The sequence below is a fragment of the Hyperolius riggenbachi genome, chromosome 5 (assembly GCF_040937935.1).
Source record: "Hyperolius riggenbachi isolate aHypRig1 chromosome 5, aHypRig1.pri, whole genome shotgun sequence".
NCBI lineage: Eukaryota > Metazoa > Chordata > Amphibia > Anura > Hyperoliidae > Hyperolius > Hyperolius riggenbachi.
In genome coordinates, this window is record NC_090650.1 from 235,997,937 (window position 1) to 236,070,025 (window position 72,089).

Consider the following 72,089-nt stretch of genomic DNA (forward strand, 5'->3'; position numbering starts at 1 on the left):
TGATCCAACGCTCTTCGCCAGAGATGACAGCACTTGCCTCTCAACTTCACGGTACAGTTTGTGTATCGCCTTTTTAGAAAAATACTTGTGGCCTGGTATCTTCCACTGCAGTGTCCCAATGGCCACAAATTTGCGGAAGGCCTCAGAGTCCACCAGCTTGTATGGTAACAGCTGGCGAGCTAACAGTTCCGCCACGCCAGCTGTCAGACGCCGGGCAAGGGGGTGACTGGCAGAAATAGGCTTCTTCCGCTCAAAGATTTCTTTAATGGACACCTGGCTGCTGTGGGCAGGGGAGCAGGAACCACTCAAGGGCAGAGGCGGAGTAGAGAAGGGTGGCTGTGAAGGTGCAAGGGAGAAAGCTCTTGAAGATGATGCACCTGAAGGCGGAAGAGGAGAAGGAGTATGGCTTTTCTTTTGTGTGCTGATTTTGCTCAGGTGCTCTTCCCATTGCAGTTTGTGCCTTTTCTTCATGTGCCTTCACTTGTCCCTACGCGAGTGTTGGCCTTTCCACGGCTCAATTTTTGGAGGCAGAGACAATAGATGGCATTGCTCCGATCTAAGGCAGATTAAAACATTTACAAACCGCTGAGTCCCCCTGGGGTGATGGCACTATGGTGGCATCAGCAGCTGATGTTGAAGGGCATGTTGGCTGGCTGTACATAGGTGGTGATACATGGCGCCGGACACTGCCACCAGCTGTTTTTGATGACGAGCTCCCCCTGCTTCTTTCAGGAACTCATCTCCTCCTACTCTTCTCTGACTCCCCCTCTGAACTGTCCCCCTGTTCATCTCCTCTATTGGGAACATACGTGGGATCCGTATCATCGTCATCATCATAATCATCCTGCCCAGCTTCATTTTCCTCAGACAGCTCCAAAACTGCACCAACAGCAGGTACTTCATCATCATTCTCCGCACACGTTACATATGAGGTGGTGTAACTTGCTTAGCGCCTTCATCTGGTTGTAACAATAATGGCTGTGCATCAGTATTTCCCCACCAAATAACTCCTGCGAACTGTCAAATGTAGCGGATGTGGTACTTGGAGTAGGGATGGTGGCTGCGGAAGATGAGGTGTTCTGTGTTAATGTAACAAACACGGAAGAGACAGCTGCGGTGAGCAGCGATACCACCGCAGCTGCCTCCATCTCCCTGCCTAGCGATCTATCCGGGCCTCGGGCGTGTAGCACGCGAGGACGGGTTTGTCAGCAGCACATAGGGTTGCATTGTCGCATGCGTGCGCGCACAGACGAGACCTTTATGCGGGGAGGAGGCGCGTCAGCTGACCGGCCGGTCGGCTGACGTCAGAGGAGACGCTCGGCGCTCCTCATTGGTTGATGAGAGGGGGCGTGCCGGAGGGGTCTCCTCTGCTTCTTAAGCTTTCCTGAATCACTCGCAACTTGTCTGCTGTTGCAAATACTTTGTGTTAGCGCTCAGACCTTAGATAGATCCATGGTGCTTTGATCCGGGAGGAAACCGGGGATTTCACACAGTGATAGGATTGTTTGATAGCTATAATCATAATTGAATATTGTATTATCTGTATATGACTCTTGCTCGTTCTGACTATTCTTACTCTCAGTGATTCTGTACTTCTGCCCATCTGATCTTGTTGCCGACTCTGCCTGTTAAAACCTTCTTGCCTTTGCCTTCTGACCTTGTACCGTATCTGCCAGTCTGTTGCCAACTCGTTTAGTCTGACCACTCTACTCTCACCAAAAGGCCCTAGTCTCTGGTGAGGGGTTTTGTACTGTTAGCGCCCACCAGCTCCTCTGGTGTGGCATAGCTAAACCTATCAGTACTACTGTTGCACCAAGCACTATACTTTGCTATCACATTAGCTGTTGGTATACTTGTATTATTGGTGATTCCGCAGATCATCATATAATCAGGCATTATAGGTGATACTGCAGATCACCTAATAATCAGAATTCTGTTACTTGCTGACACCAATTGTTACAGTTAAATAGTCAACCACGTCCTGCCAATCTTGGGAGTTGATGGGACATGCCTTCTTCTGAGCACTTTACTTTGGTCCAGGGCCGCACAAAATCTCATCACCACAACCTCACACAGACCTGCCAGGTGGCCTTCCTTTGTGTCTGCCTCTACCTCTGCCTCTACCTGTTTTGTCCAATTTGTCCATATTGGGGGGATGAAGTGAAAGGTATGCACTGACCTGAGTAATACAATGTGCAGTCACACAGATGCAGTTAACTAGTATGCACGGAGTGTTATATTACACTACGTGCACTTACGTAGGTAGGTGGGTGCACTGAACACAACAGGTAGGTATATGCAGTGATGGGTATTACAAATGTGCACCTGTCCCACACACACAGGTACCGAGCAGGCACAGTAACACTGCGTGTGCTCATGTAGGTGGGTGGGTGCACTGAAGTGGACAAAAGGTAGGTATATGCAGTGATGGGTATTACAATGTGCACCTGTCACACACAGACAGGTACTGGACAGGCACAGTGACACTGCGTGCACCCACGTAGGTAGGTGGGTGCACTGAAGTGTACAACAGGTAGTAGGTATATGCAGTGATGGGTATTACAATGTGCTCCTGTCACTCACAGACAGGTACCGGACAGGCACAGTGACACTGCATGCGCTTACGTGGGTGGGTGGGTGCACTGAAGTGAACAACAGGTAGTAGGTATATGCAATGATGAGTATTACAATGTGCACCTGTCACACAAAGATAGGTACTGGACAGGCACAGTGACACTGCATGCGCTCACGTAGGTAGGTGGGTGCACTGAAGTGAACAACAGGTAGTAGGTATATGCAGTGATGGGTATTACAATGTGCACCTGTCACACAGACAGGTACCGGACAGGCACAGTGACACTGCGTGCGCTCACGTGGGTGGGTGCACTGAAATGAACAACAGGTAGTAGGTATATGCAGTGATGGGTATTACAATGTGCACCTGTCACACACAGACAGGTACTGGACAGGCACAGTGACACTGCGTGCGCTCACGTAGGTGGGTGTGTGCACTGAAGTGAACAACAGGTAGTAGGTATATGCAGTGATGCGTATTACAATGTGCACTTGTCACACACAGACAGGTACCGCACAGGCACAGTGACACTGCGTGCGCTCACGTAGGTGGGTGGGTGCACTGAAGTGAACAACAGGTAGTGAACAACAGGAAGTGAACAATGTGCAGTCACACAGATGCAGTTAACTAGTATGCACGGAGTGTTATATACACTACATGCACTTACGTAGGTAGGTGGGTGCACTGAACACAACAGGTAGGTATATGCAGTGATGGGTATTACAAATGTGCACCTGTCACACAAAGACAGGTACTGGACAGGCACAGTGACACTGCATGTGCTCACATAGGTAGGTGGGTGCACTGAAGTGAACAACAGGTAGTAGGTATATGCAATGATGGGTATTACAATGTGCACCTGTCACACAAAGACAGGTACTGGACAGGCACAGTGACACTGCATGCGCTCACGTAGGTAGGTGGGTGCACTGAAGTGAACAACAGGTAGTAGGTATATGCAGTGATGGGTATTACAATGTGCACCTGTCACACAGACAGGTACCGGATAGGCACAGTGACACTGCGTGCGCTCACGTGGGTGGGTGCACTGAAGTGAACAACAGGTAGTAGGTATATGCAGTGATGGGTATTACAATGTGCACCTGTCACACACAGACAGGTACTGGACAGGCAAAGTGACACTGCGTGCGCTCACGTAGGTGGGTGTGTGCTTTGAAGTGAACAACAGGTAGTAGGTATATGCAGTGATGCGTATTACAATGTGCACTTGTCACACACAGACAGGTACCGCACAGGCACAGTGACACTGCGTGCGCTCACGTAGGTGGGTGGGTGCACTGAAGTGAACAACAGGTAGTGAACAACAGGAAGTGAACAATGTGCAGTCACACAGATGCAGTTAACTAGTATGCACAGAGTGTTATATTACACTACATGCACTTACGTAGGTAGGTGGGTGCACTGAACACAACAGGTAGGTATATGCAGTGATGGGTATTACAAATGTGCACCTGCCACACAAAGACAGGTACTGGACAGGCACAGTGACACTGCATGCGCTCACATAGGTAGGTGGGTGCACTGAAGTGAACAACAGGTAGTAGGTATATGCAATGATGGGTATTACAATGTGCACCTGTCACACAAAGACAGGTACTGGACAGGCACAGTGACACTGCATGCGCTCATGTAGGTAGGTGGGTGCACTGAAGTGAACAACAGGTAGTAGGTATATGCAGTGATGGGTATTACAATGTGCACCTGTCACACACAGACAGGTACCGGATAGGCACAGTGACACTGCATGCGCTCACGTGGGTGGGTGCACTGAAGTGAACAACAGGTAGTAGGTATATGCAGTGATGGGTATTACAATGTGCACCTGTCACACACAGACAGGTACTGGACAGGCAAAGTGACACTGCGTGCGCTCACGTAGGTGGGTGTGTGCTTTGAAGTGAACAACAGGTAGTAGGTATATGCAGTGATGCGTATTACAATGTGCACTTGTCACACACAGACAGGTACCGCACAGGCACAGTGACACTGCGTGCGCTCACGTAGGTGGGTGGGTGCACTGAAGTGAACAACAGGTAGTGAACAACAGGAAGTGAACAATGTGCAGTCACACAGATGCAGTTAACTAGTATGCACAGAGTGTTATATTACACTACATGCACTTACGTAGGTAGGTGGGTGCACTGAACACAACAGGTAGGTATATGCAGTGATGGGTATTACAAATGTGCACCTGCCACACAAAGACAGGTACTGGACAGGCACAGTGACACTGCATGCGCTCACATAGGTAGGTGGGTGCACTGAAGTGAACAACAGGTAGTAGGTATATGCAATGATGGGTATTACAATGTGCACCTGTCACACAAAGACAGGTACTGGACAGGCACAGTGACACTGCATGCGCTCACATAGGTAGGCGGGTGCACTGAAGTGAACAACAGGTAGTAGGTATATGCAGTGATGGGTATTACAATGTGCACCTGTCACACAGACAGGTACCGGACAGGCACAGTGACATTGCGTGCGCTCGCGTAGGTGGGTGGGTGCACTGAAGTGAACAACAGGTAGTAGGTATATACAGTGATGGGTATTACAATGTGCACCTGTCACACACAGACAGTTACCAGACAGGCACAGTGACACTGAGTGCGCTCACGTGGGTGGGTGGGTGCACTAAAATCAACAACAGGTAGTAGGTATATGCAGTGATGGGGATTACAATGTGCACCTGTCACACACAGACAGGTACTGGACAGGCAAAGTGACACTGCGTGCGCTCACGTAGGTGGGTGTGTGCACTGAAGTGAACAACAGGTAGTAGGTATATGCAGTGATGCGTATTACAATGTGCACTTGTCACACACAGACAGGTACCGCACAGGCACAGTGACACTGCGTGCGCTCACGTAGGTGGGTGGGTGCACTGAAGTGAACAACAGGTAGTGAACAACAGGAAGTGAACAATGTGCAGTCACACAGATGCAGTTAACTAGTATGCACGGAGTGTTATTTTAAACTACGTGCACTTACGTAGGTAGGTGGGTGCACTGAACACAACAGGTAGGTATATGCAGTGATGGGTATTACAAATGTGCACCTGTCACACACACAGGTACCGAGCAGGCACAGTGACACTGCGTGTGCTCACGTAGGTAGGTGGGTGCACTGAAGTGGACAAAAGGTAGGTACAGTATATGCAGTGATGGGTAATACATTATGCACCTGTCACACACAGACAGGTACTGGACAGGCACAGTGACAATGCGTGTGCTCACGTAGGTGGGTGGGTGTACTGAAGGGAACAACAGGTAGTAGCTATATGCAGTGATGGGTATTACAATGTGCACCTGTCACACACAGAGAGGTACCAGACAGGCACAGTGACACTGCGTGCGCTCACGTAGGTGGGTGGGTGCACTGAAGTAAACAACAGGTAGTAGGTATATGCAGTGATGGGTATTACAATGTGCACCTGTCACACACAGACAGGTACCAGACAGTCACAATGATACTAAGTGCGCTTACGTAGGTGGGTGGGTGCACTGAAGTGAACAACAGGAACTAGGTATATGCAGTGATGGGTATTACAATGTGCACCTGTCACACACAGACAGGTACCGGAAAGGCACAGTGACACTGCGGGCGCTCACGTAGGTGGGTGTGTGCACTGAAGTGAACAACAGGTAGGTTTATGCAGTGATGGGTAATGTGCACCTGTCATACACACAGGTAGTCAGGTAGTCACTGAATGTGCTGGGCCTGGCAGTGGCACACACAGTAAAAATTAGCAAGGCTGTCTATGCAACACAAGTGTCAGTGGGACACACACACACAAAAAAAAAGGATCACAAGAACAAGATTAGCTCTCAAAAGAGCTGTTGAGGGGTGTTTTTTAGCAATAAGAATCAGCAAGGAGCAAGCTAAGAAGCCTACAAGAGCCTAACTAAGCTTTCCCTATGAGAGTCTGCAGCAGCTTTCCCTTCTCTAATTAATGCAGGCACATGAGTGAGTGAAAAGCCTGATGCTGCCTGCCCTCATGATGCACTATGGGGGCGAATCGAACTTCCAGAAACGTTTGTGGTTCTCCGCGATTGCGAACCACGGAAGTTCGCAAAGCAGTGGACATTTTTTGTATGGCCTAGTCAGTTACCTGATCTTAACCCAATTTAGCATGCATTTCACTTGTTGAAGACTACATTTTAAGCAAAAAAGCCCACAAACAAACAACTGAAAGCCGCTGCAATAAAGGTTTGGCAGAGCATTAAAAAAGAGGAAATCCTGCATCTGGTGATGTCCATAAGTTCCAGATTTTAGACTGTCATTGCAAGCAAATGGTTTTAAACCAAGTATAAGAAAATAAACGTTTTATTTGAAGTTATTTAATTCGTCGAGTTACTTTTGAGTCCCGGAAATGAAGGGATGGTGTTAAAGGAGGACACATCAGAGAAAAAAAAAACACAAGATCTACTCACCCAGGGGCTTTCACCAGCCACTGGCAGCCTATCTGTCCCTCGCCGCAGCTTCGGTGTCCGGGGGTTCCCTCCATTGCAGATGTCAACCTCGCTAGGTCAGCATCTTCTGTGCCTGTGCAGAATGCTCCAGGTCACGTGAGTGTGATGGCGAGCAGCACATCCGCACACTCACACAGGCGCAGAATATGTTGGAGGAAGCGTCAGATAAGTAGATCTTGTTTTTTTTTTCCTTGACCTGTCATTTAAGCAAATGCTTTAGTTGCTTCACATTTTTATGCAATTGTTTCCCCCTGAACACTCTGAACACCCTGAATTAAAGCTGAAAGTCTGCACTTCAACTGAATCTGTATTGTTTCATTTAAAATTCCTTGGGTATTGTACAGAAACAAAATTGGAATAAAGTTGTCTCTGTCCAAATATTTATAGCCCTAACTAATTATTTAACGTAGTAGCGGTTGCGCTAGTGAAGCATCGGGGTCGTGATACTTCACAGCGCGCGGCAGTTAAAGGAGCACATGTTACTATGTAAACAATGCGCATAACTAAGGAAAGCATGTTATTCAGCACGACCGCGCGTAGTGTGCAAAGCGGGAGCATGTTGTTTCTGAACTCGTGCTGCTGGAGCAGCGCTGTATAGTGAATCAACCTCATAAATACTAGATAGATCGATAGATAGATCTTTTTTCATGTTACCCACATTAAAAAAATGACATTGTCGCTGAGTTTAGGATTATGCTGTGCAAAATGTTTAAAAGATCTTTCTGACATTGCATAGCAAAATATATTTTAAGTGGCAAAAATCAAATCAATGCTTTGCATGATGTAGAAAATAATTTCATATTCACTAATAACAAGATTTAGAAATAAAGTTTATTTGATTTATTTTTATTACATTCAAAAGTTAGTGTAATAACAAACTTCTAAAATTTGATCATGGGGTAGATTTATAGATTTAATGAATAAAGTAAAATCAAATAGAAACATGTAAAACTTCACGTCAATTTTTTTTCAGCAGAAACATTAGGTTTGCTGGGAAACTGATTTAATGTGAAATGTCAGCTTGTCTCAGCAGTTTGCCTGAAGTGCGGGTGTGGTGTAATCTGATTTTATGAAAAAATATTCTTGCAGCAACTTACCTAAGAAGTGGGCAGTAGCTTTGAAACTGCTACCCATGGTCTGAAGGAGGATTATCATGAAGTAATCAGAGTATTCCTGGCTATTGAGGTACACTAGGCAAGATACCCACTGTCACCTATTCCATTTTGTTAGGATACCATACTAATAAATTGCCATAATCCATCATTTTATTGCAATGTTTTAAAGAGAACCCGAGGTGGGTTTGAAGAATATTATCTGCATACAGAGACTGGATCTGCCTGTACAGCCCAGCCTCTGTTGCTATCCCAAACCCCCCTAAGGTCCCCCTGCACTCTGCAATCCCTCATAAATCACAGCCATGCTGCTGACAAACAGCTTGTCAGAGCTGGCTGTGTTTATCTCTATAGTGTCAGTCTGCTGCTCCCCCCGCCTCCTGCAGAACTCCAGTCCCCGCCTGCATCCCTTCCCTCCCTGCTGATTGGAGGGAAGGGACGGGGGCAGGGACCGGAGCTATGCAGGAGGCGGGGGAGCAGCTGAGACTGACACTACAGATGTAAACACAGCCTCACAGCACGGCTGTGATTTATGAGGGATTGCAGAGTGCAGGGGGACCTTAGTGGGGTTTGGGATAGCAACAGAGGCTGGGCTGTATAGGCAGATCCAGCCTCTGTATGCAGATAACATTCTTTAAACACACCTCGGGTTCTCTTTAAATAATTTATATATTTGGAAGACGGAAACCTAAAACAATTTGAAGCTTCTTTAACAACATTTGACACAACATTATTATACTAATCAGGCCACAGTTGCTATGCTAATGGGGGTGTCTATTTTTATGTTAAATTACTATCCTGGTTAGGTCTTAAAGAGAGCCTGAGGTGGGCTCTTAGATTTTAAAAAAGTAGGCTACCTGATCCGGGGGGCTGAGTGGATCAGGAAGCCGCAAAAACCACCGCTCCCCTCTGCTCCCATGGGCCGCAAAGGCCCATTTTCACTTTCGTGACCTCTGGGTCACACCGCTGAACGGAGAGACTGTGTGTTTCTCACAGCATGCAAGGAGGCGGGGGAGTGGCAGGGGGCACGGCCAGGGAGAGAGAGCTGCCCAATGGCAGCTCTAGAAACCCCGCAGGAACGCCCCTGGTGGGCGTTTTAAACAGGGAATTCCTCTCCCTTATGTTTACCTCCAAGATAGCGCATCGGTGTGGGGACACAGAGGCATGTCATGAGGCAGAGAACATGCCTCTGTGTTCCATCTGCCCCACCACAAACCACCTGGGGTTCTCTTTAATCAGTTAATAAGTGAGGGTTTTTTCCCCTTTAGGACCAGAGGAATTTTTTTACCTTTCATCGCTCCTCACATTCATTTGTTAATAACCTTACCAGTACCAATCATAACAAAATAATTATGCTAAGAATTATTTTATTCTAAATGTATTTTAACGGGAAAAACAAGGGAACAATTGAAACAATGTTTTTCTCAGTTTTCAGCCATTATAGTTTTGAAATAATATGTGCTACCATAATTAAAGCCCACATATTTTATTTGACCATTTGTCTGGGTAATTACACCAATTAAATGATGTCCCTATCACAATGTATGACAACAATATTTTATTTTGAAATAAAGGTGTATTTTTTTTTCAGTTTTGTGTCCATCACTAATTACAAGTACTTTTTTGCAAAATGAAAAAAAATGTAATATACACTCTTGATATACATATTACAAATGTTTAGTCCCTAAGTTAACTATTTATGTATTTTAAAAAAAAAAATCACCTTTTTTATTTGGGTAGCTATGGGAGGGGAGATAAGTGTATGGTTTTAAGGTGTAATTTTACTTTTTGGCCACTAGATGCCCTTCACACTTTAGTTTGATTTATTGCGTACGCAATATATTCATTCTTGTCAATGAACGCCAGCATCTCATTAAGGCCTCTTGCACACTACATGCGATTCCGATTTTTTATCAATTTTCACATGCGATTCCAATTTCTGATTTTTAATCAGTACTGCATGCTGCCTTTTTTTTTTTTTGCATTTTCTTTTGATATCATCCAGGGAAAATCAGAATCGGATTTGCAAATTGTTATCGGATTTGCAGTGTGCAAGGAGCCTGATGCCAGTATTCATTAGTGATGTAGCAAACATGGAATTTTTTTCGCAAACAGGCAAATCTGGTGAATCTCTAAAGACTTCAATGGTCAGGCGAATTTTAAAACCTATAGGAACACTTTTTGTCCACAAAAGTGATGGAAAAGTAGTTTCAAGGGGCCTAACACCTGGACCATGGCATGCCGGAGGGAGATCCATGGCAAAGATTCCACCAAAAATTACGTAGTTGATGTTGAGTGGTGTTTTAATCTCTAAAGGGCAGAAATAACAGTATATTTCAAAATTTGTGGAATGAAGTGCTTTTAAAAGTCTGGTGTGCGTACACAGCGATAAGGTAGTATAAGGGCTATGCCCGGTTCACACTGACAGACGAAACGCTGAGTTTAACGCACCGCAAAGAGCTTTAGTGATAATGTCAGGTGAGCAAAACATTGTTTTTACTAGTTAACACCTCGGCGGCAGTCTTTGTGTAGTGGCTGCCGTGCTTGTACACACGTATACAATATCTACATCCCTGGGACTTCAGATGAAGTCCTGTGGGATGTAGATATACCACCTGCGGTGCGTTAAAGTAGTTAAAGTATATCTTTCAAAATCCATGCTCCAAAATTCAATTAGTCACATTCTTTTCATCATGTAACCTGCACCTGTATATAATAAGTACATCAAAAATGGTATACATGACATGAATGATTGTTTGTATACCCCAGTTGGTGATAATCTAGATATCTGCCATTCAGCTAAAAATGACTCTGGAAACAATTCTATTTATCACTGACTATTTACCTTATTTGAAAATAACATTTTTGTCATTACTATTTTTATATACAAATGTGTTCAAATCGTTATGGTCTTTAATCTTTTGAGGACCGCGTGCATTAGATTCTACGCCGCACTTGTGGCTGTTCTAGCCTGATGCGGCGTAGAATCTACGCCGGCCCCCTGTTTGTGCGCCCGATGCGATCGTGTGCACCCAGAGGGGGAGATTAAGCTGTCATATGACAGCTGACATCTCCCCTGAGTGATCAGCAGCCATCGCGTATGGTTGCTGATCACGTGATCACTACGATCGCTGCAGGATCGTAGTTATCACTTTGACAGCTGCGGCAGCAGGAGGAAAAAGAAGAGGATCCACTCACCTCCCTGCCATTCCTGCGACGATCGGCGCTCCCCACCGCTCTTGCCGGCATCTCTGCTCGTTGTGACGTAAGTCCCGGCCGCAGCTTGATGACGTCATCAAGCCGCTACTCGGGACTTAGAGTCAGAACGAGTGAGGATGTGGGAGAGAACGGTGGTGTCCGCAGCGGCTCATCACTGGAGCCTGGAAAGTGAGTGATGGCTGCTGCTGAAAGGGGGCACACATGGCCACACAGGGGGGCACACACCAGCAAGCCCTAACAGGATCCGGCTGCCTGACCCCCCAAATGCGCGCCCCCCCCTCCAATGCAAAAGTGCCTGGTCCTTAAGGGGGGTTAGGCGGCCGATCCTGAAAGGGTTAAGCTTTCACAAGAAAAATAGTTTTTTCCTAGGCATACCCTAAAAAAATTTGAACTTGTGCTCTTTTGTCACATAACTATGGTCATGATCCTAACTGAACAGTAAAACCTAAAAGTGCTAGTGAGGCCAGAATGGAACAAATCTGTAGACTACAATAGACAGCCTATGTGAAAAGATCCATTAGGTACGGTGTAATAAATGTTTTTATTTTAACTGTCCAGATCATTTTATGTTTAATTTAGTAAGTGACCGTGAATGGATGCCTAGCATCATTGCTTATTTGGCTGCCCCATGTCAAAGAAAGTTTGTGAAAGCATTACTGAGAGGTTTACTGAGTTCCCAACTTGGTCATTAGCTTGCCCTGGCCGAATACACAATCCATCTTATAGTAGAAAAGATTGAGTGCCCCGCTAAGCAACAAGTGTACCATACTAATTATTCCATGCTTCTCTGAAACTGGCATTTATTAAAATAAATAAGAACTGGACAAGAAGTCTGTTCATTTCCTTAAAAATGCTTAAATATTTCAAATAAAATATGTAATTGGAAGCAGAATTACAGTATTGAATGAACAACATCACATCCTCTGTTCAAAGCATTTCACTATGCTGTTTCATGACCCACCTCTCTGCTACCAAGATCATTAAAATGAAATACGGCTGCAATAATTACTTCATTTATTTAGTACATATATAAGCAATGCACTTTCATTGATTATTAGATCAATATGTCTGCAGGCACAAATAGTTGGAGAAAGTCTCTAGAGAAACAGATGGAATCAGATTCATTTTAACATGCAAATACTTGAAATAAAAAAATGACTTTTCACCTATCTATCTATCTATCTATCTATTTCATATTCAGTTCACAAACACAATTTACGTTTTAATAGTTTTTATTGAAGGAAATTTTTCAAATTATACAGTCAGAGGCCTGGTGCACACCAAAAACCGCTAGCAGATCTGCAAAATGCTAGCAGATTTTGAAACGCTTTTTCTTATTTTTCTGCAGCGTTTCAGCTAGCGTTTTGCGGTTTTGTGTAGCGGTTTTGGTGTAGTAGATTTCATGTATTGTTACAGTAAAGCTGTTACTGAACAGCTACTGTAACAAAAAACGCCTGGCAAACTGCTCTGAAGTGCCGTTTTTCAGAGCGGTTTGCGGTTTTCCTATACTTAACATTGAGGCAGAAACGCATCCGCAATCCAAAATCTGCAGCACCCCGGGAGTATGCGTTTCTGCAAAACGCCTCCCGCTCTGGTGTGCACCAGCCCATTGAGATACATTACCCAAGCGGATCCGCACCCGCAAGCAGATCGCAAACCGCAGCGGAAACGCTCTGGTGTGCACTAGGCCTAACAGTTAATTTGACAGAAAAAGGGAATAAGTAGCAAATAACGTTTTTTTGCATATATAAAATTACACCAACAGTAAAATTAAAATGTCCACAAGGATCAATGTATATGACATAAAACATAAAAACAAGCAATCCTCCATATATAGTTGTTGTTATAATAATCTCAATAAACAATAGATGGCAATTATATTTGTCTAAAATCTGTACAGACAATATTTTTTCTTATCCATCTACCGAATGCAAAAACTAACATTAATCTTCAACTTTATAATATGATTTAAATAGATAAATAATAGGAGCTAATGGCTATTTCTCCTGTCTATAAATCTAGTTCTACTCAATATTGGGTAGGTTAGGTTTTTTGGAAAATGGGGGATTGACACCTCCCTACTGAGATTCCAAACTTCCAACCCCTTGATTTAATGAAATAGACAAGGAAGATCAAATGGTATCGTAATTTTTAGTATATGACCAAAATGTTTGATCCATGTGTGATGCGACTAATAACAGCCGAGTCTGAAGTGGGTCCACTCAACCTGGGAAATGGGGGAATAATACCTCCCTACTGAGATCCCAGGGAATAGATCCAATATTGCAAATATTCTGCATCACCATGGAAACGAGTAACTACTGTACAGTATACGTCAATCCTTATATAATAAAATATAAAATAAAAAGTCTTCCTAATCAATTTAAAATAGATTCAGAAATTAACTGTAAGATAATATAGTATCATTCCTTGTCTGAGTCTTAAAGTGGCCGCGCTGACGTCATCGGACGTCCTTCGGGCTTTACTGCGCAGCCCGGAGGACGTCCGATGACGTCAGCGCGCCCGCGTGGGACGCAGAAGAGCCCGTCCTTGGAGCGCAGAAGAGCCCGACCTGGCAGCCGGCCTGGCCAGGTCGGGTCGGCCACCGAAGACGACCGGAAGCCTCTGGAGCGGCGGCGAGGGCACCTCCTGCCTGCCACGGGCTGGAGGAAGCCCCAGGTAAGTGGATATGGATTTTTATTTTTTTAAACGTTTCCCTGAACCTTCCCTTTAAACTAAACTAAACTATCAACCTAACTATGAATCTAACTATTCTATGCTACATGCGTTCCAGAAGACTTAAGGAGAACATGTTTGGAGAGTTCCAATTCCATTTGAGCTGACACCCAATGAGGTCACATTTTCATCTAGGTGAAAGAGCTTATATTTACTAATGTACCAAGAGTTTGGATTTTTTATATACAGTCGGCCATAAACCAGCCTTTCCCAAGAAAGACCTCAAACTGCCACATCTAATAGACCACAATTTTTCTGCTAATAAATTTGATTCAACTTTCCTTAGAACCTCTTTAAGAGTTGGAATAATTGGAGATTTCCAATTTACTGTAATTAAATGTCTAATGGCAATAATTATATGGTTTATTATCAGCCCTTCTCGGGGAGGCAGGTCTTTTGTTCCTAAATGAAACAGAGCCATGTCAGGAGGAATAGTTTGAAGAGACATCGGTAGTAGTTTTAAAAACTTGTTAACATCATCCCAAAGTTTCTCCAGTTTAGGACAACTAAAAAAAATGTGATATTGAGATCCCACCTGACCACAATCTCTCCAACACAAGGGCGATGCTTTTTGATCAAATTTACAGATTTTCTCAGGGGTCATATATCACAAACACAATTTAAAGAAGAAAATTAGCAAATTCAGTATTCTACTAGGCAACTTCCCTTTACTTACTGGCCCTGATTTGCTAAGGATGGAGAAGAGTAGGGAGCAATGGAACCAACATGGACTGGATTCTTTTTACAATTGTCTGTGTAAGGCCTGACAGGTTATGTCCCCAATAAGTCTCTATGCCCCAATCTATTGCCACGGCTCTGAGCTCCAAACTGAGGCAAGTATAACACAGTTCAATAGTTCATAAGTATCACACAGGACTATTACCTTGATTTAGGAGGATGAGGCCCTCAGCATTGATTGTCAGTAATGACAGATGATTCAGGAACAGGCAGTGGATGATCCAAGCAACATGTGAGAGAGTTCATGCAAGGTCCACATGCAAGGTTATGCAAGCAACAAGCAAGGGTCAGTCCAGGTATAACTCCAGGTATAACTAGAGTGTCCAGTAAACAAGCAAGGGTCGGTCCAGGCAGCAGGCAAGAGTATCCAGGTATCAAAGCAAGGGTTAGTAACAGCAGACAAGAATGGTCAAAAATACAAGCCAAGTTCGAGTTCCAGTAATTCAAACAATGTGAGTGCACACCCAGCAACTAGCCACAGCTATGCTTATCACGGGCGATGACTGGGAGCACTCTGCAAGCTTAAATACAACTTTCATCCAATCAGTGGCTGGACACACTCCGTACATCCAATCACACAGCTGTACACCTACCTAGGAGGGCGTACTGGGATCGTACCCTCCGCCTAACAGAATGTGCGACCTGCGTTCCAGCAGCTGCATTATCAGTGGTGAACAAGCGCCGAGACCCAGAAGCGATGGATTCCGCCTGGGTCTTGGTGGAAACATTATCAACAACAGGCAGGTTCTTTATAGTCTGCAATCAGTTGTCAGATGATTGCAATATTCACCATGTTCATAGTAGATCTGAAATTGGTGAATGGTTATTTCTCCTCTTTCTGCTCCTGCTCTCTGTTGAATTGTTACCATGTGGAATGCAAGATGCAGACTACTGTATGGGTTCATGTAGATAGTCACATTAGTAGTTTAACTTTGTCTTTATTAAAACTCTTCTGCATAATTCTAAAAGTGGAGATTAATCATCCATTGCACTGTTCCACATAAGACCATTCATAGGCACAGGTAGTGCTGTAGAGGGAGATAAGAAGGACCCTGTGCTGTGAAGGTGGGATCGCAAATGATCTGGGAAGTGTCTGGATCAAAAAGAGAAACTTTATTAAGGCTAGGGCCACAGTGGGACATTGCAGTGCAACTTAATGGGGGCATCTTAATGCACATTCACACTGCAATACTATTGGAACGTACGCGGTGCATACAGTATCACAATGCACTGCACCCAGTGCATTACTGCATAACACATGCATTAACGGAGGCAGTGAAGAATATTTTTTTAATTGTCTGTATATTTCATTGTAGGCCACATACAGGTAGGTTGCATAATGTGTGGTGTAACTTTGTTCTCTTGCATTGCGCATCTGTTATACAGGGAACGAAACACAACATCCTACTCTGAACCTAGCCTCAATGGATGGTGTAATGGTTAAGGGCTCTGCCTCTGATGCAGGAGACCAGGGTTCGAATCTCGGCTCTGCCTGTTCAGTAAGCCAGCACCTTTTCAGTAGGAGACCTTAGGCAAGTCTCCCTAACACTGCTACTGCCTATAGAGCGTGCCCTAGTGGCTGCTGCTCTGGCGTTTTGAGTCCGCCAGGAGAAAAGCGCGATATAAATGTTATTTGTCTTGTCTTGTCTTGTCTCAATGTAACTTAATGATAAAAATGACTTCTATTGTACAATTCTTATTTACAAATGAGCTAATATTTGAACATTGTAAAATCTTTACTCACATTAATTTACATTATTAAATGTATTACAGGTGACAAAATCTGGTAAGGCACACAACTGTGTGTTCCAAAATAAGCAGAAACAACACCTGGTCTCCTAGAGTGCACTGGGAGGTGAAGGCTTCATGACATCATAGTCTAGTCTAAACATCACTGGAAGGACAGGGCTACATAGCAATAAACAGCCATGTATTTATGTAGCAAGCATTTAGGAAGCTGAAACCTGGATAATTAATGTAAAATTGGGTATCCCAAATAATGTATTACAATGAATGTCATTATGGTGCCTTATAGTCTCTGGCAGATCAGACAGTGATAACATTTTTTGAGTCAGATGTTCAGTCAGCTTCCAGACACAGAGAAGGGCATGTCACTTCAACGTATTACTACAACTCTGTACTCAGATCTAGTACAGAAGGCCAGTTAAATTATGTAGTGTCTCTAATAAAAAAAAGCCTTATAGAATACAACAGGAAGCAGATGCGGCACATAAACCAGTATTACAGTATGAGTTGTTATCAAGCCCACTGATATGTAATGATGTTATTATTCATCTAAAATGAAAAAAAAAAAAAAAAAAACAACATAGAGGGTGCCATTGCTGACTTATATTTTCAAATCTATTAGCTTAACTGTTATGCAGGTCCTCTGCCTGGAATACCTTTTAACTCACTCAGAAGCAGTTTACAGATCAAGTGTTCTGACGGCAGTCGGCTAGTCATATGCCCATGACAAAACCAAAGCCAATAGACCAGCACAAAAAGTACTTAAATGTCAAATCTTGTACATTTACAAAATCTGATCAAATCAAAATTTGTAAAGTCATCTATCATTCCTACTGTGAACACACTTTTTGTGACATGCATATTGCATACAAAAAAATACTATATATATATATATATATATATATATATATATATATATATATATATACATATATATACATACATATATATATATATATATATATATATATATATATATATATATATATATATATAGCATATGTGTATTAGGGAAACCTGTTTTTGCTCAGGGGAGATGTGGATTCCCTGAATCAAACTACAGTAGATCACAGTTTTCATTAATATCTTAAGGTCAGAATGTTCACAATTGTTCCATCTGAAAGTCAAGTCCGCCTTCAGGTCAAACTTTTTTAAAACATCACCTTCTCCAGGAACTCCATTAACCCTTTGAAAAGCAAATGCCTTCAAAAGGTTATGACTACAGACATGATGAATTTTTTAAATGTCTGGCACAGTATGATATTTCAAAGCAAATGCAATACTGCGAACACAGTTTATAACATGTTTCAAAAATGATTGTATATGTCAGAAAAATATCTGCTTTACAGAATGTATGGATTCTAAAACCAAATGATGTCAATCTCCAGTGCAAAAACACATGATGTTAACTATTGATCATGGCAGACAGCTCTTACAATTAATTTAAAAGATTTATCTCTAAGAGCTAAAAATGAGAATATGTATTTTACTATTAAATATTATACATTTTATATGGTTCTGTATGTCCTACTGTATATATCGCTTAGTACAGTTTCATAGAATTCGCTTTGTAGCCTTAAAGTGGTCCTATAATAAATAGTTTTGTGAACCAGAAAAAAATGTGCTGCTGAAAGTATTTGCAATTACTGCATATCATTCAAGATGCCAAACAATTAAAGTAAATGACTTCTGAAGAAATAAGAAATGTGTTGGTGAGCAGGGCAAATACCAAAAACATCTCTATTCTGGACACAAGTGTAACAGAAAAATGTTGTGTATATCATGGAGCCCATTTTAGTAAATGATTAAATTTAATATTGTTTATATCTGGCGTCTTTTTTAGCTGGGGCCCTTATTATATGCACCCGTGTAAAAGGGCCCAAATATTTTTGGGGGTTAGTAATGATAAGGAGCAGTGATCACACCTGGCAATCATTTATTCCATTTGCATTGACAGCATAAAATTAATAATATTACAACGATTACAGTATTGTTGGCCACAGAATAAAATCGGATCATCTATTGAATAAATTTGATGTTATAAGGCTGGAAATCACCTAAATATAAATAAGTAACTAAATAATTCTTCAATATATTCTTGAACCGTCAACAAAATGGTTACACATGATATGGTGAAGTTTCCAAAGAATTGATCAGCTTTTTTTCAATGTTATTTAATAAGGAGATTTAATAATGTGAAGTGATAAAGAAATATGCCCCTATGATTTTTGTTTTTATTGGGTACCTTCTCATGCAAAGGTGGAACACATCCCATTTGTGTCAGAAGATCAGAAGGGAGATTTGTCTTGCCTACAGAGCTACTTCACAAAAGAATGTCCCCTTTTTTTTATCTCATAGCAATTGTTATAAATATGTTCACACTATGGATTGTGCCCTAACTCTGAGGGTTTTTTCTCTGTATTCTGCACCTTTCCTGGAAGCCAATTTAAACTAATGAGTGAGTCACTCTATTGACTGCATTCAAGGAACCTTGCCATGCATTTACAATGTATACATTGACAGCAATGCAAGAATCAGATGAAACATAGCAGAATCGACATGCTGTGTTTACAGAAACACAATACAATATCACACATATTCAGCAAAATATGAATGAAAGTTGTGGTATTATTGCTGTATTAAAGGAAAAAAAAACTCTAATTTAGTTTCACTAATCAGGATCTTTCAAAATGCTTTGGGAATCCATATGATAAGTACAACATTCTCTCTCCATTTGGAGTGTTCTCTTGCATGTATTTATAGCCAATTGTGAATGTATATAACGTATATTTCCTAAAGTGCATGTTTGTGTGTTTTTATGTGAGTCCCTTTAAATGCTATGACGTCCTATGATAGTAGTTATCTACTAGTAGCGACAATCATTTTATATCCACCTGACTTGCTTTTTGTTCTGACCATCTCAGGGTTACTCTACAAAAGCATTTATGTTTTCTCCCCCATTTTGCACAATATCCATTTTATGATGCAACATTTTAAAACACTATAACACTGTGGTTATTGTTCATAGAAAGGATTGCATTGTGCTTAATTTTCATAACCTCAGCCATTTCTATCCTGCTGTGTATCTGCCGTTTTTATTATTTTCTTTGTATTGCAGTCAATGAGAATGCATTGTGAAAGCTTGACAATCATGTTGTAACTACAAAGGTAAACACAAAAAATTGCAGTCATTATCAAGTAAAAAAATGTAAAAATATAAATGACATGAGGTATTCAAAGTAAAATAGCATACAGTAAAAACAATAAAGCTCAATAGTGGTAATGATATTGAGGTAATTTAGCAAAGGATGCATGCTCTGAATTTAAACATTCAGTTCTATGCAGAGAAGCTTTGAATTTCTCTGCACTTGAAGAGAACACTTAGCTCATATCCTTCCAATTGACTGCTGGAATAATGCTACCAAATCAGTGAGGGCTCGTACACATCTAGGGTGTTTTCGGTCTTTTTTCAAGCGCAGGCGATTTTAAAAATCGCCCTCAAAAAGCTTGTGCAATGCTTCCCTATGGGAGAGTTCACATCTGAGTGGCTTGTTTCCAATCCACTTTGCAAAGCGGTGCCTGTACCATTTTTTAGGTGTTTTGCCTCAATGGAAGGTGTAGGGAAACAGGGCTGTGGAGTCTGTCCAAAAATCCACCGACTCCGACTCCTCAGTTTAGGATTCCACCGACTCCGACTCCTCGACTCCGACTCCTCTAATTTGCATATTACAATTTTGTTGATTAAAAGTATGTAACATGAAAATCGTCTCTTAAATGCCAACGCTTAGGAATTTTACAAGACAACTGAAGTGAGAAGGATATGTAGACTACTATATTTATTCCCTTTAGACTAAAACTAGTCCTTGGTAAGAGTACTTGTAAAAGGTACAAACCGGAACAAAGAACATCTATCAGGCCCTAGGCAATGTGACTGTGGGTGCATGTAAGAATGATGTGCAGGTACTCTGCAGGGGAATGAGGAGATTGTAAACAGACAACACCTCTGTATTCAATGTGCACAGCATTCTCAGTGGATTCCCTGCAGCTCTGTGGGGAGTGCATATGTAGAGTATAGTACTACTGTGTAACAAAGTAAACCTGAGACAGATGGAATTAAAGTTTTATACATACTTGGGGCTTCCTCCAGCCACCTTCAGGATAATCAGTCCCTCGTTGTCCTCCTCCACCATCTGGATCTTCTGCTATGAGTCCAGGTACTTGAGCCAGTCGGGCGTAGTGCGCATGCACACACTCCGCCGCCAGGAGCATACTACACCTGTGCAGCACTATTGCGCAGGTGCAGAATGTTCCTGGCTGTGGGAGCGGCATGCGGCCGGACAGCGCTGACTGGCTGAATTACCAGGACTCATAGCAGAAGATCCGGGTGGTGGAGGACAGCGAGGGACTGATTAGCCTGAAGGGGGCTGGAATAAGCCCCAGTTATGTATAAAACTTTACTTTTCATCCGTCTCAGTTACCCTTTAATTTGTAGTCACCAAACCAAATTTTAACAACATATCAAATTATTTGATTTCATCAGCAAAGGGAGTGCATACATTTGCATAAATCAGCATCAATGCAGAATTATTTCCATCTCGTTGACCATCTCTATTAGTGACACAGCTACACATCAGGCTTTATTCTTACAGCATAGATGTTATTTAGTATATATAAGAGATTCCTCTGTACACATCATATATACAGTCACAATCAGATATGTATATCTGACCTTAAAAATACGGGGACTGCTTTATTGAAGCAGCACAAGTAACTAATTTTGATTGGTTTATTTCATTTCTGTGGACTAAGCACAGCTATTACTGTATATATACTGTATATATACATTATTTTTAATGACTATTATCTGAGAAATAGAACATTTTATCATATTTTCTATTTTAATTACAGTTACAAATTCATTAAGAGTCGGAGTCGGAGTCGGTGCATTTTTTCCTGACTCCGACTCCGACTCCAGGCACCCAAAATTGCCCGACTCCGACTCCGACTCCACAGCCCTGTAGGGAAATCAAAAAACGCTTGAAAAAGCGCTTTGCATAGTGATTTCCCAGTGCTTTTAAGAATACATACATTTTATGTATTCTTTTCTGGTTCAAAGAGTTCACTTCCTTGATGTTAGGAAGTGAAAAAACGCAATCGCTCTGCAAAAGCACTTATAAAAGCGCTTTACAAAAACTGCAGCGCACACCCGAGAGTCGGGAGGAGAAAAAAAAGTCCACAAAATTGTAAATCACTGGCGTCAGCGATTTCGATTTTAGATGTGAACAGAGCCTAAGTGCGTTCATATCTAACAGAAAACAACTCTCCAAACTAAGTGCCTTTGCAAGTAAGGGCTGGTGCACACCAAGCACACTTCTGAGCGCTTTTTAAAACACTTGCACTTTGAAAAGCGCTTGGCTAATTTATTTGAATGGGATGAAGCACACCAGAGCGATGAGCTTTTTTCCCAAACGCAAACGCGGGTCCTGCAGCATTTTTGCTGATTTCTGAGGCGATTCAGCCTCAATGTTAAGTATAGGAAAGTGGAAAATCACTCTGAAAAGCGCTGGATCAGAGCGATTTTTCAAGCGTTTTTGTTACAGAAGCTGTTCAGTTACAGCTCTACTGTAACAAAAAAATAAAAAACGTGACACTGAAACGCTCAAAAAATCGCTAAGCATGCTTAGAAAATCACTAGGCAAATATCTAGAATCGCCTAGAACAATCACTTCAAAAAGCACTGAGCGTTTGCAATTACGCTAGCGCTTTTTGGTGTGCACTGGCCCTAAGTTCCCTGAAAGCTGCCTAAAGGGCTGAGACAAGTACAATGTTGCCTTTTCACACAGAAGATATATGCAAGAATTCTGTTTCATATGAGCAAGCTGTTACTCCCATAATGCATCACTTCAGATCACTAAGTGGCTGGATTGTGTACTGGTTAAGGGCTCTGCCTCTGACATGGGAGACCTGGGTTCGAATTTCGGCTCTGCCTGTTCAGTAAGCCAGTAATTCAGTAAGGAGTTCATTGGGCAAGACTCCCTAACACTGCTACTGCCTACTGAGTGCGCTCTAGTGGCTGCCTCGCAAGCGCTTTGAGTCCGACAGGAGAAAGGCGCTATACAAATACTGCCATTATTATTATTATTATAAGAGAATATACAGATCATCTAGGTTCCTAAAAATCAGACATTCAATCCAGAACCACTGATTATTAGCACACCAATTACTAGTTAAAGTCACAGCGCTATCGCATATACTTGGCTATAAGTTGAGAAATACAGGTCTGATTCTCTATATAAAAGTCTAGGGATCGCCTTAAATAAAAGTCAGACTTACATTTCTGACTCACAGCCAGTGTAAACGGTGCATTTCGAATGGCCAGCAGTATACTATCCCACCTCACCCCTGCCTCTATCTTACTCTGCCCCCCCTGCACTGGTAATTGCTGTAGTGCAGATCATGCAGAAAGGTTTCCACCTGTCATTCATTATCCCCGGTGTGTGCTCACCGATGAGCATCCTTCTGGCTCCCAATGTCACGTGACGCCGGGACTGGCCAGAGGGATGCCGATGTACACTGACCGGCGGGTGAGGGAGTTGAGAGTATACAGCGCCTGGCGCAAGACTCAAGTGGCTACAGTTGAAATCAATCTGCACTACAAAGAGGGGGAACCCGGGAAGCAGGTGAGAGAAGGACCAGCAGCACATATCGGAGATAATGGCAGGTGTCCGACCTTGGGTGGGGGAAATAAAAGCATGCTGGGCACAATTTGGGGGGCACAAATGATGCCAGCTATATTGCATGTGGGTGAGGGGGAACGTCGAGAAGTTGGCTACAATGAAGGGAGACACACAGAAGCTGGCTACAATAAGGGGAGACACACGCATGCATGCACGCACAGTGGCTGGCCTCAATGGGGGAACGAGGGGAACACACAGAAGGTGGCCATAATGAGGGGAGATGCACACAGAAGCTGAGGACACCACCACCTCACCCATTGGCCACACTGACTAATTAGGGGGGAAGCAGAAGGACAGGTATTGCCTGCAATGATTTTGCATTGAGGGGACAGACACACAGGCCACACTGATTACCTTGAGAGGGCACAGGTTAGAGGGTTAGACTTGCAGAGGAGACAAAAAAACAAAAGGACACCAGTAGCCAGATCTGGTGTATCACCGCTGCTTTTCAAGTTAATGTGTTTCAAGAAGACAAATTTATACTCACAAAGTGGGGTTTGCTTGAGGAGGCAACCACTCGAGTAGTGCATGTGGGAATGTACCGTCCCCACTCGACCTGAGGATTGACTGAGGATTGATTTGACTTGAGGATTGACTGAAGGTCACGGCTCCTGGAAAGGCCACATGGGATGGTGGGACCCCTGCAGGGTCGGAGGCACCTGGGGTACTTCAGTGGTATGACGTATAACAATTATATCTATAGCTCTATCATAAATAATTAAAAAAGGTTCTACCTTAATAATTCAGTAGTCCTTTTTTGTTGAAAATAATGAAATTTTATTGGGCACTCTCTTTAAAAGACAACGCGTTTCATGGCATGAGCCGCTTCCTCAGGTCAAGTGTGGTGCCTTAAGTAGCACAGCTCCAATCTGCAATAACTGGAACTCACTCATGTGCCCTGCTATGCTTATGTCAAACAGCCATATTTATTCTTTCAGCCTGGTGCAACAGCCCCTACTCCTAAAATAAAGGCTTGCATACCAGCTATACAGGAACTGATGAATGACTGGGTTTAGCAAAAAAAAAAAAAAAAAAAGTATTATTCATTCGAGATAAGCAGCAAGACAGTTCCAGTCTTGTATTCAATGAGTCACTGATGTGGAATTACATTTCAAAAACCATATCCCCAGAGAATATCCCAATACTAGTACACACATTCATCATATCACAGTTGGACTATTGCAATATAAGCATTCCTTCCAAATAAGGACCTGTAGTGCATGCAGTTAGCACAAAATGCTGCTGAGAGGCTAAGGCCTCTAACTGTGCACTTGTAAGGCAGTTCAGCGTCCCAGCCACCCACGAGCCCAATTCAGGGGTAGTGACAGTGGTTGTAATGCATGTCAACTGCTAACTTACGGTGGTACACAGCAAGAAATGTTATTGTGACTAATTATTCTAATAAGCCAATTGTTATAATTTAAGTATTATACTGTATGTAGGCCTCAGTTGCCTGAACTGATTTTAGGTAAAAGGCTTGGTTCGCAGAATATACCTTTAAGACAGGTTTCTCGCAGAAGAGATGATGCAGTCAGTTACCAGGAATATGTCCCTGGTGGAAGGTAAACATAGCCAATATTTACCAAACATGGCATTCCTTGTAACTGGGTTAGAAAGCAATCGGAATATTAATTAAGTAGGTGTGTGTCATGACACCTCAAGGGGTCTGAGCCAATTGTAGGTTTGGGGGGATGGCTCAGATGATGTTGGTATTAAAACCACTGACGGGCCTACGAAGAGGCACTTCTTCTCTTTGCTGGCTCTCAACCTTTTACTCTTATTTATGTTTTGTCATTTTATATAACTGTATGCTGTATATACGTAGTGTAGATGGAACGTAGGATAGACATAAGAGGACACCTGATTCCATGCAAGGGAATCAAGAAGCTGCAACGCAAAAGACTTACTACAGAATAATCTGCTTGGCTAAAGATGTAACGAACTGTACTGTGTTATCTGTTGACTGAATAAACTCCTAAATTCTAAGGATGCCTAAGACGTTTATCTCCTATGCTGTTGCTGTGATGAGAGTCAAGTTCTCACACTTCCTGTGAGTTGCAGCTCTAAGGAGTTGCTGGTGCCGAGCAAAGGTGTTGTGTTGTTGCCCATAGCAACCAACGTATAGTTTCTTACACCAATTAGTATTCATGTAATAACTTTGGATTGTTTAAGCCTTGGTTTGTTACTATTTACAGTACATTGGATGTTATGGGGAGTGCCGGATTAACTACATTGCCATAGAGGAGTGAATATGTATATAGATAGATAGATAGATAGATAGATAGATAGATAGATAGATAGATAGATAGTGCAGTTTGCCAACGAACCCCTCACATTGCCACACAGATACAAATTGTATGGCTCGGGGTCCCTCCTATGGCCTCCTAGAACTCCTACTCTCCCCAGCAGGCCAGGTCCCCTCTGCCTGAAGCCACTATTTATCGGATCGCTAGGCCTCTGTCCACATTGGCTAGGCCGCAAGCCAGAGGCTATATCTCTATTTCTCTATCTACCGCTTTCTCTTTTTTATGTACTTTCTGGGGGCACTGCTGCTATAGTGACAGCTCCACTAAACATAGCGCTCAGGCTATCTCTCTGGTCCTTTACAACACAGTAACCAAGCAGCTCCGGGTGACCCAAACCACTAGGAATGTATAGGGGATAAAAGAGACCAAAAAGCCCTCCTACTAATAAGCAAGGGAGGGCTTTTTGGTCTCTTTTATCCCCCTATACATTCCTAGTGGTTTGGGTCACCCTGAGCTGCTTGGTTACTCTGTTGTACTGGTCCAAGTCCTATCCCATACAGCCATATCAATCCCTGCCATGTACTGATGAGGACCAAAAGTCCGAAACAGGCTGTCTACATGTGGGGTTGGTGTGGCTGTGTAATATTTAAAGCTATAGGCTTGTTATGCACCAGCGGTTCTGGATGCTTGCCTTGCTTACAAGGGCGAAAAGTGATAATTTGCATATTCAGTAGTGGAGCATTATGGGTAACCACCAATGTTCACTTATAGCTGCATTTTTGCAAATTTTCTTCTGTTTTAAGAAGGCAAATTTTACCTCTCTGGTCCTTCTCAGCTTTATTTCTACATGTTGTGCTTATGAATACTATGCATATTCTACTGTACCTGAACTGTATGTTTTTCTTTATCTGTACTGTCCCATCACTGACCCTATATGTGCCAGAAACAATTCCCGGAACCACCTCCATTGAGATAGATAGATAGTGTAACGATTGGTGTCAGCAAGAACAGATTTTCTGATTATTGGTGATCTGCAGTATCACCAATAATACAGATGTTATACCTGATTATGTGGTGATCTGCAGAATCACCAATAATGCAAGTATAGCAAGACACCTGGGTGTGTATGATAAGTGTTTGGTGCAACAGTAACTATAGATAGAGATATCCACTATCCCAGAGGAGCTGGTAGAGGGAGGTATCTCTATAGGACACTGGAATCAGTACCCCAGCAGGCTGGAGACACAGGTGAATAGGATAGGTTCACCCGAGGAGCGGGTGATACACAGACTGCACTGCAGCAGGTGATCCCCTGAGGGGCAGGAGATCAAGACTATACTGCAGCTATTGATCACCTGAGGAGCAGGTGATTAAGACTATACTGCATCTATCAACCTGAGGAGCAGGTGATTATGACTATACTGCATCTATCAACCTGAGGAGCAGGTGATTATGACTGTACTGCAGCTATCAACCTGAGGAGCAGGTGATTAAGACTGTACTGCACTTATCAACCTGAGGAGCAGGTGATTACTACACTGAGAATCCCTCACCAGAACTAAACTCACTGGTGAGGGTAGAAGAGTCAGACAAGCAGGTTCGGCAACACACGGACAGATACAGTACAAAGACAGAAGACTGAATCAGAGTGAGGTATAAGCTGAGTTGGCAACAAGATCAGATAGGCATAGGTACAAAATCAGAAGACTGAATAGTAGTCAAGGCTAGCAGAGGGTCATAACAATTAATACAATTCAATTAGTACTTTAAGCTATCAACAGAATCTGGCTAAGTGTGGATACCCAACTCCTGCTGGTTCTAGCACACTTTCGGATCTGACTAAGGTCTGAGTGCTAACACGTAGCATTTGCAACAGCAGACGAAGAGCAACTGACAGACAGGTCCTATATATACTCAGAGCGCTCCACAGTGCCGCCCCAGTAACTCAGCCAATCCGGAGCACTACTGGAGTCAGCTGACCGGCTGATCAGCTGACTCCCCTTCTACTAGCATAAAGGTCCAGTCGCCTGGCGCGCGCGTGCATAGCCCTCAGTCTATGTGCAACTGAGGGACCAGGCAAAATTCCAACATGTAACTGCACGGCGGAGGTCGCCGGCTGAGATGCAGAGGCAGCCGCCATGCCGCTCACCGCCGCGGCGGCCTCTCCGCTATCTATTACAGTACCCCCCCTGAGGAGTGGACCCCGAACACTTCTTACACGGCTTCTCAGGGTGTAACTCGTGAAACTCTTTTTTTAGCTCCTCAGCATGCATGCGGCAATCCGGCACCCAAATTTTTTCCTCCAGACCACACCCCTTCCAATGGACCAGGTACTGTACAGAATTCTGCACCAACCGGGAATCTAAAATTTGCTCGATCTCATACTCCAGTTGGCCGTCAATTATCACAGGGGGAGGGGGGGGGTGGGAGAGGAATCCAGATGCACGGCAGGCTTCAGTAAAGAAACATGAAATGATCTCACACCTCTCATGCTACCTGGGAGATCAATCGCATATGTCACATCATTAATCTTTCTGGACACAGGGTATGGGCCTACAAATCTGGGTCCTAACTTAGGTGATGGTTGCTGTAAGGCCAGATGCCGAGTAGACACCCACACTATGTCTCCTGGGGAAAACTTCCACTCTACAGACCGCCTCTTATCCTCCTGTTTTTTCTGAGTCTGGAAGGCTTTCCCCAGATTCCTTTTAACTAGCACCCAAATCTCCTTTAATGCCCTTTGCCAATCCTCTAGAGCCGGGAAAGGAGGAGATGCCACTGGTATTGGAGAAAATTTGGGAGATCTCCCTGATACCACCTGTAAAGGAGAAAAACCTGAAGAGGAACTCTTTAGGTTATTATGTGCAAATTCTGCAAATGGCAGGAACTTTACCCAATCTGACTGTGCATCTGCCACATAACACCTAAGAAATTGCTCCAGGGACTGGTTAACCCTTTCGGTCTGTCCGTTGGTCTGTGGGTGGTAGCCTGATAAAAATGACAGGTCCATACCAAGCTGGTGGCAAAAGGCTCTCCAGAATTTGGACACAAACTGGACTCCCCTATCTGACACCACATTCTCCGGAATGCCATGCAGCCGGAAAATGTGCTGAATGAAGAGATCAGCCAATTCCTTGGCCGAGGGGAGTCCTTTCAATGGGACGAAATTAGCCATTTTACTGAACCCATCAACTACCACCCAGATGACCGTCTTGCCCTCAGGGGCTAAGCCTTTTGGCCCCATCGATGTACTCCAAATTTTTGTGATCAGTATAGACTGTAATCGTATGTTTCAAGCCAATGGCGCCATTCCTCAAAGGCTAACTTAATGGCCAAGAGCTCCCGATTGCCGATATCATAGTTCCTCTCAGCTGGAGAGAACCTACGAGAAAATAAGGCACAGGGATGTAGTTTGCCTTGAAGACCAGATTGCTGAGACAGCACAGCCCCAACCTCAATCTCTGATGCATCCACCTCAACAATGAAGGGGAAGGTGGCATCCACGTGTCTCAAAATGGGAGCAGAACAAAACAACCTTTTCAATGTAGCAAAGGCCGACTGTGCCTCTGCTGACCAATGGTCAGTGTCAGCTCCTTTCTTGGTAAGGTTGGTGAGGGGTGACACTACAGAAGAAAACCCTTTGATGAACTTCCTGTAGTAATTGGCAAAACCCGGAAACCTTTGGAGTGCCTTCAATCCTACAGGTTGAGGCCACTCCAATACGGCAGAGACTTTTTCAGGATCCATGGAAAGACCTGAAGTGGAAATAATATATCCCAAGAAAGGGACTTTAGTGACTTCGAACAGGCATTTCTCTAACTTCGCGTACAACGAGTTCTGCCTCAATTTTCTTAACACAAACTTTACGTGTTTCCGATGTTCTGTCAGATTGGGTGAGAAAATCAGTATATCATCCAGATACACCAGCACAAATTTTCCTAGAACTTCTCTAAAAACTTCGTTGATCAACTCTTGGAAGACGGCAGGGGCATTACACAACCCGAAGGGCATGACCAGATACTCGTAGTGCCCGTCGGACGTGTCGAATGCCATCTTCCATTCATCACTGTCCCTAATGCATACAAGGTTTTATGCTCCTCGTAGGTCCAACTTAGAGAAAATACTGGCATTGGTCACTTGAGCAAACAAATCATCAATCAACGGCAGTGGATAACGATTCTTTACTGTGATTTTATTCAACCCCTGATAATCAATACAAGGTCGAAGCCCACCGTCCTTTTTCTGCACAAAAAAGAACCCAGCCCCTGCAGGTGACCGGGAAGGACGGATAAAGCCCTTGGCAAAGTTTTCCTTAATGTATTCCTGTATCGCCAGCTTCTCTGGCCCCAACAGATTGTAAAGATGACCTCCAGGGGCATACAACCTGATCTTTGCTCTATGGGACAGTTGAAACTCCGGTGTGGTGGAAGTTTCTCTGCTGATTTGGGACAAAACACGTCAGAAAATTCTGCGTACTGTACTGGCACTCCTTTCACCTGAACCTTGGTGGCGCAAACAGCAACTTTCTCCAAACAATGATGATGACAATGGGCTGACCAGCTCTGTAGCTGACCTGTAGCCCAGTCAATCTGAGGGAAGTGTAGTTGCAACCATGGCATACCGAGAATTATGGTAGAAGTTGCCATTTGCAGGACAAAGAACTGTAGTTTCTCTTTATGTAGAAGCCTTATTTCACACAATAACAAGGGAGTCTGGGAAAGAGGCTGTCTACATTGTAACGAAGAGTCATCTACTGCCGTGATCAGAATCTGACAGTCTAACGGGAGTAAGGGAATTCCCAATTTTTTGGCAAAGTCATAATCAATAAAATTGGCTGCAGAACCTGAGTCTACAAATGCTTCTGTGGCCGTGGCCCGACCCTCCCAGGTAATGGAGCAAGGGAGGAGCAAACGGTTATTATTTAGAGGTACAGATGGCTCGCCTAGGGCATTACCTCTGACTACACCTAGGCGGCAGCGTTTCCCGACTTTTTTGGGCAATTCTGGACAATGTGACCCTCCTCAGCACAATATAGACAGAGTCTCACTGATCTTCTGCGATTGCACATAGCCCTCAGTCTATGTGCAACTGAGGGACCAGGCAAAACTCCAACACGTAACTGCGCGGCGGAGGTCGCCGGCTGAGACACGGAGGCAGCCGCCATGCCGCTCACCGCGGCAGCGGCCTCTCCGCTATCTATTACAGTTAGGTAGATACACACACACACTACTAAGGGCCATTATAATTGACAAAAGTGAGTAACAATCATTTATACAGTGGGTAATTATTATTACCTTCATAGAAGTTGCCATATTTAGCTAGCTAAAGGTGGGGAGTAATAACGTAATTTACAACACAAAAAGGGGGGTGGGGAGAGACATCATTTTCTGATATGCAGAGACTTACAGGAAAAATGAGGTGTGTGGGTTATGGAGGCTGACATATTTGTTTATTTCTAAACAATGCAGATTGCCTGGTTATCCTGCTGTCCTCTATCTCTAATATTTTGGGCTACAGACCCTGAAAAAGTATGCTGCTCTGACTAGAGTCTGACTGGGTTAGCTTCATGCTGGGCAGCACTGTGGCGTATGGGCAGCAGAGTGGCGTTGTGGTTAGCACTTTTGCCTTGCAGTGCTGGGTCCCTGGTTCGAATCCCAGCCAGGTCAATATCTGCAAGGAGTTTGTACGTTCTCCCTGTGTCTGTGTGGGTTTCCCCTAGGCACTCCAGTTTCCTCTCACATCCCAAACACATACAGATAAGTTAATTGGCTTCCTCCTAAATTGGCCCTAGACTATGATACATACACTACACGATACATACATAGACATATGACTATGGTAGGGATTAGATTGTGAGCCCCTCTACGGGACAGTTAGTGACAAGACAATATACTCTGTACAGCGCTGTGTAATATATCGGTGCTATATAAATACTAAAGTAAATAAATAAAATAAATAATGCTTGTTTCAGTTGTGCGATTCAGCCACTACTGCAGCCAAAGATATTGTAAAAGAGAAAAGAGGCACCAAAAGGATAAAATCAGTAATTAAAATATTTAAAATTGCTTAGGAGGAAGTGGTGGACTTACCTCCTTCAAGCAGACACAACAAGCTGTGTATTCAAGACAAGGTATATTTATTGGTACACTCCAGGGGTAAATCGCAACACATTTCACAGGCCTAAACCCGCTTCATCAGGCAATAAATGATAGGAGTACACGACTTGGGCCAAAAGGCACACATTGGTGTATATCCAGACATAAGGGCATATATACACACACACACATATATATATATATATATATATATATATATATATATATATTTCGTTTGAAACATAGGGTGCATAACAATTGTATATTCCGGTGGTGTAATTGTGTGCCACACTAGTGCTGTGGGCCAGGGGGGGGGGGGAGGGGAGGGAAGGGGAAAATGCAGGGGATGAGGGTGGGGGGGCAAGGTAAAAAAAGCCTTCAATGCCCTGGGGGGCGGGCGAGGGAGGGGGGGAAGGGGAAAAGGGGGAGGGAAGGAAAAGGAGGGAGGGTGAGGGAGGGACACGGGGGGGGGGGGTTATAAAAAAAGGACCAGGTGGAGAGTTAAGGTATAAAGTATATAAAGGTAGTATACATATAGTGATTAATATTTTCCATCATGATCCGCTGCCATAAGTAGTATACTAGTATTATGGTGTTGTGAGAGTTAACAAGTGAAAAGCAGTTAACAGTAGGAAAAAACAGGTTTGGGGTGAAAAACACACATCAGCCATTGGAAAGCTTACCAGCAATATGTCCGGGTTACACCTGGCGCCTCAGTGCCGAGGTGCAGCCGAACTGCAGCTTATGTGTAGGAAGGATACGCCCCCCGGCCAATTAGCGTACGGGGTGGATAGTTAGATTCCCGCCAAGCGGGGATGCAACCTTTCTGCTGCATCATCAACGTGATCCCGCGTGTGACCTAGGCATCGCACGTAGGGCGGCGTGGGGTAGGCGGATGCGACAATAGTGTCGCATTCGGGAAAAAGGGAAAGACGTCACCTCCGGTGGACGGCGGAAATAACGTAATGGGTATTCGGCGCCACTTGTGCGCATGTCAGTGCAGCCGTGCGCCATCTTTGAGGTGGGCAATTGGACGGCAGCCTGCCAGAACTTGATAGTACCTATGGAAACAAGACCTATTTAAAAAAATAAATAATAAAAAGTACATTTGATGTACTTCTGATTAAGCTTAAGATAACTGTGAAAACAAAATGCCCAATAAAATGTGGTTATATTGGCGTATTTATATAGAGTACTGGTGCCCTCTAGTGGGAGTAATTGGTAGTTGGTGTTATATGTTGTTATATATTATTTACTGTATGATATTATTAGGGTGGTGGAAAAAATTATTAATGTTAATGTCCACAATAACAAACGATAAACAATGTAGAGCATCAATAAAACAAAGTATTCTGAGTATAGCCAAAAAGAGATCAGCAGGACTGCCAGGCAACTGGTATTGTCTAAAATAAAATCAATATGGAAGCCATCACATCCTGCTCAGTTCAGTCGGCGCATGCGCAGTCTGGCCACGCGCGCTCCCCTGCCACACTCCCGGGAATGGGAGCATGATGAGTGCGCACATGCAGGCAAGAAACTTCCAGATTGGAGGACTTACCGGGACAGATTGCGGAAGATCCAGGAGGTGGCAGAGTACGGCAAGGGGGAGATCAGCCTGGAGGATGCTAAAAGAAGCCCCACATATGTATAATTTGTTTTAAAGAGACATCAAAAATTCAAGAACACTTTAAATATATTGCCTTTTATTTAGAAACCAGGATGTTTAATGCATTGCAAAGAAAACCTGCCACTCACTTTCTGAATATTAATATTGATACAAATTTTGTTTTTTGTTACGTAGTAATAAAGAAATACAATAGATCCCCCACCAAAACAGTGATCTAGCAGAAGCAGTTACGCTGTAGAATTCAGATCCATGGGAGCACAGATGACTGGCCAACCGCTTTGGTCATTTAGCTGGAGATTCCCCCAATTGCTCTATCAAACAAAATTAAGTCCATTGAAGTTGCCCCAGTTCTAGGGAAATAGTATACACTGATTTGATGTTTGAGACCTTACCAATGTGTAATAAAAACACCAAACTAAGTAAGGAGGTCAGTTGTGCATGGAAACAGTAAATTCGGGCGCCTGAGGCTAGTGGACAAATCGGGCGCCGCCATTCACTTCTATAATAAATATCGTTTAATGGGCGCCCGGTAGGAAAAAAGGGCGCCGGAGAAAACTAACGTTTTAAAAGCGGCGCCCGGAGACTTAATGTTTTATTACTGTTTCTCATGATTACACATTATTTAATGATTTATACATGTTTAAATATTATTTTTAAACGAAAACCAGTACAATATTTTTCCCAAACATTATTTTTAAACGAAAAACATTACTTTTTTTTTTTTTTTTTTTTTTACATTATTTTTAAACGAAAACAATTACAGGGGGTCTTAGGTTTAGGCACCAACAGGGGGGTCTTAGGTTTAGGCACCAACAGGGGGTCTTAGGTTTAGGCACCAACAGGGGGGTCTTAGGTTTAGGCACTAACAGGGGGGTCTTAGGTTTAGGCACCAACAGGGGGTCTTAGGTTTAGGCACCAACAGGGGGGTCTTAGGTTTAGGCACCAACAGGGGGGTCTTAGGTTTAGGCACTAACAGGGGGGTCTTAGGTTTAGGCACCAACAGGGGGGTCTTAGGTTTAGGCACTAACAGGGGGGTCTAGGGGTTAGGGGTAGGTACAGGGAGGGTTACTTAGGCACCAACAGGGGGGGTCTTAGGTTTAGGCATCAACAGGGGGGTCTAGGGGTTAGGGGTAGGTACAGGGAGGGTTACTTAGTAATTTTTTTTTTAAACGTTATTATGCGTTTCATTATTTAAACGAAAGATTAACATTTTTACAATTGCCGATTTAATACACATTATTTAATGATTTATAACGTTTAAAAACATTACTTTTAAACGAAATACATTTTTAAACGTAATCCATGTTTATCGTTAAAAACCCGGCGCCCTTTTTTCCCATCGCCCCTTTTTAACGTACGCGTTGTGCATTCCTAAATGTGTCTTCAGCAACAGTACACAATTGAAGCAAATAAAGGTTAAGCTAAATACTAAGTAAGAGATCCCTGAATGTTACTGCACTGAATAGATGGAGGAAAAATGTTGCCACTCTTTTCTGTAGAAAAGTAGATGAGATCAGCTTTTTTTTTTTAGTATCAGAAATGCAAGAGCTGTACAGGGATTCTCAATAAGGTGTATACAATAAGCAAAAAAAGGAAGTATTCCGCTGCACCAAGGCTGGGTAAAAGCTTTTTCTTCAACTTTATTGACACATCAGTAAGCACATATAAGGCTTACGCGTATCGGAGCTCTGGAAGGCTCCTTAATCATAGCCAGCATACACAAAATCACCACAAGTTTAAGTAGTCAGGTACCCGCCCACAGGGGGCATGGCTACCCCTCTTAAAGAGACATAGACAATTTTTACATGTAAAAATAGGCAAAACCAATGTATAAAATCCAGTACATAAAAAACCAGAGATGAGATGGTTAAGCATTAGAAATGAATATACAGTAAACATGAATTCCTCAAACTGTATTGTACACAGTATATACTATATAACAGAGAGGCAGACAAGAATAAGGACGCTGGTGAAGAAATAGAAAGGAAAGGGGGAAGAGGAAAAAGAAGGAGGGGGGGGGGGGGGGGAAGGACAAAAAGTGGTTATATCCTTCTATCATAAGTTAGGCTAATATCCATTTTGGAGTTCAACCCTGTAGGCAAACGTGTGCCCAATCTCCATATCCCTCTCCTTTTCCGTAAACACCCCCAAAGTGAATCCCAGGTTTAATAATTTCTTAAGCCTGTGTTGCCTGTGGTCTGCAGTACGTTGGGTGCACTACCCGTCCCCTGAGACAACGCATCTCGGAGCACTACAATGGATCTGGTAGATGTTTGAGGAACGAAACATATGTCACCCAGATCACTAGTGTATCCAAGCATTTTTTGAGGAAACACCAGGGTGATATGACAGGTTTCACCTTCCAGGGTATAGAAAGACTGACACTTTCACCTAGAGGGGGTGACTTACGTAGGCTTTTGCTTAAACGAGAGGCCTTTTGGATATGGAGATTGGGCACACGTTTGCCTACAGGGTTGTACTCCAAAATGGATATTAGCCTAACTTATGATATAAGGATATAAACTATCCATTATATGAAAACAGCGCTCAACAACCAAGAAATATAATATACAAAGAGATTCCACACTAAAAAGTCCACAACACCCTTAATAGGTGTAATCCATAGGTATCCAGTAGATAGTCCAACCCATAAATCTTCACATATAGTTCATAGCAATAATGATATATGCTCACCGGAACAATAGGCCAACCAATAAAGATTAGCATTCACGTTTTTGGACCATGCCAGTACTCCACTGAAAACGAACTCCTTCACTGGTTCAGGGCTCCTCAGACGTGCATGTACATATCATATAAAGAGAGACACAGCAATAGTGTGATACCGTTACAAAACACACAGTGCTCCCACTCCGCTCACAGGTCACCCTAAGTGCCTCCAGAACCGTTTGGATAAATTAGGTAAAGAGATTGATAGCATTAAAACTAAACTAGAACCATTTAAGGAGGAGGAGGAGTTTAAGGAAAATGCTGGCACTCTTAGCAAATTAGTACAAAAATGTGAGAAAGAAGTATCTGAAGTTAGGATCAACTGATACCAGACTGATTGGCAGGAATACAAGAAGAAAGTAGCTTACAAATGGCAGATAGAACAGAGCAAGAGAAACAAAAAAGAGGAGGAAGCAAAAAAGGTCATTAGTGATGGGCAGGTGGAAGCAAATATGGTAAGTATGCCAAACCTTGATGAGGAAAAGGGAAATGAAGGTTGGGGAAATAAATGGGACAAGTGGGAAAGAGGGGCTGCCCCTTAAGAGACCGTTAAGGGGGGGGGGGGGGCCTCGGGTGCTAGATCATTTTTGCTGATACAAGAGAAAAAAGTTATTCAAACAAGCTAAAGCTGCTGGTCTGTGAGGGGTCGGCCAAATTATCTGGTGAGAGGCTTGATCGCTTAGCTGGTGGAGGCACTTAGGGTGACCTGTTAGCGGAGTGGGAGCACTGGTGATACTGGACATTGTGTGTTTTGTAATGATATCACACTATTGCTGTGTCTCTCTTTATATGATATGTACATGCACATCTGAGGAGCCCTGAACCAGTGGAGGAGTTCGTTTTCAGTGGAGTACTGGCATGGTCCAAAAACGTGAATGCTAATCTTTATTGGTTGGCCTATTGTTCCGGTGAGCATATATCATTATTGCTATGAACTATATGTGAAGATTTATGGGTTGGACTATCTACTGGATACCTATGGATTACACCTATTAACCACTTGAGGACCCACCCTTTACCCCCCCTTAAGGACCAGCGCTGTTTTAGCTGATCTGTGCTGGGTGGGCTCTGCAGCCCCCAGCACAGATCAGGGTGCAGGCAGAGCGACCAGATCGCCCCCCTTTTTTCCCCACTAGGGGGATGATGTGCTGGGGGGGTCTGATCGCTCCTGCCTGCCGGGTGTTGCGGGGGGGGCACCTCAAAGCCCCCCTCCGTGGCGAAATCCTCCCCCTCCCTCTCCTACCTGGCCCCCCCTGGTGACCGGGATGCACAGGACGCTATCCGTCCTGTGCAGCCAGTGACAGGCTGTCCCCTGTCACATGGCGGCGATCCCCGGCCGCTGATTGGCCGGGGATCGCCGATCTGCCTTACAGCGCTGCTGCGCAGCAGCGCCGTACAATGTAAACAAAGCGGATTATTTCCGCTTGTGTTTACATTTAGCCTGCGAGCCGTCATCGGAAGCAGCGTGTGTATCCGCATCTATGCAGAGAGAGGAGACAGGCGGCAAGAGAGCAGCGCTTGGAGCCAGGGAGGTGAGTTGTAAACAGCGCTTCCTGCTGCGTAATTACTCTGCATCTGAGGGGGGAGCATGGAGGGCGGCCCGGGAGAGGGAGGGAGAGGTCGGGCTGCCCTCCCCGCGGCTCCGGCTCCCCCCTCCATTATAGGGGACAGCTACCTATCTAACCTATACTGGGGGGCACCTACCTAATCTAACCTACGCTGGGGGGGCAGCTACCTAATCTAACCTACACTGGGGGGCAGCTACCTATCTAACCTATACTGGGGGGCAGCTACCTATCTAACCTACACTGGGGGGCAGCTACCTAATCTAACATACACTGGGGGGCAGCTACCTAATCTAACATACACTGGGGGGCACCTACCTAATCTAACATACACTGGGGGGCAGCTACCTATCTAACCTACACTGGGGAGCATCTACCTAATCTAACCTATACTGGGGGGCACCTACCTAATCTAACCTATACTGGGGGGCACCTACCTAATCTAACCTACACTGGGGGGCACCTACCTAATCTAACATACACTGGGGGGCACCTACCTAATCTAACCTATACTGGGGGGCACCTACCTAATCTAACATACACTGGGGGGCACCTACCTAATCTACCCTACACTGGGGGCAGCTACCTATCTAACCTATACTGGGGGGCACCTACCTAATCTAACCTACGCTGGGGGGCAGCTACCTAATCTAACCTACACTGGGGGCAGCTACCTATCTAACCTATACTGGGGGGCAGCTACCTAATCTAACATACACTGAGGGGGAGCTACCTAATATAACATACATTGGGGGGCACCTACCTAATCTTACATAGTTACATAGTTATTTTGGTTGAAAAAAGACATACGTCCATCGAGTTCAACCAGTATAAAGTACAACACCAGCCTGCTCCCTTACATATCCCTGTTGATCCAGAGGAAGGCGAAAAAACCCTTACAAGGCATGGTCCAATTAGCCCCTAAAGGGAAAAATTCCTTCCCGACTCCAGATGGCAATCAGATAAAATCCCTGGATCAACATCATTAGGCATTACCTAGTAATTGTAGCCATGGATGTCTTTCAACGCAAGGAAAGCATCTAAGCCCCCTTTAAATGCAGGTATAGAGTTTGCCATAACGACTTCCTGTGGCAATGCATTCCACATCTTAATCACTCTAACTGTAAAGAACCCTTTCCTAAATAAATGGCTAAAACGTTTTTCCTCCATGCGCAGATCATGTCCTCTAGTTCTTTGAGAAGGCCTAGGGACAAAAAGCTCATCCGCCAAGCTATTATATTGCCCTCTGATGTATTTATACATGTTAATTAGATCCCCTAATATTGATTGAGTATAAGTTTAAAAGCTTGCCATTTCCCTTCAGTGTCTTCCCATTGTAGTACATTATCCCAGTTCACCAAACTTAGTGCCTGCCTAATTTGATTGAACTTTGCTTTTCTAAAATTCATAGTTTTAGTGGTCCCGCTGCCCCGTGGCCTATCAGTCACCAGCTCAAACGTTATCATGTTGTGATCACTATTTCCCAAATGTTCTTGAACCTGCACATTTGATACATTATCTGGTCTATTAGAAATTATCAGATCCAGTAACGCATTCCCCCTAGTTGGTTCAGTTACCATTTGAGTCAAGTAATTGTCCTGTAGTGCTGCCAGAAATCTGCTGCTTTTACCAGAATGGGTAGCCTCAATACTCCAGTCAATGTCTGGAAAGTTGAAGCTTATAATTATGACCTCATTTTTACTTGCAGCTTTTTCAATATGCTGTAGTAATCGCAGTTCTGCAGCTTCATTAATAAGAGGTGGCCTGTAGCATACCCCAATAAGCAATTGGCAACTTTTATTTCCACCATGAATATTTACCCAAACGGACTCCACATCTTCGCAATCTTCCTCCATCTCATCGTTGAGGACAGCTGTAAGAGAATTCTTAACAAAGAGACAAACCCCTCCACCTTTTTTCCCTGTTCTATCCCTCCTAAACACATTGCATCCTTTTAAATTAGCTATCCAGTCATGGCTTTCATCCATCCATGTCTCGGTTATTCCCACAATGTCATAGCCTTTGTCATTCAGAATGAACTCTAGTTCGTCTATTTTATTTGCAAGGCTCCAAGCATTGGTTACCATGCACTTTATATTTTTACCACCACATTTACCAATTTTGTTTACATGAAATGGGCTACTTGAATTTTTACCAACCTCCTTAATCTTTACACTGTCCCCACCCCCCTCTCCACCCTCCATAATGATAGGTTCCCACTGTCTTTTTACCTCATCTTGTCTACATATTGAGACTTTATCCTCCCGCCTCCCCCCAGATCCTAGTTTAAAATCTCCTCCAACCGTTTAGCCATCTTCTCCCCCAATGCAGCTGTACCCTCCCCATTAAGGTGCAGCCCATCCCTGCTGTAGAACCTGTAGCCGACTGCAAAGTCTGCCCAGTTCTCCAGGAACCCAAACCCTTCCTTCCTACACCAATTTTTCAGCCACTTATTTAACTCCCTAAGCTCCCTCTGTCTCTCAGATGTAGCACGTGGCACTGGCAGTATTTCAGAAAACACCACCTTGGAGGTCCTTGCTTTAAGTTTATCTCCAAGTACCTGAAAATCATTTTTGAGGACCTTCTATCTCCCACTAACTTTGTCATTGGTGCCAATGTGTACCATGACAGCCGGGTCTTCCCCAGCCCCACTCAGTAATCTGTCAATTCTTTCCGCTACATGCCGAACCCGAGCACCCGGGAGGCAACAGACTGTACGGCATTCACGGTTTCTTCGACAGATTACCCTATCTGTGTGCCTAATAATTGAATCCCCTACCACCAGTACCTGTCTAGCCTTAGCTGCACTCCTATTCCCTTTCTCGTTACAGCAGTCTGCCCCTTGGTTGCTAAGGAGCACATCCTGCTGCAGCATTGCTACTCCTGAATCATCCTCCCCAATATTACGCAAACAAGCATACTTATTAGTGAGGGACAACTCGGGACTAGCCTCCCTGCCACTTTTTCCCCTACCCCTTCTAACTGTGACCCAACTAGCGGCTGCCTCTGCTTCTTGGTCCGGCTGTACTCCACCCTCCTCACCTTCAACGGTTCCATTCAGTGTCTGGATCGTGAGATCCAAGCTCTTCTCCATGTTGTGTATGCATCTCAGTGTTGCGAGATGCTTATTTAGCTCTGCGACTTCCGCCTTTAACTGAGCAACACGCACACACCCAGGGCAACAGTAAACACCCTCAATCCGCTGATCAAGGCATGCATACATGTTGCAGGATGTACACTGTACAGCATAGTCCAACATGATGACTTTTGTGTGGGGAAAAATTATTTAAAGTATACTGTGGCGGTAAAAGATGAAACCGGAGAGTGAGTGTAGCTGGGGAGGAGGAAAGGGAGAGTAAGTGAAGTTGGGGAGTGAGGGGAGGAGGGGAGTGAGGGGAGGAGGGGGTGGGGGGGAGGAGGGGCGGGAGGGGCGGAGGAGTGGAGGTGGAGTGAGTGAAGTTGGGGTGGAGTCCTCAAAATTTAAAAACTACACCACAACGTGCCTAGCACATTCTAACCAATGCAAAAAAACGCAATATTGGTTGAAGGTTTTTTTGTTTTTTTTGTTTTTTTTAGTCCTTACCTACTTCCTCTCACCACTCTCTTTGTGCCTGTGTTGTAACGCCTGTTTTTAACGCCTATGCCCAGGGGCGTAGCAATAGGGGTTGCAGAGGTAGCGACCGCATCGGGGCCCTTGGGCCAGAGGGGCCCCAAATGGCCCTCCCTCAACTATAGTATTAGCTCTCTATTGGTCCTGTGCTCATAATAATCACTTCTATAGATACTTTGAATAGTGGTAATCATTAACAAACTGTTTCCCATCCCCTTCTTGCACCTCTGACACTGTAGTTGCCATTGGCAGGTTTTGCGCGCGCATCATCAATTGTTATGTATAGAGTGCTTGGGGGGCCCCATTGTAAAACTTGCATCGGGGCCCACATCTCCTTAGCTACGCCACTGCCTATGCCACTTGTGTCGCAACCACTTAGTGAGCAAGCCACAGACTGAGCAAGCTCAGTACTGAGTCCTGAAGCTGACCAAATACCTTCTGTTGCAGCTAGTCCCTCCCCCTAGCTAATTGCCTGCTGCAAAACAAACTAGAGGGAAAAGAAAAAAAAATTGTACTTTTAAAAACTGACACTTGCTGCTTAATATCAGATGAACCACAATAGACAATCCACCAGATATCGCAGCAGCAAAAAAACAATATACAAACAGCAATGTAATAGAATTAGTGCTCACAATTCCCAGCAGTGAAGTGAAGCAGCCCTCCACCAAGATCTAACATATACTGGGGCGCAGCTACCTATCTAACCTACACTAGGGGGCAAATACCTAATCTAACCTATACTGGGGGGCACCTACCTAATCTAACCTACACTGGGGGGCACCTACCTAATCTAACATACACTGGGGGGCACCTACCTAATCTAACCTATACTGGGGGGCACCTACCTAATCTAATATACACTGGGGGGCATCTACCTAATCTAACATACACTGGGCGGCACCTACCTAATCTAACCTACACTGGGGGGCAGCTACCTATCTAGCCTATACTGGGGGGCACCTACCTAATCTAACCTACACTGGGGGCAGCTACCTATCTAACCTACACTGGGGGGCAGCTACCTATCTAACCTACACTGGGGGGCAGCTACCTAATCTAACCTATACTGGGGGGCAGCTACCTATCTAACCTACACTGGGGGGCAGCTACCTATCTAACCTATACTGGGGGAACTTATCTAACCTGTATTGGGGGCACCTACCTAGCTAGCCTATACAGGTGGCAACTATACTGGCTACCTATATTGCAGGCACCTACCTAAATAACCTATACTGGGGGCACCTACCTATCTAACCTATGCTGGGGGCAACTATTCTGGCTACCTATATTAGAGGCACCCACCTAGCTAACCTGTACTGCGGCACCTACCTATCTAACTTATACCGGGGTGCCTGCCTATCTAACCTATACTAGGGGCATACTGGCTACCTATACTGGAGGCACCTACCTGGCTAACTTATAGCGGGGGCAACTATACTGGCTCACCTATGCCTGGCTACCTATACTGGGGGGACCTATACTAAGTGCAACTAGACCTGGCTAACCTACTCTGCGGGCACCCATACCTTGCTCGGGGGGCGCAATATTTACACCCTCGCCCTGGGTGCATTTTAGCCTAGAAACTGCACTGTTTTGCACCTTATCAGCAAAATGCCTTTTAAGTCACCAGCAACCAAGAAGTACTGAGAATAATTTGCCAGTACTTTTTCACTTACCTGTACTTGTTGGTACCTTTTCACTTGCAGAGCGCTGCAAAGTCATTTTAAACAGAAGATGAACATTTCCTAGAAGAAAACTTAGAAGAAAATGAAGGTGAATTGAATAAGGGGCTACAGTATGTGTACACACAGTACAGTAAAGTTCTGTGGGTGTTTCATTAATTACTACGCAAATGGCCTAACTTACCTTATACAATGTATACAATGCTTGTATAAAAACGTTACTACCTAACTTAGTCAATGTGAGTCATCCTGTAACGGTTGTTTCTAAAGTCTACAGGGTGGGCCATTTATATGGATGCTTACCTGAGGAAAATGTATGCGTGCTCTAACACCAAGTTTTAACCCTAGCAAGTCTGGCTCAATTGGCTATTCATGAGGCAATGCTCATGCAAATATGCATTTGCTTTCGCACGCCAAACTATGCAGGGTCAAAAAACGAATACCGCAAAACGGTCGCCGTGCGGGAATTAGTTCATGCCACATAAGCACTATCCAGGAGCGCCACGGGGAGGCTTCCCAATGCCCCCATACAACCGGGGGACCGCGGGGTCCCAGGCACTCTCACCGCCTGGGAACCACAGCAGCACCCCGAAGGGGGAGGCTGGGTGGCGCAGGCGACCCCGCCAAGCGTGGCCAGCGCCGAGGGGAGCCGTCCGCTCCAACCTCCCAAAATTAAAAACAGGCACTTACCTTAACTTACATTGCGTTCTGCTATATGCACATTAACTTGGGGGCACCACATGAGGAAGGAGTGAAGCATGGGTCACCCCAAGCTTTAAAACTCAGGGCTGGCTCACACACAACACTCCAGAGGGGGGAGGGGACAGGTGCAAACAACTCACTCCAGGGCTCACACCACCAGAGCAAGCCATCTTCCACCTGCCCCCAAAGGATACAACCACAAAAAATGCTTACCTGAGGAAAATGTATGCGTGCTCTAACACCAAGTTTTAACCCTAGCAAGTCTGGCCTTGCAAATCTGGCTCAATTGGCTATTTATGAGGCAATGCTCATGCAAATATGCATTTGCTTTCGCACGCCAAACTATGCAGGGTCAAAAAACGAATACCGCAAAGCGGTCGCCCTGCGGGAATTAGTTCATGCCACATAAGCACTATCCAGGAGCACCACAGGGAGGCTTCCCAATGCCCCCATACAACCGGGGGACCGTGGGGTCCCAGGCACTCTCACCGCCTAGGAACCACAGCAGCACCTCGGAGGGGGAGGCTGGGTGGCACAGGCGACCCCCCCAAGCGTGGCCAGCGCCGGGGGGAGCCGTCCACTCCAACCTCCCAAAATTAAAAACAGGCACTTACCTTAACGTCCATTGCGTTCTGGGCCATTTACATGGGTACACCTTAATAAAATGGGAATGGTTGGTGATATTAACTTCCTGTTTGTGCTACATTAGTAAATGTTAGGGGGGAAAATTTTCAAGATGGGTGGTGACCATGGCGGACATTTTGAAGTCGGCCATTTTGAATCCAACTTTTGTTTTTTCAATAGGAAGAGGGTCATGTGACACATCAAACTTATTGGGAATTTTACAAGAAAAACAATGGTGTGCTTGGTTTTAATGTAACTTTATTCTTTCATGAGTTATTTCCAAGTTTCTGACCACTTATAAAATGTGTTCAATGTGCTGCCCATTGTGTTGGATTGTCAATGCAACCCTCTTCTCCCACTCTTCACACACTGATAGCAACACCACAGGAGAAATGCTAGCACAGGCTTCCAGTATCCGCAGTTTCTTTTGGCGCCCCTTTTCTCCACCAGCAGGTGGTCAATTTGGTTGACTGTTGACCCATCAGGTAACACCCAGGTACCTTTATATATATCACGTTGTGGGAAATGGGTGGAACTTATAACCATGTTCTTATTTATTGCAAAGTCTATCACCCTTTCTCCATTTTCATTTGTTTCATCGTGGAGACTATCGTTATGTATTGTTTCTCTGTATACTTTCTCTTTCCCAATCTTAGCGTTCATATCTTCGACTACCATTAAGTCATTTTTAGGACTACTATCATAAACCTGTTCAAGTTTTTCATAAAAGGAGTCTTTTAGATCTTGGTCCTTATCTTCTGTAGGGCAGTGTATATTTATGATAGATATTTTCCGAAATTTGGACTTTATTCCGATCTTACGTATTTTTTCATTTACAGCTTGAAAGTCAATTATATTTTAATTCATTATCTACTACAAAGGCTACTCCGAACTCTTTACTTCCACTTTCCTTTCCATTATATAATATTGTGTGTGCTTTTGTATCTCTGATGCCCTTTCCGATCTATCAAGTTTCTTGTATTGGGGCAATCTGTATCTTGTATTTTTTAAAGGACCTCTGTTATGAAAATCTTAAAATTTAAAATATATGTAAACATACACAATTAAGGAGTATGTTTCTTCCAGAGTAAAATGAGCCATACATTACTTTTCTCCTATGTTGCTGTCACTTACAGTAAGTAGTAGAAATCTGACAGAACCAACACGTTTTGGACTAGCTCATCTCCTCATGAGGGTTCACAGGGATTTCTTTATTCTCAAAATGCACTTAGAGAATGACATAGTGCTGTACAGATGCATCACTAGGCAATGGCAGAGTGATGCATCTGTAGAGCATTGGGGCCCCAAACTTTCACCCTAGCGATTGCATCCGATTGCTACAGGCAACAGTCATTAAAAGTTTATAAGCGGGTATAGGTATTGCAGAGGTTATTAAGGGGTTAATAGGCTAGGTTGGGGTTAAAAATTAACTGGGGATTTAAAAAAAATCACTTTATTTTATTGGGACCATGTCACTTTAATGGTTTAATTTTTTTACTTTTCAAACTTCTCCCCCCCCCCCCCCCTAACTTTATTGAATATTGTTGTTATTTGCTAGCAGCAATCATTCACAGGACCGTGTACATGGATGTGGACGTGCAGTAGTTTTTAATGCGGGATATAGATTCTACTTTCTAAAACCTACAGCAGCATTTAAAGTCTACAGGCACACATACAGTTTACTATTTTTTGTGAGTATACCCCATTGTGTGTTATAGTAAGTTTAACAGTGACACACAATCTTAAGTATTCAAAGGTGACTTCTATTTCTAGTTTGTATCCTCATGGCATCTGCTTAATTGATCTTAAATTTCCTTTTATGTGACCTTTTGATTTGGCTCAAAATTCTTCTCTTTAATTTAGTATTGGCTTTAACTACCTTATCATTGGTAATTCTTATGCATATGATAAAACATCTATTAATTATTCAGACACAGTAGGCTTCTTAATCTCTTTGAGTGTTAAAGTGATGCAGATTTCATATGATTTTAACTTACAAATACAGTATATAATACATTTTACTCTGGAGTACTTTCTTGCTAGCTCTACACACATTGATCTTTATAACTGTTATACTGAATACACGCTTCATTCAAGGAATAAAGGGTAAAATAAATCTTGTATTAACTTTATGTCTGATAGACTTAACGCTGTACCCATTGTATCTGCTTATAGGAGTATATCTATTTTCAGCAGAACTTACTAGCTAACTAAATAAGTAAAACATTTGACAATTAGATGCATATTTTAAAATAATGCCCTCAGGAGAAGTTATTATCTGATGTTAACTGATGTGATGCTACTGCACAACGGTGGATGCTTAAAGTGACTCTGTAACAAAAATTACAACGTTTTTTCTACCATCCTACAAGTTCCTAAACCTATTCTAATCTGTTCTGGCTCACTGCAGCACTTTGTACTATCACGGTCTCTGTAATAAATCAATGTATCTTTCCCCTGTCAGACTTGTCAGCCTGTGTCTGGAAGGCTGCCAACTCTTCCGTGCTGGTCTGTTCCTCTATGCACACTCCAGTGTGTGTTTTATTTACATAAGCCAGCAGCTTCTCTGCTATCTTATCAGTGATAGAAGAGAGCTGGATAAAAATCCTCCTCTGTTAGGCTGTGAAAGTAGCTGGCTGACACATACTGAGGAATTACAAACACAGGCACATGCAGAGCTGTCTGCAGGAAGCCTGTAATGTTCAGTGCATGAGAGAAGAAGGGGACAGAAGGTAAACACACAAATGATCTTTTGAGATTCAAAAGGAAAGCTGTATACAGCCTGCTTGTGTATGGATGTATTTTCTATGTGTGGACATACTGTACATCAACCTACTTCCTGTTTTGGTGGCCATTTTGTTTGTTTATAAACAAACTTTTTAAAACTGTTTTTGACTACTTTTAATGCGGCGGGAGCGGCGAAATTGTGACAGAGGGTAATAGGAGATGTCCCCTAACACACTGGTATGTTTACTTTTGTGCGATTTTAACAATACAGATTCTCTTTAAAGCAAATCTGAGGTGAAGATAAACCTATGAGATAATGGCCCATATGCAATTAACCTTTTCTCCTGAGTTTTCTCCTAGGTGATATTTTCGCATCTCATCATAAAATGCCTTTTAGACCTCCAACAGGCAAGAGAATACTCAACATAATTTTGATAGTACTTTTTCACCAACTTTTGGGTACTTTTTCAATTGTAAAATGTTGAAAAGTTGTTTTAAAGAGAAAAGAAATTTTTTTCTACTACGAGATAACACAGGAGAAAAAATGAATTACATATGGGCCAATGAAAAGTTGTCATTCATCCACTCCTGTAGCTCAGCAAAACAATCATTAATTTTTGGAGTAGGGTCTACTCCACCAGGTTTGAAGGTCACATATAGCTAAATGTCATCAGCATAGCAGTGGTACATTAGGCCATATTTGTGTCATGATCGCTGCTGCAGCAGATATTGCTGGAAGTAGTAGTGCTGCAGCTCAGGCAGTTCTGATCTCTTTCCATGCAAGCTGCATAGCTTTGTCTGCCTTTCCCTGCTGTCAGCTTGTGACTGATTATCATTCACCTGTGTGGGAATCTGCATGTCTGCTCCCATTGGATGACCTCAGTATAAAGATCTGCTTCCTGCAGGACTCCTCGGGTTTTCATAGCTTCAGTTTAAGCCTGTCTTGCTGTCGCTTCAGCCCCCGATCGTGTTTCTTGTTCTAAAGATACTTTGCTGGTTTTGCATCATATATTGGTTCATTGCCCATATATATGCATACCAGCACGTTTATTATTTTCCTTGTATTCGTGTTACGTTGATACGTCAGTTACGCTGATATATACGTACACGAACTGTTTATATCCTGTGTTCAGCTAGTCAGTTCTAGCACGTTGATCACCCGTGCTGAGCTAGTTATCCTGTTCCTGGTCCTGTTTGTGGATTGCGTTCATCTCTGCGAGGAGATAACGAATCCTTCTGAATCCTGTCCTGTTACCGTTTGTGGATTGCGTTCATCTCTGCGAAGAGATAGCAAATCCTTCTGAGTCCTGCTCCCTGTATCGTTCCAGTCCTAAGTCAGTGTTCCTGCTTATGTCATATATCGGTTCATTGCCGATATATACATATGTTAGTCAGACGTTACAAATAGTTTCATTGATAGCTGTAATTGTAATACGCTAGGAAATCATACTTATTGTATATTTATCTGTGTTACATTCATCTATCTTGATCCTGCTATTTCCTGACTATCCTGTCCTGTCTTTGTGAGGCACGCCATCGCCGCAACGCATTGGCTGCCTCATTCCAGTCTGTGTTATTGTGGACGCTTGCTGTCACTAAGTAGTGGCTAATTAAGCAAGCAGTCATTCTGACTACCTGTCCTGAATTCCTCAGTTCTGGTTTATGCGCTCAGCGCTACTTTGCGCTGAGACGTTATAGCGAAAGTATTGTTTGTGGCTGTCGGATCTGCACTGGCTCTGTGCGCCACAATCTCCTATTGGAGTCAGTCCTCCCCTCCACTATACTAGGGATAGCCTGTTTCCTTGTGCTAGTGTGTGTACCTCCTTCACGTCAGCTCATGCGTTGCATGCTGACTGTGGAGAATACACCACCAAGCCTTACATTATGAAAACCCCATTACCAATCCCCATTGTGGGGGGGATTCCCAGAAAGTATGACACTGTTAATTATGGTTCCTGTTCCTTCAAGAAATTTGAAGAACTTAACTCTGAAACAGAAAATGAGTTTTTCTCTGAATGTGCCAGGTTCCTGGCCAATCCCGATCTCCAAGCGACTCCTGTTTCAACCTGGGCACTCCAGCTAGTTTATATTTTGTTTAAAGGGCAATTGCTTCAGTGGGCATTTGATGTTCTCGATCATTCCGATTTGAAAGAGAGGCCGCTGGAATTTCTAGCGTTTGTAATCCATAACTGGTTGCGCATAAATCCATTGCCTTTTCCTCTAAATGAACTCCTGGCAGCAGGCCAATCAGCTGCCCCTTCAATTGTTTGCAAAAATGATCAGCAAGCAGAGAGTGTTCCTGATAATTTTCCTGCAGCCTTGAATAAATCACCAAAAACAGCAGGGTCTAAGGCAAAACGCAAACATTCTAAGAAACGTGTCCGATCTGCAGAGTCGTTATCCTTAGCGACTGAGACCTATAATGAGATTCTGCCATTAACAGATAATGAAATGCAATTGTCTTTCAGGGGAGTTAAATGGACTTATGAAACTACTAATGAACTTTCATCACTGGCTAGGGAAAATAAAGATTTTTGTTTAAAAGAATTATCTGAGTATGATTATGAGGAGATATTACAGAGTATTGAACAAATCAACTTATTTGTGAAGCAAGGAAAGTTTGCATACACTACAGTTCAGCACTTGCTACAGGTATTGGAGATTCTTAAGAATAAGGAATCTGCCAATCACCTGCTAATTAACCCAATATATGTCCCTGCCACAATCATATCTGCAAACTGTGATCTGCCTGTTAAGTATGCTTGGAATCCTCCATTTGAGAAAGGAGAGATGGAAGCTCTGGTCAATGAATGGAAGAATGATTCAAGTTCATTTTGTCAATTTTACAGTGCAAAAAGTGAATTAGTATTGAATGCATGCATTAAGTCTGCCTATAACCTAATAAAAACTGGTGTGTGTGGGTATGACTTTGTGGCTCCATTGATCGATGTGTGGAAAATGATTTTGGACGATTTTTATGCGATTCAATCAGTTGATACCAGGGAAGACACACTGTCAATTGGAGACTGTCCCACTTCTCCAGTTACTGAGTCCCTGCCATGTCTTGTGAATGTTCCTGTAACTCCAGCCTGTACCATGGATAACTCAGTGTTACTTCCCAGTAAAACAGAAGCCACTGATACTTTCTTAACTTTGCCCTGCACAAATTTCTCAGCAGAGAATCCAGAGGTCCTGCTGACTTCTGAGTCCAGCCTAGCCAGTACTCATGAGTCTTTGTTCAGTGAAACAGACACCAGAAAAATCTTGCCTGTCTCTGCAAACACTTCTGCAGAAATTACCTGTGTTAATAAAGTTCAACTCCTGTCTGATCCAGCACATGCCAATAGATGCACTACATCAGTTTCCGAGTCCCAGCAATCCTGTCCAGAAACCTCACAACCCCAGCATCTGAATTTTACAATTGAATGGTGATTCAGATGCGCAAACATTGTGTTTCGATCTTCCTGTTTCTACACCTCACTCTAGTTTCGTGAATAACTCAGAGCGTCTGCTATGTGAATCCGAAATCGCAGAATTATTACCGTGTTCAGAAAATGTTCCAGTAAATTTGCCCTGTACCATGAATTGTGCAGTAGATCTCTCCAATGAAACTCAGGTCACAGAATCATTATGCTGTCCAGCAGGTGCTTCCATGGTTTTGCCCTGCAATATGGACTGTTCAGTGATCCTGTCCAGTGAAGCTGTGGTCGCAGAGTCTTATGCTTCACCCAGTACTTTGGATACTTCAAACCCTCTAGCAGAGGAGTCTGAGGCACTGCTTACCTCAGTTGGTGTTGCAGTAATATTCACTTGTCTAGGAGCTGTTTTGGAATTACAGTCTGCTCTAATAAAACTTGATGAATTTCTGCCCAGCAAAGCAGAAGCCATTGAAATATTGTCCTCGTCAGCAAGTGTGTTAGATACCTTGCCCTGTACACAGTCTGATTTAACCAATGTTGTTGAGTCCCTCTCCAGTGTTGTAACAGCCGAGGAACTCCAGCCCTGTCCTCTGAATGTTTCAGAAGTCTTGCCCTGTAACATGGATAATTCTGATTCTCTGGTCAAAATAATAGAAATCTCAGAATTTCAGTCCGGTCTGATGAGTGTTCCTGAAACCCAGCCCTCTATCCTGAAAGATTCTGGTTCTCTGGCCGCTGTGGCAGAGGTTCCAGAGTCCCCTTCCTGTCCAGGGAATTCCTCAGTTTTGCCTAGTCCAGTGGGGGCTGCTGCAATACTGACTTGTTCTGCAGCGCCTCATGAGCTCCAATCCAGTGTATTAGATGAGTCTCTGTCCAGTCCAGAGGTAGTTGTGGAGTCCCTATCTGGTTCAGTGCATACATCAGAAGATTTGTCCTGTCTTGTTAGTGCCCCTGAATCTGATTTGTTACTGACTTTGCTGGAATCAGCGACATCTAAGTCTGATCCTGCATTCTCGTGTAAAAGTCCAGTAGTTGCGAAGTCTAGTCATGATGATTTTTTTTTGGCCAGTCCTGGTTTTGGTCCTGTCTTGGCTGACCCTGAGGCTCACAGTTCCTTGACATGCCCAGAGGTTTCTCTTGTGCCAGTGTGCCCAGATGTTCTTTGTGTGCCAGAATGCCCAAGTGTGTCTAAGGTGTTAGTGTGCTCTGATGCTTCCTTAGTGGGAACATGTTCTGATGTTGCCAGTCTGCCTGCATGCCCAGAGATGGTTCTGGTCCCTGAAAGCCCTGATCTTGATGTTTGTCCTTGTGGCCCTGACTCGGGAATTGCCCTAGGTTCCATAGGGGTTCTTGATAGTTCTCCATGTGAGCCTAAGGGGCGTTCTGACCTATGGGGATCTCTTTGGAGCTTCAAGGTGTTCTGGGAGGTCTCTGAGAAAACTTGTCCTGGTGCCTTGGACTGGTTCAACAGTGGGTTTTGTGTTGGTAAAGACAGTCCCGGTGGGCATTGCAAAGGCTTTGGCGTCTTTGAACGGTTCCTGGAAGGCGGTGGGTATCGCTCAGGGAGTTTCGGAGGGCTTTCTTCTGGAAATCATGGTTCTGATGGGTGTCACACTGGGGCTTGTAGTACTGATGGGCATGGTTCTGTAGGTTCTGGTTCTGATGGGTCCAGTCTTGTGGGGACTGATTCTGGAATTTGGTCTTGCCGGGCTGTCCCGGTCATCATGAATTATCAGTCAGACTGTTTTGTTGGGAATTTCAGTTTTGAAAAGCGTCTGGAATCCGCTTTTAAGGGCGGGGGTACTGTCATGATCGCTGCTGCAGCAGATATTGCTGGAAGTAGTAGTGCTGCAGCTCAGGCAGTTCTGATCTCTTTCCATGCAAGCTGCATAGCTTTGTCTGCCTTTCCCTGCTGTCAGCTTGTGACTGATTACCATTCACCTGTGTGGGAATCTGCATGTCTGCTCCCATTGGATGACCTCAGTATAAAGATCTGCTTCCTGCAGGACTCCTCGGGTTTTCATAGCATCAGTTTAAGCCTGTCTTGCTGTCGCTTCAGCCCCCGATCGTGTTTCTTGTTCTAAAGATACTTTGCTGGTTTTGCATCATATATTGGTTCATTGCCCATATATATGCATACCAGCACGTTTATTATTTTCCTTGTATTCGTGTTACGTTGATACGTCAGTTACGCTGATATATACGTACACGAACTGTTTATATCCTGTGTTCAGCTAGTCAGTTCTAGCACGTTGATCACCCGTGCTGAGCTAGTTATCCTGTTCCTGGTCCTGTTTGTGGATTGCGTTCATCTCTGCGAGGAGATAACGAATCCTTCTGAATCCTGTCCTGTTACCGTTTGTGGATTGCGTTCATCTCTGCGAAGAGATAGCAAATCCTTCTGAGTCCTGTTCCCTGTATCGTTCCAGTCCTAAGTCAGTGTTCCTGCTTATGTCATATATCGGTTCATTGCCAATATATACATATGTTAGTCAGACGTTACAAATAGTTTCATTGATAGCTGTAATTGTAATACGCTAGGAAATCATACTTATTGTATATTTATCTGTGTTACATTCATCTATCTTGATCCTGCTATTTCCTGACTATCCTGTCCTGTCTTTGTGAGGCACGCCATCGCCGCAACGCATTGGCTGCCTCATTCCAGTCTGTTTTATTGTGGACGCTTGCTGTCACTAAGTAGTGGCTAATTAAGCAAGCGTTCATTCTGACTACCTGTCCTGAATTCCTCAGTTCTGGTTTATACGCTCAGCGCTACTTTGCGCTGAGACGTTATAGCAAAAGTATTGTTTGTGGCTGTCGGATCTGCACTGGCTCTGTGCGCCACAATCTCCTATTGGAGTCAGTCCTCCCCTCCACTATACTAGGGATAGCCTGTTTCCTTGTGCTAGTGTGTGTACCTCCTTCACGTCAGCTCATGCGTTGCATGCTGACTGTGGAGAATACACCACCAAGCCTTACAATATGTACAGAAGGATCCGCAAACCAGGCAATGGTAGAAAAACGCTGGTATTCTTTATTCAGGAATTCCACATGGCAAATGCAGTAAAATCACAAGATTCAACTAACGTGTGACACGCGTTAGTTGAACCTTGTGATTTTACTGCATTTGCCATGTGGAATTCCTGAATAAAGAATACCAGCGTTTTTCTACCATTGCTTGGTTTGCGGATCCTTCTGTACATATCTGTTACTGGCCGGGCTTCCCAGATCCTGCACCCATTGGTTGGACTAGTAGGGGGTTTGAGCGTTTTGATTTCTACAATTTGTTACATTAGGCCATGTTGTTGGTTATATGTACCAGGTGGTAAGATGTAGATCGAAAAGAGCAAATGGGATAGGATTTGATCTTTGTAGCATTTCAAATTTTAGTGGTAGAGAGTTAGACATGGAAGGTCCTAGGGATACTCTCAGTGTTCTGCAGGGCAAGAATGATCTGAACCACTGGAGGATTAAGCCACTGATATGACTATATTCCTGCAATCTGTTAAGCAAGATTTCATGGTCAAGTGTATCAAAAACTACTGAGAGATTCAAAAGGATTTGGGTGGGACATTCCCCTCTATCCCTTGCCATGAGAAGATTGTTGCAGACCTGGATGAAGGCTGTTTCACAGCTGTGGTGTTTCTTGAAGCCAGATTGTAGCGGGTCCACAATGTTGTTTCCTGACAACCTGGCTTCAAGTTGAAGACAGCCTTTTCAATAACTTACCCTAGAAAGGGGAAGTGGGAGAAAGGTCTGTAGTTGTTCATTGCACCTGGATCCATGGAAGTTTTTTTTTAGGTTTTTCCCTCTTTTAGAGAGGTAGGAAACCTCCCTGCTTGCAATGAACACTTCACTATTTTGTGAAATGTTGGTCCAAACAGGTCAGAGCTTTTTAGCATGAGCTTCATTGGTCCAGGATCCAAGTCACAGGTTGTCTGGCGTAGGCGATGGAGGATGTTTGAGATCTCCTCTTCATCAATTTCTTTTAAATCAGACTTCTTCTAGAACCTTGCATTACAAATAAGCAACATGTACCTCCAGATACCATAACTATTCTTGCCTCCCAGCATAATTAAATAGTGTGATTTTCAAGCACAATCAAACCAGCCTGATGAAGTCTGCTACTGCCAGGATAAGCTATCATCTGTACAAAGCTTGCAGTGACCCTCTAACTGGCTGGTTTTGCATATGATTGCGATGTTCGGTGTTATGAGGACATTGCACTTTAGTGCCCAGATGAGTTACCTGCTTTAATGTTTGTAGGGTTTTGAACATTGGACAATGTACATCAAGGGGAGGAGGATTCCCATCTTTCTCCCCAGGACATCACTGAAATACTTATATAAATTCATCCTAACAGCATAAGAAACCAGGGTTTCTGAAGGTGGTAAGTTAGAACAAGGTTTGACCTATGGCTTTTGCTTCATGATTTAACAGCATTATCTCAGTGAACTGTCTCTGTGTTCTTGCTGAACTTTGGCTTTATATGACCTGACTGTCCACTTAGGTAGAAACACTGATTGACAATCAATTCCACATGCTGTAGTGCAAATGGAAGAGACAATTATAGGCAATTAGCAAGAATAAATAAAGGAGTGGTTCTGCAGGTGGTGACCACAGACCACTTCTCAGTTCCTATGCTTTCTGGCTAATGTTTTGGTCAGTTCTAATGGTAGCATGAGATGGATTCGACAACCCACACAAGTGGCTCAGGTAGTGCAGCTCATCCAGGATGGCACCTCAGTGCAAGCTTTGACAAGAAGGTTTGTTTTGTCTGTCAATCGTAGTGTCCAGAGCATGGAGGTACTACCAGGAGGTACTACAGGCTAGCACATCAGGAGACATAGAGGAGGCTGTAAGAGGGCAACAACCCAGCAGCAGGACCGCTAGCTCCACCTTTGTGCAAGGAGGAATAGGAGGATCACTGCCAGAGCCCTGCAAAATGACCTCCAGCAGGTCACAAATGTGCATGTGTCTTCTCAAACAGTCAGAAACATCCATGAGGGTGGTATGAGGGCCCGACATCCACAGGTGGGGGGTTGTGCTTACAGCCCAACACCATGCAGGACGTTTGCCATTTGCCAGAGAACACCAAGATTGGCAAATTTGCCACTGGTGCCCTGTGCTCTTCACAGATGAAAGCAGGCTCACACTGAGCACATGTGACAGAGTCTGGAGATGCCGTGGAGAACGTTTCGCTACCTGAAACATCCTCCAGCATGATCGATTTGACAGTGGGTCAGTAATGGTGTGGGGTGGCATTTCTTTGAGGCCACACAGCCCTCCATGTGCTTGCCAGAGGTAGCCTGACTGCCATTAGGTACCGAGGTGAGATCCTCAGACCCCTTGTGAGAGAATATATTCTGGTGCAGTTGGCCCTAGGTTCCTCCTAATGCAAGACAATTGTAACGATCCGCTCAGCTGCCTGCGCAGGCAGGCAGCCTTTTGATCATTATTCAGGTCTGCATGCTGCAGGACTCTGGAAAGAAGACCTTCTGTTAGTTTTGCAGCTTGTGCTTGCTGAGGAATTTGCATACGTTGTCATGCAAATTGCCTGGCCACATTCATTGGAGGCGTGTACTATAAGTACTATGTGTGTCCCACAATGCTTTGCTGCTCATAGAGGTTTGTTCCTGCTGGACTCACCTGGAGTGTCAGCCACTGCTATCTTAGTATAGTTAATTCTTGGGGAGTGCTCCTTGCATTCCTAGTTAGTGCAGTCAGTTTGTGTATAATTTGTACTGCCTATTCTGTCCTGTCTTGTCTGTCGCGATTGCGCTGTCACCAGCGGCGGTTGATAGCGAATCGCTCTGTCTTGTTTGGATCGCACTAGCCTCTAGCGGTAGCGGCTGTGGATCCTTCTGATCTAGTTCCTGGAGTATAAGCTGGAGCAGCGGTTGCTACCAGCTACCTCATCTGATCTGTCTTGTTTTAGATCGCACTAGCCGCTAGCGTTAGCGGCTGTGGATCTTTCTGATCTGTGTTCCTGCTTGGATCACACTTGCTCTGGCGGAAGAGCGGTGGATCCTTTCTGCCTAGTTCCTGTTTCTCGTTTGTCTGTCTTGTCTGATACGGGCGCTTGCTGTAGGCTCGGTGAGGTAACCGTTAAGCAAGCGTTTACGTTCTTTGTTTCGTGTTTGTCTGTTGATGGTTAGTTAGGCGTGCTTGTCTCTATTGTGCTTATCACGTGGAGACCGCGCATAACCGCGTGCACTGTTGCGAATGAGTGCGGTGTTCGCGGTTAGCTAGCGTTTATTATTTTCCGTATCTTCTCATTGTATGATTTGCTGTGCCTTTGCTATCCTCGTATTCTGTTCTGATCTGCCTTGTGTCACTTCTGGCAATCGCCGTTCTTGGCGGTTGCGTTTCTGTTTCGCACCTGCTGTTGTGTGTGCGCGGTCGCGGGGTGGCGACTAGATTGGCGCACACACATACAACCTGTCCCTTTGCTCGTTCTCATTCGCAATCGCTTCTCTTGCGATTGCGTTCTGCGCTTCGTACAATTCCTGTCTGGCATTTGTGGAGGTACAGAGGATTGGTTCCTCTGCACTCCCCAGCGCCAGCTGCCGACAGGAATTTCCCTCTACTGGTGCTTACACCAAAAGCTGGGTTCTAGTATCTTGACACGCTTGTGGAGGACCTCCGCAGTGTCAGCGCACATCTTTGTTGGAGATATCCAACAATCGTTACATTATGAGCAGCCCAACCCAAAACCCCAGTGTAGAGGGAATTTCTGATTTGTACGATTTTGCTGAGTATGGTTCTTGTGTCTTTAAGAGTTTCAAAATATTAAATTCAGAGACGAAAGAGGATTTTCTCTCTGAATGCGTAAAATTTTGTCTGAATCCTACTTTTCAAATTACTGATCCGTCCACGTCTGCTCTCCAATTAGCTTACGTGCTTTTGAAAGACGATCTGTTTGTATGGGCTCATGAAATCTTGCAAGACAATTCTTGGAATGATAATCTATATCAGTTTCTTACATTTACATTCTCCTACTGGTTTGAGTTGCCTTGCTTGCCACCTGCCCTGTATGAGTGTGTAGTTGCTAATGAGTCAGCTGCTCTACCTACTTCATGCAAAACCATTCAGTTTGAAAATGAATGCAGTAACTATTCCCCTGTGTCTAAACAGCAGCCACCTAAAGCAGCAAGGACTAAAAGCAGGAAAAAAAAGGAAGACTTCTCAGCTGAAAAATCCGTTGCCCATAGCAACTACAAATAAAAAAATTGTTTCTGTAAAGTCTGAAATTTCTCAGTCTCAGGTTTCATTACCCCAAGAAAGGGCATTTGTGGATCCTTTGATAGGCAGAATTATTTTCTATATTAAAGGAGTAAGAAAGTCTTTGCATGTTCCTGACCCCAACCCTTATGAGGGTTTCTTGGAAACCGAGTTGTTTGAACCCCCATTTGCTCCATGGGATATTGGAGCATTAATTGAGGAGTTCGAGATTGATTGGAAGGCGTTTTGCGATTTTTACATCGCAAAAAGCGCAGAGATTCTTTATGCTTGTCTTGATTCGGTGTACGCTTTGATTGACTCTGATGAGTGTGACGAATGTTTTGTGAATCCGGTGACTTATGTGTGGCAGATGATTTTGGATGAATTGCACACACACCAATCAATTGACTTCAATAAAGAAACATCGTTCTCGGATGATTGTTCCTGCCTTTCTGGGGTAAAGCATGTGAGTCTAGATATTGTGCGACCTGAATGGGTGCACTACTGTGGTTGATTCTTGTGCGAATCTTGAAAGATTCTCTCCTGATTGCGTGAAGTTTGAATCTATGCTATGTAATGCCTGTTTCTCAGATGTTCCTGCAGATTGTGATCAACATGAATGTGCCAGTTTTCTCAAAGATATGTGGGATCCCTTGTCATCTAAGAACAGATCTTTAAGATCTTCCATCTACGATCCTGCTATGGGAAAAAATCCTAAACTATGCAGCATCAAAAGTGAAATTAATATGCCTAATAAAGTTTATTCTGTTGATGTCGCTATTTCTTCTGCAGATGAGTCTCTGTCTCACCCTGTTCACACCTGTAAGGGCCCGTTGCCTGGGGACAATTGCTCCAGTGTTTCGACCCTAGATGCCTTGCAGTCTGCTCCGCTGATCGCGGAGATTTGCACTATGGAAGCGTCAGTTTCACAACCTAAAGCGATCTTGGATTCGCAGGTTTTGCGTTCTGGCTCCTCGGATTTGACATTGTTAGCTGAATCTAAGAGTGAGACAGCGCTTCGGTTTTGCGAATCTGACTCTGAAACATCTTTGCTGGGTCCAGAGAAAGTTTCTCTGAGCCTGCCCTGTACCATGAATAACAATATGATGTCCAATCACACTGACATTTGTGAGTCCCTTTCTTGTTCTGAGGAAAGTGCTGATTCTGCACCCTGTACTCTGGATGAGTTAAGATGGCCTTGTTTAGAGTCTCCTGCAGTGTCCCTAGAGGCTCGTCTAGGTATTGCCACTATACTCACCTGTTTTTCTGCAGTTTTGGAGTTACAAGCTAGTTTGACTGCCACACAGAATTCTGGGTACAGTAAGAATGAAGTTAGGGAGTCAGTGTGTGTTCCAGTAAATATACCTGTACATTCCCCTCATGATGATGAGATCCAATCTCAGGTTATGGTGGAACCATTCCTGGGACATCTGCCCTGTCCACAAAATAAAGTTCCAGTTTTGCCCTGTAACATGGATAGTTCAGAATCCTTCCGAGAAAACTTGAAAAATGATGTTCCTGAGGTCTTGTTTGATGTTCTGGAGGTCTCCGAGTTCCTCCCAAAGGGTGCACAACTTGTAGGAGATGTCTCCTGCCCCCCAAGTCCTTCTGAGGTGTTACCCTCTTCCGTAGGCATTGCTGCCTTGCTGGCTACCTTTTCAGCTCTGATGAAGCTTCACTCATATGTAGTCAATGATGATATTATTGTCACAGAAATTTCTGAATTTGTATCCGAGTCTTCTTGTGAAAGTCCAGTGCCTGTGACCTCCACTCATGATGATTCTCTGTCCGGTACTGGTTTTGGTCTTGTCGTGCCGGACTCTGAGGTTGGCAGTTCCCCGACATGTACTGAGGTTTCTCCTGTGCTGGTGTACCCCAGTGTGCTCTGTGACCCAGAAAGCCCAAGTGTGCCTTGGTTACCAGCGTACTCAGATGCTTCCTCGGTGGAGACATGCTCTGATTTAGCCTGCCTGCTTGCATGCCCAGAAGTGGTCCCTGAAAGTCTTGATCTCGATGGGTGTCCTCGTAATTCTGAATCCGGAATTGTCATTGGTTCCATGGGGGTTCTTGGTAATTCTCCATGTGAGCCTGGTGATTGTTCTGCCCTCTTGGGATCTCTGTGGAGCTTCAAAAGGTTCTGGGAGATTCCGGGAGAGATTTTGCTTGGTCCCCGGGATAAGATCAACGGTGGCTTTTGTGTTGTAAGGGACACTTCGAACAGGTATTGTGGCAGGGTTGGTATTTTCGGACGCTCCTTGGAAGGTGGTGGGTATTGTCTGGAGGGTGTCGATGGCTTTTTCTCTGGTATCCACAGTCCTGATGGGTGTTACGCTAAGACTGGTAGTACTGATGGGCATGTTTCGGTGGCTTCTGTTTCCGATGAGGTCGGTTTCGGATGGACTGACTCTGGAATTGGACCTTGTCGGGCTGCCCCGACCTTCATGAGTCTTCAGTTAGAGTTTTTTGGTAACGCCAGTTTTGAAAGACGTCTGGAATTCGTCCCTGGAGGGGGGGTTACTGTAACGATCCGCTCAGCTGCCTGCGCAGGCAGGCAGCCTTTTGATCATTATTCAGGTCTGCATGCTGCAGGACTCTGGAAAGAAGACCTTCTGTTAGTTTTGCAGCTTGTGCTTGCTGAGGAATTTGCATACGTTGTCATGCAAATTGCCTGGCCACATTCATTGGAGGCGTGTACTATAAGTACTATGTGTGTCCCACAATGCTTTGCTGCTCATAGAGGTTTGTTCCTGCTGGACTCACCTGGAGTGTCAGCCACTGCTATCTTAGTATAGTTAATTCTTGGGGAGTGCTCCTTGCATTCCTAGTTAGTGCAGTCAGTTTGTGTATAATTTGTACTGCCTATTCTGTCCTGTCTTGTCTGTCGCGATTGCGCTGTCACCAGCGGCGGTTGATAGCGAATCGCTCTGTCTTGTTTGGATCGCACTAGCCTCTAGCGGTAGCGGCTGTGGATCCTTCTGATCTAGTTCCTGGAGTATAAGCTGGAGCAGCGGTTGCTACCAGCTACCTCATCTGATCTGTCTTGTTTTAGATCGCACTAGCCGCTAGCGTTAGCGGCTGTGGATCTTTCTGATCTGTGTTCCTGCTTGGATCACACTTGCTCTGGCGGAAGAGCGGTGGATCCTTTCTGCCTAGTTCCTGTTTCTCGTTTGTCTGTCTTGTCTGATACGGGCGCTTGCTGTAGGCTCGGTGAGGTAACCGTTAAGCAAGCGTTCACGTTCTTTGTTTCGTGTTTGTCTGTTGATGGTTAGTTAGGCGTGCTTGTCTCTATTGTGCTTATCACGTGGAGACCGCGCATAACCGCGTGCACTGTTGCGAATGAGTGCGGTGTTCGCGGTTAGCTAGCGTTTATTATTTTCCGTATCTTCTCATTGTATGATTTGCTGTGCCTTTGCTATCCTCGTATTCTGTTCTGATCTGCCTTGTGTCACTTCTGGCAATCGCCGTTCTTGGCGGTTGCGTTTCTGTTTCGCACCTGCTGTTGTGTGTGCGTGGTCGCGGGGTGGCGACTAGATTGGCGCACACACATACAACCTGTCCCTTTGCTCGTTCTCATTCGCAATCGCTTCTCTTGCGATTGCGTTCTGCGCTTCGTACAATTCCTGTCTGGAATTTGTGGAGGTACAGAGGATTGGTTCCTCTGCACTCCCCAGCGCCATCTGCCGACAGGAATTTCCCTCTACTGGTGCTTACACCAAAAGCTGGGTTCTAGTATCTTGACACGCTTGTGGAGGACCTCCGCAGTGTCAGCGCACATCTTTGTGCGCTGAACACGGAGATATCCCACAATCGTTACAACAATTCTAGAGCTCATGTAACTAGAGTGTGCCAGGAGTTCCTGCAAGACAAAGGCATTGATGCTATGGACTGGCCTGCCCATTCCCCAGACCTGAATTCAATTGAGCACATTTGGAATATCATGCCTCGCTCCATCCACCAATGCCATGTTGCACCACAGACTGTCCAGGAGTTGGGGGATGCTTTAGTCCAGGTCTGGAAGGAGATCCCTCAGAAGACCATCCGCAACCTCATTAGTAGCATGTCCAGGCATTGTAGGGAGGTACCGTATTTTTCGGACTATAAGACGCACTTTTTCTCCCCCAAAAGTGGGGGGAAAAAGTCACTGCGTCTTATAGTCCGAATGTGGCAGTTTTACCAATCTGGGGGCTTCCATTCTTTGTTCTGTAGTGTGATGACCGCGGTGGTAATGCAGCAGCAGCGCGATGCTAAGTGTTTTTGATTCACACCCACTTAAAGAATACCGGTACTTGACCTGGCTGTAATCCTGGCGTCCGCGGTGGGGAGGCAGCTGAATCGCGCTGATCCACGTGTTTTCTAAGCGGCATAGCAGCAGCCGCTATGATGATCTGAAATGCTGCTCCTGGCTGGAATCTTCTAGTCTGATCAGCGCGACCCCGCAGAGAAGGACAGTACATCTTCAGCCGCTATAGCGGCAGAGTCCTCATAGGCTTCCGTACTGTATTGTTTACTGGTGTCATCACATGACCCAGCGGACGTGCGCTGGGTCATGAAAGAGCGCCAGTAAACAATACAGTACGGAAGCCTATGAGGACTCTGCCGCTATAGCGGCTGAAGATGTACTGTCCTTCTCTGCGGGGTCGCGCTGATCAGACTAGAAGATTCCAGCCAGGAGCAGCATTCCAGATCATCATAGCGGCTGCTGCTATGCCGCTTAGAAAACACGTGGATCAGCGCGATTCAGCTGCCTCCCCACCGCGGACACCAGGATTACAGCCAGGTCAAGTACCGGTATTCTTTAAGTGGGTGTGAATCAAAAACACTTAGCATCGCGCTGCTGCTGCATTACCACCGCGGACATCACACTACAGAACAAACAATGGAAGCCCCCAGATTGGATCGTGCTGATCGGTTGATGGAGGAAGCAGTTGTGGCAGGGATGAAGAGTCACTGAGCGTGAGCCCCGTCTAGACACCTAACCACCTATGTGGGTGGTCACAACGCAGCTCCGCTTTACAACCATCGGAGAGAAGCCCCACATGCAGCAACACTGACACAGGCTCACTTTTCCCAGAGGCAGAGACACTGATCTGGCAGGAGGACACCTGCTGAGCATCTTTGCAGATCCCCAGGATACCTGCAGGACTAGGAAAATACCCATAGCCTATGTCCCTGGCTGGAGAGGGACAAAGCACTTCCACTGACTGATAAGGGCAAGTCAGCAACACCCTGAGGTGAGATTACTCCAGGAGAAGCTTGCCAGCATTGCTTTGAGAGTGTGCTCTCTCCCATTTTGTTTCATCCCCTCCCCCACCCTGTGTTAATAGAATTTTACCACTTATAGTGGCACACACAAAGCAGCACCAGGGACCTTCAACTATCCACCATTTACTTACTACCATCCATCCAGATTGCTCCTCCTATGGTTCTAGGAGTATCATATACTTTACAGTATATTGGATACCTTGTTCTACCACTCCTGGACTATGGACGCACCTAGGCTCAGTATTCTTTTTTTCCCCTGGTTTTTGCCCCCTAAACCTAGGTGCGTCCTATAGTCCGGAGCGTCTTATAGTCCGAAAAATACGGTAATTCAAGAACATGGAGGCCACACACATGACTGAGCCTCACCTTGTCTTGTTTTAAGGACATTACATCAAAATTGAATCAGCCTGTAGTGTTTTTATTTTTTTTCACTTTAATTTTGAGTGTAACTCCAAATCCACACCTCCATGGATTGATAAAATTGATTTCCATTGATAATTATTGTGTGATTTTGTTGTCAGCACATTCAACTATGCAAATAATGAAGTATTTAATAAGAATATTTAATTTATTCAGATCTAGGGTGACTTATTTTTGTGTTCCCATTATTTTTTGAGCAGTATATAATACATATATCTATATCTATATATATATAGATCTATATATGAGTGTATATATATGTTGGCCTTCCATGAGGCACTCAATATGGCGCATCCGAACATCAAGTTTGAGATCACGTATGATCGTAAAGAGGTGAGTTTTCTTGACACTATGATCAGATATGACAATGGTGCTCTGGTCTCTGATTTTTACCAAAAACCCACAGATCGTAACCAGCTTCTCCGCTTCGGGAGTTTCCATCCCCCTGCAGTCTTTCGCTCCATTGCTAGGAGCCAATTGCTCCATGTAAATCGTATTGTTACCGACCATGTACAGGTCGATCGGAGGAGACTGCAGATGGTTGAGAAACTCAAGGAGCGGGGATATCCAGAAGGATTGATACAGAATGAACTTGACAGGATTATCTCCCCAAATGGTGATGATGCGACCGAAAGGAGTGATGGTACCCCACAGCTACCTTTTGTTTGCCAGTACCATGGCTTGTCTGGTAAGATCATGTCTTCTGTCAGAAAACATTGGCACATACTAAGCAGTACTTACCCTGAGATACCTGAGTTCCGCCTGCTTATAGATGGAACGAGACCGTGGGCAGAAGATTGGTGAGAGCAGACATGTTACCTGTACTGAAACAATCTGGTACCTTTTTTGGCACCAGACGTTTGGGGTCATACCCTTGCTTGTCTTGCAGCGAATGCATTCACATGATTAAAGGTTCCACCTTTGGAGATGGATTTGAGGTCAAACATTTCCTTACCTGCCAGAGCTCCTATGTTGTTTACATGCTTATTTGGACTGAAATATGTGGGTGAAACCACACAAAAGGTACACGACCGTATCGCGCAACATAGGAGCTCTGTCAGGGGGGGGGGGGGGACCTCTGATTTACCAGTTGTTAGACATTGGAGAACCAAGGGTCATCGAAACACTGATCTCAAGTTTATGGTGATTGACCACATACCAAAACCGAGACGGGGAGGGGACAGGGTCCTCCTTTTAAAGAAACGTGAGGTATTGTGGATACAGAAGCTAGGGAGTTTACACCCTGGGGGCCTCAACAAAGATTTTGATTTGCATTTGTTTTTATAGTATTACAGGTCCTGCAGATAAAAGAATGGTGAATTTGAACTATGGAACAGTTGAATAGAAACAGAATGACACACATGATGGACTTATATACTGGGAGATAAGTGTGCAGTTTTTAACACTTTCTACCTTTGTTTTTGTTTACAATTTCATTTCTGGTGATGTGACCATATATTGGTGAAGTCATATCCTGTTTCCTGTGTGGGGGGGTATATATTGTTACCTGAATCATTTGTTCATTGGCATTGATAAAGGTTGGGGACGACCAAAACTGTTTTCTACTTGTATACTGATACTTTGCTCTGAATAAACAAAGAGCTGTGTGCTGCAACTCCTCGTTGTCTTTTATCGATATTGGGGGATTGGGCCACCCCAGTTGCTTGCACACCAACGTGAGGCTTGTGACAGCTGCTGACCCCCTCTGGAACATATATATATATATATATATATATTTATATATATATATATATATATATATATATATATATATACATATATATATGTATATATATATATATATTCCAATCATTGTAAGGTATAGCCTGGTGTTGGTTGTGGAGTAGTTATGCTTACATCAATCCATTCCTATTGAAATTTTTTTTTTTTATGCCAAGCTGGGTTGGCTAAGGTCTGAAGAATGATTACAGTAAGAATGAATCACCAGTAAATAAACATGCATAGATATATGGTACCTCTTCACACTCAATGTTCCTGCTATCTGAGACATAGTGCGTACAGTATGTACGACCTCATTACAGACCAAACTACAGAAACTTGCATTACATTGCTATCAGGGTATAACTATGATAGATACTTTTATCTCACTTTTTAAACAACTAAAATACACAAAGCTTCCATACTGGTCACATTTTATAAGTAATGATGAGCAGATTGATTTCTTCGAACTGGGAAAGAACTTAGTTGCTGCACTTTCTGTTCTCTGCCACCAAAGCTTTGTTCTTTCATGATCATTTCAATTACACAGCTGGTAATTTACAATTTAGTTCGTAAGCACTAGATTGTTTCTTTTCTATTATGTTGTAAAAGAGCAGTGCCTAAATAAGGCCTCAGTGAAGGAAGTGAAATCAATACTCAAATAAGACTGGTGCCTACTTAGGCAAATATACTTGCAAATATAAGAAGTAAAGCTCTCCTTTTCAGGAGAAATACTGTAGATGGTGGTTGCAGAGGCAGTCTGCAGTGAGGCAGTGTCAAGCCATAGTTTTTTTTTTTATTTCCTAATGAGGAAATTGTATTGCATATTTTGTAATATAGGTACCTTAAATAGCACTGAAGTTTTTTTTTGTTTTTTTTTGTTTTTTAGCTCAGCTATGGAAGTTTGACCACACATTATGATCAGCTTCATCATCACACTCTCATTTAAATCCTTTTGTTTGCATCCTGGTTTAAAAAAACAAAACACCCCAGTTAATAGCATTCTATCATCATTCTACTACCGCCATACAACCCTGTCTCAACTCAGTCTCCATCATTGATTCAAGTCTGTTTGTGTATGTTGTATGCATTCTTTGCATTTTATCCTCATGGTCTCTGCCTTCTCCTTCTGTGTTTGCTCTTCTAGTTCTTCATATTCTTGGTCTACTTGTCACTTCTCCCACTCATACTGGATGTTAGGCATCAGTGTCCTCTTCTAGTTTTTAACCAGGATTATGTTGGCAGCTGCTACTCCCAATGTTAGTAGCTTCCTGACCGCCTGATCTATGCTATTCTCCAGTATGTAAAAGATGGCCATTATCGTGTTTAATTTTCTATTTGGGTCCAGATATTTCTTAAAGAGAAACATTTTTTTATATGTATACAGTGAGATGCGGAAGTAAATCCAATAAACTTAAAGGGACTCCGAGCAGTGCAGAAACTATGGAAAGATGCATATCATTTTAAAGCTCTCTTTCTCCTCTTTCCAACGATATATAAACCGCCACCTTACGCCTTTTAGTTTTCGCTATTTTCGCGATTGAAATTGCTGCGGCCGTGATTTCAATCGCGAAAATAGAGAAAACTAAAAGACGTTGGGCGACGATTTAGGTGTCACCAGAAAGAGGAGAAAGAGAGCTTTAAAATGATATCCATCTTTCCATAATTACATTGTATTACACAGGGCGACTTTTTCCTAAAGTCAGCAGCTCCATTCTGCTGAATGGAGCTGCTGACACTGGGGAAAGTGTCGTCCTGTGTAATACAATGTAACTATGGAAAGATGGATATTATTTTAAAGGGGAACTGAAGAGAGAGGTATATGGAGGCTGTCCTGTTTATTTCCTTTTAGACAATACCAGTTGCCTGGCAGCCCTGCTGATCCTCTGCCTCTAATACTATTAGCCATAGCCCCTGAACAAGCATGCAGCAGATCAGGTGTTTCAGTGGTTCAGACTTATAAGTCTGATCTGACAACATTAGCTGCATGCTTGTTTCTGGTTTTAATCAGATACTACTGCAGAGAAATAGACCAGCAGGGCTGCCAGGCAACTGGTATTGATTAAAAGGAAATAGACAGGAGAGCCTCCATATACCTCTCTCTTCAGTTCCCCTTTAAAGCTCTCTTTCTCCTCTTTCTGGTGACACCTAAATTGTCGCCCTACGCCTTTTAGTTTTCTCTATTTTCGCGACTGTAATCGCGGCCGCGGCAATTTCAATCGTGAAAATAGCGAAAACTAAAAGGCGTAGGGCGGCGGTTTATATATATCGTTGGAAAGAGGAGAAAGAGAGCTTTAAAATGATATGCATCTTTCCATAGTTTCTGCACTGCTCGGAGTCCCTTTAATCTCACTTCTAAAATATCACTGTGTGTGTCTCTTATATGATATATTTAACTGACATTTTTTATCGTAACAACCAACCATTTATACAGGAAAATCATGACGATTAACAATGTTTCCCAAACTTTCGCATCTCACTGTAGCTAATAAAAAATCTAAATATATAGGTCAAAATATAGTAATCATTCATACTGAGCACAATGCGAATCCATTGACATTTTGGATCATTCTTATGTGTTGGAAAATTCACAATGGAATCCCAGATTTCTGCAGGCCAGAATAATACAGGGTGGGCCATTTATATGCATACACCTTAATAAAATAGGAATGGTTGGTGATATTAACTTCCTGTTTGTGGCACATTAGTATATGTGAGGGGTAAAACTTTTCAAGATGGGTGGTGACCATGGTGGCCATTTTGAATCCAACTTTTGTTTTTCAATAGGAAGAGGGTCATGTGACACATCAAACTTATTGGAAATTTCACAAGAAAAACAATGGTGTGCTTGGTTTTAACGTAACTTTATTCTTTCACGAGTTATTTCCAAGTTTCTGACTACTTATAAAATGTGTTCAATGAGCTGCCCATTGTGTTGGATTGTCAATGCAACCCTCTTCTCCCACTCTTCACACACTAATAGCAACACCACAGGAGAAATGCTAGCACAGGCTTCCAGTATCCGTAGTTTCAGGTGCTGCACATCTGGTATCTTCACAGCATAGACAATTGCCTTCAGATGACCCCAAAGATAAAAGTGGTAGGGGGTTTATATCGAGAGACCTTGGGGGCCATTCAACTGGCCCACAATGACCAATCCACTTTCCAGGAAACTGTTCATCTAGGAATGCTTGGACCTGACACCCATAATGTTGTGGTGCACCATCTTGCTGGAAAAACTCAGGGAACGTTCCAGCTTCAGTGCATAAAGAGGGAAACACATCATCATGTAGCAATTTCACATATCCAGTGGCCTTGAGGTTTCCATTGATGAAGGATGGCCCCACTATCTTTGTACCCCATATACCACACCATACCATCAATTTTTTTGTTCCAACAGTCTTGGGGGGATTTATCCAATGTGGGTTAGTGTCAGACCAATAGCGGTAGTTTTGTTTGTTAACTTCACCATTCACATAAAAGTTTGCCTCATCACTGAACAAGATCTTCTGCGTAAACTGAGGGTCCTGTTAGAAATGTTTGTTTTGCCTAATCTGCAAATTCAGTGCACCGATCTGGGTCATCCTCGTTGGAATGCTGCAGTAGCTGGAGTTTGTAAGGGTGCCATTTGTGAGTAGCTAATATTGCTGAAGGGATGTTTGACTAATGTCACTCTAGTGACATGCGGCGATTGCTACTCTGTGGGCTCTTGCTGAATGAAGCTAGGACAGCCACTGTTGTTTCTTCATTAGTGACAGATTTCATGCGTCCGCATTTTGGCAAATCCAACACTGAACAAGTTTCACGAAACTTAACAAGCAGTTTGCTAAATGTAGTATGGGAGATGGGTGGTCTGGTAGGATTTCTTGGATTGAAATCTGCTGCAATGACCCGGTTATTGCGTTCACCAGACATCAACACAATTTCTATCCGCTCCACACGTGTTAACCTTGGCGACATGTCAATGGTTGTAAACAAAGAAAAACTTGTAAATAACTCATGAAATAATAAATTTACATTAAAACCAAGCACACCATTGTTTTTCTTGTGAAATTCCCAATAAGTTTGATGTATCACATGACCCTCTTCCTGTTAAAAACAAAAGTTGGATTCAAAATGTTCAACTTCAAAATGTCCGCCATGGTCACCACCCATCTTGAAAAGTTTTCCCCCTCACATATACTAATGTAGCGCAAACAGGAAGTTAATATCACCAATCATTCCCATTTTATTAAGGTGTATCCATATAAATGGCCCACCCTGTACATCCAGTGGATTAGGAACAACTTATCCTTATATGAATGAATGGCTATACTTTAAGTGAACTTTTAACTATAAATTAATCTAGATTGAGGTGGGGTCGTTTAGTTTCTCACTTATTTATGAATGTTTTTCAGAAATTTCCCAGGGTGACAATAAGACAGAGTATAGTTGAACTAATGAGAACTCTAAAACTATTACACTCTGTAAATAGAAAATTGCATTGTATGCAATCTCCATTTCCAAGTAAAGTGGATTTTTAAAAAGCTAAAGAGGGTTTAAAATATCTCTCCAGCAAGTCACCTATCCGGTCTCAACTGATTTTCTCAATTAAATTCATTGCTAACTGAAATGCCATAAAAGAGTAGAGGCGGTGTCAGGATTTCTGCAGTACGTACGTAGAGTGAAACTCCAGAGCAAAAATAAATGATCTTCAACATGAAGGCTACATACACACGGTAGCTGGAACTTGGCCAAGGTGGCAATTTGGAGTAGTGTCGGCCAAGAATGTATGTGAGTTTTCGAAGATTGCATTAACATCCAGTGCTATTATATCCAGTTGTAAACATGGCCTCAAATATGTAGGAGTTGATGTGCTGAATGTGAAAGAAACTGAGGTGGAAACGGCCCTAAAAGTATCATTCCACTTTGGTTTGAATTGGACTGTGTAAGCAGGGCCGGCCCGTCACTTTTTGCCGCCTGAGGCAAATGTGGCAGAGCTGCTGCCGCCGCCGAGCCGGAGGGGTAGCGGGCAGGTCGGGGGTATTGTGCCTAGCGGTGGGGAGGGGGGTCGGACCCCCCCCTCTCTCGCCTAGGTCCCCCGATCTGCGCTCCCCTCCAGCCTGTTATTAGTAAGCTGCTGTCAGATCGTAAGAGGCACGGGCGGGGAGGACTCACCTTTTCCGCGTTCCATCGTGCGCTCCATTGACGTCACTTCCTGCATCGCCGTCCACTTACAATACAGTGGGCGGCGATGCAGGAAGTGACGTCAGTGGAGCGCTCGCATCCATCCAGAGAGAGAGAGAGAGAGAGAGAGAGAGAGAGAGAGAGAGAGAGAGATTTTAAAATTTTCTGACGGAATTCCGTGTATCTCAGGAATTTCGCGGAACGGCTCAGGAATTCCCTCGGAATGAAACGGTAGCGGAATTTCGGTAGTGGCGGTATGCGGAATTACCACGGAATCGGAAATTGGCTATTCCGACCATGGCCTCAATTCACAGAGCTTTATCAAACACTTTATCAAACGTTTGATAATTTTTCTCATGGCTAAAATCTAATTTTGAATTCACTAAGGTGTTATAGATTTAGTGAGCATTTCATCGATAAAACATTCAATAAATCTATAACACCTTAGTGAATTCAAAATTAGATTTTACCCATGAGGTAAATTATCAAACGTTTGATAAAGTGTTTGATAAAGCTCCGTGAATTGAGGCCATGCCTGCTCACTGTGTAACGCACCGCAAACAGCTGTTTGTGTAGTGACGGCCTTGCTGGACTGGTGAGCACCATGGCCAGAGTGCAGGCCGTGGCAGTTTTCCAGCCCATATGGTCGCCGGGCTGTGGTAGCTCAATGATAGAACAACAGTGACTGTCCAGCTGATCGAATTTGGTCTGTCCACAATGAAGCAAAGACGTTATTATCTTCTTGTATGTAGGTAGGCATAGGTAGGAGTCCCAGTATAGGTAGGTAGGCATAGGTAGGTGCCTCAGTAGTTAGCTAGGCATAGGTAGGAGTCCCAGTATAGGTAGGTAGGCATAGGTAGGTCCCCTAGTATAGGTAGGTAGGTAGGTATCCCCGTATAGGTAAGTAGGTGCCCCAGTAGTTAGGTAGGCATAGGTAGGTAGGTGTCCCAGTATAGAGCTGAGGGGTGCTATTTTAGCAATAACAATCACCCAGGAGCAAGCCAAGAGCCTAACTAATCTTTCCCTAGGAGAACAAGTCTGCAGCAGCTGTCCCTAGTCTGTCTAGCAGGCACACGAGTGAGTGTCATGGCCAGCGAGCCTGCCTTATATAAGGGGGGGGGTGGGGCTCCAGGGCTTAGTGTAGCCTGAATGGCTAAAATGTGCCTGCTGACTGTGATGCAGAGGGTCAAAGTTGACCCTCATAGTGCATTATGGGGCGAATCGAACTTCCGCAAAAGTTCGCCTGGTGCAGGTGAACGCGAACCCCCAAAGTTCGCCTGGAACCGTTCACCGGCGAACCGTTTGCTACATCTCTAGTCTACACTAATGCCCAGACGAAGGTGAGCATGACAGCATGGGGAGAGTTACGATGAAACAGGGGGAGCAGAAGGAATGAGGACAGCTTCATATACATGCCTGCTCCCTGCGTTTTTTAACTATATGTTTCAGCTCCGGTATTCTTTAACTAACATGCACATGTTAGTTTTTTTTTCCTTTTAGTGTTTTTTTATTGTTTAAATGTGTTAAATTGTATGTGTGGTTAATGTAACTGTAACACTGTCACCCTGTACATTAAACCATTCCTGATTCTAAGATAATTACTCACGTTTCATTCAATAGTGAAGACCCACTTTACTTATTAAATTAGCTCACATATATAATATCACAGCACATCCAACATGGGTTCTCTATTTTGCAGCGAAATTGCTGTACTGTGATTATAGTCATATAGTTCCCTTTAACAGCAGTTACCATTGTCAGCCTGTTCCACAGTTCATCTTAATAGTATCACTGTTCTCAACTTTCAGTGAAATACCTGTGGTTGTTTCTACAGATAACATGCAAATAAACCTTTTCAAAACCAGATAACTAGGTAAATGAGACATCTATATAATTGTTTTATGTACATGCTGTA